General features: G+C 50.2%; 3 protein-coding genes across 3 annotated transcripts; 1 reads left to right on the top strand and 2 right to left on the bottom strand.

Annotated features, from left to right (window-relative positions):
* Positions 1-22,971: 22,971 nt before the first annotated feature.
* LOC111139270 (ring finger protein 112) lies at positions 22,972-27,877 on the bottom strand. Its single transcript, XM_022491508.1, is given in 15 exon segments — positions 22,972-23,442; positions 23,526-23,600; positions 23,710-23,763; positions 23,858-24,024; positions 24,171-24,288; positions 24,413-24,487; positions 24,582-24,638; positions 24,962-25,012; positions 25,542-25,646; positions 25,878-26,006; positions 26,147-26,299; positions 26,301-26,354; positions 26,549-26,834; positions 27,583-27,623; positions 27,809-27,877. Coding segments are annotated over 15 exon segments (1,890 nt in total). The 5' UTR covers positions 27,863-27,877.
* Positions 27,878-55,569: 27,692 nt separating this feature from the next.
* On the top strand, positions 55,570-58,726 carry LOC111139246 (microfibril associated protein 4). Its single transcript, XM_022491463.1, has 6 exons — positions 55,570-55,610; positions 55,909-55,990; positions 56,308-56,462; positions 56,951-57,047; positions 57,140-57,322; positions 57,682-58,726. Exons 1-6 carry the CDS (start codon positions 55,605-55,607, stop codon positions 57,927-57,929), a joined length of 771 nt encoding a protein of 256 aa, XP_022347171.1. The 5' UTR covers positions 55,570-55,604; the 3' UTR covers positions 57,930-58,726.
* A 181-nt stretch (positions 58,727-58,907) lies between these two features.
* On the bottom strand, positions 58,908-64,037 carry LOC111139244 (mitogen-activated protein kinase 7). The gene is made up of 7 exons (XM_022491459.1): positions 63,808-64,037; positions 63,278-63,514; positions 62,463-62,628; positions 60,761-61,839; positions 59,981-60,654; positions 59,456-59,589; positions 58,908-59,323 (listed from the first exon to the last, which is right to left on the bottom strand). The coding sequence occupies exons 2-7, from the start codon at positions 63,507-63,509 to the stop codon at positions 59,170-59,172; spliced, it is 2,439 nt and encodes an 812-aa protein (XP_022347167.1). The 5' UTR covers positions 63,510-63,514; positions 63,808-64,037; the 3' UTR covers positions 58,908-59,169.
* Between the last annotated feature and the right edge of the window lie 6,345 nt (positions 64,038-70,382).

Below are 70,382 nucleotides of genomic sequence, written 5' to 3'. Positions count from 1 at the left end.
TGCAGAGCCCCATGTGTGGCTTGATCTCATGACCCTGAGATCATGACTGAGCTAAAACCAAGAGTTGGATGTTTAACTGACTGAGCCTCCCAAGCACTCCTGGATGTCCTTTTTAGGACACATGATCGACTGGAGTGGTGGTGGTTTTAAATACCTGGATAACTCTTCTAATTACTCAGGTTACACGCGATAAGTTAGAATACGGTAGGCCAGTACGAGCCTGATGTCTATATGAGGAATAATATCCTAGTGAAGTCTACATTATATTGGGAGCATAAATTTATTATAATAGGAAGGAGTCCATTAGACTGTGTTTCTTGAGTCTTCACTGATACCAATACAGTATTTCAAATTGGCCCTTTGCTTAGAGCACCTAACGAGGTTTTGTGGGTTGTTTTTTTTTAACCCAAAAATCCAATTTGGAACTTGTAGACTGAACAATTACTGGCACCCATGCAGGGCTAGGAAGAGATCCAACATGGAAAGGGCTTTTAATACATGGGACTAGATATTGTCTCCTTTGAAAGGCTGTTGTACTTTGTTTTGGAACACAGCTAAGCTACTAGGGATCCATTTGATTCTTTCAAGCTATTTGTCAGCAGAAAATCCCACACTCTTTGGAGGAGTTCAATGACATTTGGGGTCTGACAATGTAAAAGTCACAATGTCTAACATTCAAAAATCAGTAGGCCATGGGTGCCTGGATGGTTCAGTGGATTAAGTGCCTGACTTCAGGTTGGGTTGTGATCTCAGCGTCCTGCGATCAAGCCTGACATCAGGCTCCATGCTCAGCAGGGAGTCTGCTTGTCCCTCTCCCCTCCGCCCACCCCATGCTCATGCTCCTTCTCTCTCTCAAATAAATAAATAAATAATATTTTTAAAAAAATCAGTAGGTTTGACTCAGAAAGGGGAAAACCCTGTCACAGGCTACAATACAGATAGACTTTAGAGATATGTTGCTAAATGTCCTCCTGTAGCAGGACAAATATTGTATGATTCCACTCATATGAGGTCCCCAGAGTAGTCAAATTCATAGAGACAGAAAGTAGAGTGCTGGTTTCCAGGGCTGTTGGGGGGGGTGTTTTTTAAAGGGGACAGAGTTTCAGCTTTGCAAGTATGGAGTTTAAATGGTGGTGATGGTACTGCAGGCATAGAAAATTATTACAATGGCAAATTTTGTGTTACATATATTTTCCCAGTAATTTTTTTCAGAAAAAAATCAAAAGTCATGGAAAGAAGCAGGAAGATACTACCCACAATGAAGGGAGAATCTATCCATAGAATCACATCTGTAAGTGACAGAGATGATGGAATTAATAGACAAAGACATAGAAACAGTTATCATAAATATGCTCTGTGTGCTCAGGAACACAGAGGATCAGGAGCGAAATAGAAGATATTTTAAAAAGAAAGACCAGATGGAATTTACACCAGAGTAGATATTAGAGAGTAAAGATCAGAGAGGAAAATACAGAGAAAGAATGAAAAGAGGAGGGAGAATAGAACATCAGGGATTTGTGGGACAATAGAAAATAGTTCACTGTACATGTCATTGAGGTTCTAGAAAGAGAAGAGGCAGAAAAAAACCGTTAAATAATAATAATGTCCTGAGGGATGCCTCGGTGGCTCAGTCATTAAGCATCTGCCTTCGGCTCGGATGGTGATCCCAGCGTCCTGGGATCAAGCCCCAGATCGGGCTCCCCACTGGGGGGGAGCCTATTTCTCCCTCTCCCTTTCCCCCTACTTGTGTTCCCTGTCTTTCTGTCTCTTTCTGTCAAATAAATAAAAAGTCAAATAAATAAAGTCTTTTTTTTTTTTAAAGAATAATGTCCTGAAATTTTCCAAATTGGATGAAAACCAACAGATACAGGCTCCATAAATCCAAAACACAAGAAAGATAAAGAAAGCCACACCAAGGCAATCCTATTAATAATTACTTAATTTTAAAAAATATTTTTATTTATTTCAGAGAGAGAGCACATGCATGCAAGCAGTGGAAGAGGCAGAGGGAAAGAAACTCAAGCAGACTCTGTGCTGAGCATGGAGCCCTACATGGGCTCAATCTCACGACCCTGAGATCCTGACCTGAGCCAAAACCAAGAGTTGGACACCCAATGGACTAAGCCACCCATATTAATAATTACTTTAAATGTAAATGGCCTAAATAATGCAAACAATAGGCAGATATTATCAGACTGGGAAGAAAAACAAGACCCAAAATATGCTCTCTATAAGAAACACAGTTTAAATATAAAGACACAGCCGGCTAAAAATGAAGCCATGAAAAGGATACACCAGGCAAGCACTAAATAAAACACGCCTGGAGCAGCTGTATCCGTATGAGACAAAGCAGACTGCAAAAGGACTTTTACCAGGGTGATAGAGAAACATTTCATAACATCGCATTCAAGGAAGACATGACATTCCTAAATAACAGGACTTCAAAATACATGAAGCAGGGGCTCGTGGGTGGCTCAGAGGGTTAAGCTTCTTCCTTCAACTCAGGTCATGGTCTCAGGGGTCCTGGGATCAAGCCCCGCATTAGGCTCTCTGCTTAGCAGGGACCCTGCTTCCCCCACCCCCAAACTCTGCCTGCCTTTCTGCCTACTTGTGATCTCTCTTTCTGTGTCAAATAAATAAATAAATAAATAAATAAATAAATAAATAAATCTTTTTTTAGAAATCCCGAAAACAAAATACATGAAGCAAAAACTGATAGAACTGCTGGGAGAAATAGACCACCACTTTTTTATACCAGATTTATAATATATTTATAAAGAGTCCACCATTACAGTTAAAGATCTCAACCCCCCTCTCTCTCTAGTTGATAACCAAGTAGATACAATCAGTTCAGACCTAGAAGGGTTAGCAGTGCTGGCAACCATGTTGACCTAATTATCATTTTTTAAAAAGACTCCACCCAATAACAAAAAGAGTTCTTTTCAACCATTCCTCTTTCTCTGTGGTTCCCTCCCTGACAGAGGAACAGGAGTTCTTACTTTCTCCCGATTCCCCTGGAAATCCACAGGAGAGATGCCTGCTGTGCAGGTGGAAACCTACCATGTTCTGGGCTCCGAAGGAGTGGTTGTGGAGCTCCCTTGACAAAAGACTGACTTGGTTACCCTGTGGCTCCTGAGAGAGAGAGGGAGTGACAGAGCGGGATTCTTACACCACGCTAGAAAAGCACCCGGGCTGAAACACACCCAGACACCAATTTGGGGGCTTGGGAATTAGGATACTGGTTTCTTTGGAGATATAGAACAGATAAAAATAGCTCACTGAAGGAATAAGTCATGGCCATGTATAAAAAAATATCCTTTTTTAAGGGCTCCATTAGAGGAAATCAAACTAGTTATTTTTTAAAAAATTAGACAACAAGCCATCATTTTTTTAAAAAGGGACACTCACCCTGTCATAGTCCCATACCTCCAGCAAGCAAGGAAGGTGAATTTGAGATAAAGGGTTGACCCCTGTAGGGATTTGTACCAGATCTTAGAGAACCGAATGAGTTTGTCCTTTCATTGAGCCCTGTGGTCCCCACACCTGCAACTTTTCTGACTTTGATTCTGTCACCTACAAAGTTTTTCTTTACATTCTGCTGTTTTCTTTTTTCCTGTCCCTCTCACTAATGAGCTCAAATTCCCATTTGCTTTTACCTTTGAAGTAATGTTTATGTTTATGGCAAAGGATTCCTCGGGAGTTTTGGGACTCCTACTATTTGCCTAGCTGTCTCGGGAAATCCGTCTCACTGAGTGATTTATAATTATTTGGTATGTGGATGATTTGCTGATAGCTTCAGAAACTATAGAGGAATGCAAAACTGATCCTTTGGCTTCTGACAGTTCCTCACCTCACAGGGACGTAAGACCTCACTAGACAAACTGCAGTATTGCCAAACTGGGGTCAAATATTTCAGGCATTTGTCGTGGAAGGCCACAAAGTGTTAGAATGTAGGAGTTGGCCAATTTTGCTGTTGAAATAGCCTACAACAACAACAACAACAACAACAACAACAACAATAAAAAAGCAACTTAGACAATTTGGGCAACTAGTAGGATATTTTCCACAGTGGCTTCCAGCTCTTGCAGAGCAGACAAATCCTCTGACCAACTGATTGATAATACTCTAGATCCTTCTGTTTGATCCTTAGAATCTGGAGGAAGCTTTTGAACAACTCAAATTGGCTGGTCTCTCCACAGAGAATTCCAAATTTTCAAAAATCTTTCCACATGATTTGCCATGGAAACAAAGGCACTCACTGCTAGCAGAATTTAACTCAAAAGTTGGCATTTGACTCTAGACCAATAGCATTATCTCCAAGTTCTTCTGGATGCCTCCAAGCTGTGGTGGCAGCAGGCATCCTTATTGAAAGGGCCAAGCCTTTCTTTGGGTCATTTGACTTCTTGGCATATTATGGGCCATCTATCAAATGTGGAAGACCCAGCATAACAGATGCGCCATCAGACCAGCACCGACCAAGAGATAAAACCCAACCCCAACATTGTGCTCAGGAAACATGACCTCCTAAGCCATGCTACTCTATTACCTGATCAAATAGATGGCCAGGACTGTATGCTAGTTAACAGAGTTAGACATTAGACCCTGACTGGATTTATCTATCATTCCATTTCAAAATTCAGAGTTGATCATGTTTCCTGCTGGGTCACACTCAAGGACAAAAGTGGCCAAGACAAGACCTCCTGCACTGTGGTGGCTGCTTTGTCAAACCTCATCAGCTTAGGTTTTGCCTGAAATTAAATCAGCATGAGGGGAGTTAACTGCTAACAGTTACTAGGACCATGATTCTCAGTTGAGGACTTAGAGCACATCTACATACTGAAAGTAAATATCTATTTAGGGTCTATCGAGCAGCAGGGCAAACTTGGAAAAATAGGGGATTCTTGACTAAGATGGGAACTAAAATATCTCATGGAAAATTAAAGGCTGAGTCATTAGGCTTTGCAGCAATCAGTTGTAGTGCTCACGTGGGGCAAAATGTTGACTTCTAAAGGAGATGGTTTTGCTGACAGAGCTGCTGGAACCCCTGCTAAAACATGGACCCCAACCTTAGATGTCCCATTTTTTTTAAAAAAATATTTTTATTGATTTGTTTGACACAGAGAGAGAGATCACAAGTAGGCAGAGAGGCAGGCAGAGAGAAGGGGGAAAGCAGGCTCCCCACTGAGCAGAGAGCCCGATGGGGCTCAATCCCAGGACCCTGAGATCATGACCCGAGCCGAAGGTAGAGGCTTAACCCACTGAGCCACCCAGGCATCCCAGATGTCCCATTTTTAATGCAAGTAATTTCTGCTCATTTTCAAAAACACGCGTCATGAAAGGAAATGGACAAATATGTTGAGAAAAGGGCTAAAAGTAATTTGATTGGACTCTGGAACCCACTAGCAAAAAATCCCTGTACCATACTTCCCATCTGCTTGGTTAATAATGTGCCATCAACAAAATCATCTGAGTCAATCATCTGAGAGGGATTTTAAAGGCACTAGACTCTTACCATGACTACCAAACAGATGACATTATCCAAAATGTATCAGAGATGCACAGTGGTGTCTGTCTGTAGAATTCTTTCCAGGCCACTGCCAAGGTCGGCATAGGAGGCACCTGGTGGCAGCTCAATTTCATAGAATTGACACCTGTGGAAGGTAAGAGATTTTTGTGTCATTATGGTTTACGGGGGGCCTGACGTCCACTGTCCCTCAGGAGTCATGCAAATCATACTGGGATACCCCCGTCCTCTCAGCCCTTTGGACAAGTAGAATGGATGATTCCAACTCTGAAAGCTTCATTCAGGAGTCCAACCAGGTGAAAATGGCCTAGGGCTTTACCATCAACCTTGTTAGAAATGAGAGTGACCCTCCCAGAAAGCACAGTGTCTCTCCCTTTGAACTTAGGGACTATTGTTTGACAGGCCTATGAATTTGGGTCTGAGACCATATTCTGTGCCCAGTTTAGCTGAATTCTCTCATAAACATGTTTAATACTTAAAAGGGCTTCTTTCCCTAGAAACTGTGAGACATAATGTCATGAGGACCTGCAAGGACCCATTGGAGGAGATCTACCACCCCTCTCTGCTGGGGGATTTCATGTGCATAAAAGTGTTCCTGGGGCAGGTATCTGTCACCACACTGGGTGACAGATATCTGTCACCACCCTTTCAAGTGTTTTGATATGGCTATCAAAGTGAAAGAAAAATCCAGTTGGATTCATGCTTCTAATGTGTATTAAACATCTCAGAGGAGGAAGGGACTGAGGTTCTCACAAGGACTTGAAATGAGTTTTCTAGAATCACTGATATTGGTACTGAGCTTGATAAAAAAGAGCTTTTATTTTTTCAGAGCTTTTCTAGTGAAATTATTATTATCATAAAAAGCCCTGCTGTCTTATGCATAGTAGTGATTATCTCAATTACTTTAAGACTCACAACTTACTAGAAACAAACATGTTATTTGGAACATTGCTATTTCTTTTTTTAAAATTCCTATTTCTTTTGAAATGGTTTCCACAATTAAGTTTTTCTTTTGCTTTTTTGAAAAAGATTTTATTTATTTGAGAGAGATAAAGCAAATGAGATAGTGCACATGAGCAGGGGGAGGGAGAGAGGGAGAAGCAGTCTCCTTGCTGAGCAGGGAGCCCAATGCAGGGCTCAATCCTGGGACTCTGGGGTCATGACCTGAGCCGAAGGCAGATGCTTAATGACTGAGCCAACCAGTGCCCCCACAATTACATGTTTCTTTTTCTTTTTTTTTTTTAAAGATTTTATTTATTTATTTATTTATTTATTTGACAGACATAGATCACAAGTAGGCAGAGAGGCAGGCAGAGAGAGAGGAGGAAGCAGGCTCCAAGAGCCCGATGCGGGGCTCGATCCCAGGACCCCAAGATCATGACCTGAGCCGAAGGCAGAGGCTTTAACCCACTGAGCCACCCAGGCACCCCACAATTACATGTTTCTGATCAGCTCCATATTGTACTCTCAGGAAAGACACGGTCTGGATGTACCAGTCCAACAACATATTATCAGCAAAGTGAGGTTGGGACCATCTTCATGAGCAATTTTTGATAATGCTAAAGTAAAAGAAACTAAAATGCATCTTGACACTATTCAAGAAAAAATTGTTCATGACACTTAAAGAACCATAAAGCAGACTTTATTCAGGACCACGGGGTAGGTCTAGGGACCTCTGCCAAGGGGGTCTTGCAATGGGGGGAGAGATTGTGCTCAACTCCAGACACAACAAAGAACAGTGGAAATTTATAGCCAAGGGGTGGGGGTAGGAGAAGTCAGTGAATGTTAAATCACCAAGAGAAAACATCAGGGGTCGGGGGGATTCTGGCTAAACTCACCTAATAGGAGTCTTGGTGAAGGGAAGCCAGGGTAATCAGACATCACCGGGGAGTGATGGGGCAAGGAACCCCATCAGATATCCAAGCTGATTAGATATAAGGGTGAGGAGTTATGGCTAAACTGACTTAGCCGGATGCTTGCTGAAACTGGGCAACATAGAGATAAACATGAAAGCCAAAAAGTCAGAGCCTAGGTGAGAAGCGAGTCCAGAAGATTTGGCATGAAGTTCAGTCAAGGAGAGAATTTTTGTCAATACTCAAACCCAAAATTTGACATAGAATGTCTGAGGCTTATAGTCTTTACAACTGGATTTGCACCCCCCAGGTGCCCCCTTTATGGAATTTACTTATTAAGGGGTCCATCCAAGGACACAAAGAAACCTATTAGATACAATCTTTGGGGAAATAAAACAGGCAAGGTTTAGCTAATGCTTTTTGATGTTAATACTTTGACCAATAAACTCAGTGCTTCAGGACAATTACAAAAACATGTAATATGATTGCAATAGAAATGGGGGACATTTGAAATTAGACCATTGGGAATAATTTAATGCTGGAAGAAAAACTCACCACAAAGTTCTCAGAGGTGCTGAGTGAAAAAGCAGCTTAATGGTTAACTAGTGACCTGCTCTGAGACACCACTGGCTCAGCAGGACAGACCCACTATCATAATATATATTGACTTGGACTGATGTGAACAATTTGTCCTTGAGACTTAGAACACCTAAAGCCACAGACAGTACACACTGCAAACTGAGTCTATACTATTCCAAGGGTCCCTCATAAGAAGTCTTCACTACTAGAACTGGCCATGGGCATCGTGACATCTTGTGTAAAGAAATATTTTTTAGTAATGGCCAAACTATGGACAGAGCCTAGATGTCCATCAACAGATGAATGGATAAAGAAGATGTGGTGTATATATACAGTGGAATACTATGCAGTCATCAAAAAACTAAAATCTTGCTATTTTCAATGACATGGATAGAATTAGAGGGTATCATACTAAGTGAAATAAGCCAATCAGAGAAATACAGTTATTATATGATCTCACTGATATAAGGAATTTAAGAAACAAGACAGAGGATCCTAGGGGAAAGGAGGGAAAAATGAAACTAGATGAAACCAGAGAGGGAGACAAACCATAAGAGACTCTTCATCTCAGGAAACAAACTGAGGTTGCTGGGGGTGGGGAGGGATAGGGTGGCTGGGTGATGGATATGGGGGAGGGTATGTGCTATGGTGAGCACTGTGAATTATGTAAGACTGATGAATCACAGACCTATACCCCTGAAACAAATAATACATTATATGTTAATAAAAAAAGAAAGAAATATTGTTTAGGATGATAGAAAAATTACTGAAGAACCTAAATTATGTAAGTGTGAGTTTACTCATGCAATTGATGGCAACTCAGGACAAAGGTACTGGCCTTACCAGAAAAACTCTTAAAATTTTAGATTATCAGGGGCACCTGGGTGGCTCAGTAGGTTGGGCCTCTGCCTTCAGCTCAGGTGGTCATCTCAGGGTCCTGGGATAGAGCCCTGCATCTGGCTCTCTGCTTAGCATGGAGCCTGCTTCCCCCTCTCTGCCTGGCTCTATCTCTACTTGTGATCTCTCTTTCTGTCAAATAAATAAATAAAATCTTTTTTTTTTTAATTTTTAATTTTTAAAATTTCTTTTCAGTGTACCAGAATTCAGTGGTTATGTACCACACCCAGTGTTCCATGCAATACATGCCCTCTGTAATACCCGCCAACAGGGTCACTCAACCTCCCACCCTCCACCCCTTCAAAACCCTCAGATTGTTTTGCAGAGTCCATAGTCTCTCATGGTTCGTTTCCCCCTCCAATTTCCCTCAACTCCCTTCCCCTCTCCATCTCCCCATGTCCTCTGTGTTATTTCTTATGCTCCACCAATAAGCGAAACCATATGATAATTGACTCTCTCTGCTTGACTTATTTCACTCAGCATAATCTCTTCCAGTCCTATCCATGTTGATACAAAAGTTGGGTATTCATCCTTTCTGATGGAGGCATAATACTCCATTGTGTGTATGGATCACATCTTCCTTATCTATTCATCCATTGAAGGGCATCTTGATTCTTTCCACAGTTTGGCAACTGTGGCCATTGCTGCTATGAACATTGGGGTAGAGATGGCCCTTCTTTTCACTACATCTGTATCTTTGGGGTAAATACCCAATAATGCAATTGCAGGGTCATAGGGAAGCTTTATTTTTAATTTCTTAAGGAATCTCCACACTGTTTTCCAAAGTGGCTGTACCAACTTGCATTCCCACCATTATCAGGCTCTGGAGTTATGCTATACCTTCCACTAAGATGGGATAAGACTTGATGAGCAACTACAAAATAATACCCAAATAGTTAATCCTGTGAGAGAGCAAATAATAAAATCAACAGGCAGTTTATAAAATTAATGTATGCTGAGGGAGAATTTTTGCACATCACTTATCAACGGGGTTTGAGACACAGTCCCTACCCACCTCCCCACCCCCTTCCTCCACCCTTCCCTAAAATGGCACCTTGGCATATAGAGGATTTGAAGCTGAAGGAATTTAAGAAATGGCAGATTCAGGAGGGGCTTTATGACCTTCCCCTAAAACAGGTCATGAAACTCTCATGTGAGAGGCACCCTCCTTATACCCAAAGGAAAGGAGCACCCATATGAAGATGAAGGGAAAGGGAGAGGGAGAGGAACCGGAATGAACAGGCCTTCCTTAGTTTCCCATTCTATCATACTTTTCCAGAACTTTCCACTGTTCATCAAACCTAACATTAAAAACACTCAGGCATAACCACTCCCTCCAGTCTTCATTTCCTTGTGAAGACTCTCATGCCGCATGAAACTTATATTAAATAAATTTGTATGCTTTTCTCTTATTAATCTGTCTTTTGCTATAAGGGCCCTAGCCAAGAATTTAGAAAAGGACATTTAAAAAAAAAATTCAACTGACTAAATTTTTAAGATCTAATTGGCTTTATTCGAAGATTCATAAATTGAGCGGCATCCAATCTAGCAGACAGAAGGAGCTCCAAGGAGCTGTATGAAACACGAGACTTTTATAGGCAGAAGGAAGCAGGAACAAGGAAGTTATACCAGGCAGAAAAGCAGGTTGTTATTGGAAGGTCATTTTCCTTTAGGGGATTGCCAAGAGGCAGATGGCCTAACTAGTTACTGATCAAGTAATTCCCGAATGGTTTAAGGTTCAATTTCTAGAAGAGCTGAAATTCTAATTAAGTCTCAGTTTGGTAACATGGGCTTAGCATAAGCAACTCCATTTTGCACCTGTTGTCTTGTTTTTAATGTTTTTGTTGTTGTTGTTGTTGTTGTTGTTGTTATTGTTCTTGTTTTTAGAGCGAGGGAGAGACAGTGTGTGCAACCTGGGCGGGGGGCAGACAGAGGGAGAGAGAATCTTAAGCAGACTCCACACTCTTTGTGGGGTCCAATGCAGGCCTCTATCTCATGACCCTGAGATCAAGACCTCAGCCAAAATCAAGAGTCAGACCCTTAACCAACTGAGCCACCCAGGTGCACCTATAGTCCTATTTTTAACAAGTGAAAGGAAAAGATATTTTTTCCTCCCTTACATAATCAAGAATTTGCTTTAAATAAATATGACCATTTTTTGTATACATATCTGATGACTTTTTCTGCAAGTCCATATTGTACTAAATTTTCTAATTCATCACAGTATGATTCTGATAATACTGATAATTTGCTTTGCAGTTTACCACAGAATCACTGATTATTTCAATGACTGCAAAATGCCAAGAGAAAGAGAAGGGTAGAAGCAGCAATTGAGATCATTGGAAATTATAGTGTTACGTTAAAATAGTGACAAAAGGGGAAAATTGCAAGGGTGAATAAAAGATTGAATTTCCTTTCCAAAAGGAAAGAGATCTTTTCTTCCCCTCCTCTTCTTAGAACCTTTCCTCAATCAAACTTGTATTTGTATTTGTCCTTTTGATATGCATGCAAATCTTATTAAAGGTTAAATAAACCTCTTACCAGAATTAAAACCCAGGAAGATTTTTTAGCAGGGCCTGGGAGGCTTGTCTTTTCAATGTCAACATCAAGGAAGACGGTGCCCCATCTCCCTGTCACCATGGGAATCCAGCCGAGGCACCCTGACTATCTACTCATCATAGAGGTACAAGAATTTTCATTTTTCCTTCAGAAAGAGGCCATTAACTAGCACAGATGGCCACCCCAATGCCCCCAGAGTGATCATTCACCCAATTAATGCCGAATGAATTTGAAAGCACGTGCAGTGAGTGGGACTGATGAGTCCTCTCGCCTGACAAGTGCTCATAATTGAGAATATGCACAGAGGGTCAGTAGTATCTGCTTGGCTACATGAAAGTAGTGGGATTTCTTTTCTGTCTTAATAATTTTATGAGTTAACTAGCAGGTGACCTTGACAGAGCCCATCTGAGTTAATTCTTTTTTTTAATGATTTTATTTATTTACTTGACAGAGAGAGATCACAAGTAGGCAGAGAGGCAGGCAGAGAGAGAGGGGGGGGGAATCAGGCTCCCCACTGAGCAGAGAGCCCGATGTGGGGCTCTCGATCCCATGACCCTGAGATCAGGACCTGAGCCAAAGGCAGAGGCTTAACCCACTGAGCCACCCAGGTACCCCTCTGAGTTAACTCTTATTCAGTAATAAAACTATTCCTTTTGACATTAGTAGGGAAGGTTTTCTGGGTTACAGATTTTATTTTTAAAAAATGTTTTCCTCAGGGACCCCTGGGGAGGCTCAGTCCTTTGGGCATCTGCCTTTAGCTCAGGTCATGATCCCAGGGTCCTGGGATTGAGCCCCACATCGGGCTCCCTAATTGGAGGGGAGTCTGCTTCTCCCTCTCCCTCATCCTCTGTGCTCTCTCTCTCTCAAATAAATAAATAAAATCTTAAAAAAAAAAAACCTGTTTTTGTGCTATCACTCCCCAGCTGGACTGCCACCATGGGGTTGGAGGAGGAGGAGTGGAGTTGAGTCTAGCAAGTGCAGAAGGAGATTGAAGAAAAGAAGAGCAGTAATTCTAGGAACAGAAAATTGACCACTTTCTGGAAGGTAGGACGTGCAGAGAAGTGAATCCAAGGCAACAATCGGGAAGATAGACCGCAAGGGGAGGGGCTGGCTCCCGGCAAGCAGTAGAGCAGCGTGGCACAAAATCAAAACTTTTAGAAGCCTGTTCCACTGAGGGAAGTCTCTCCAGAGGCTAGGCGGGGGGTGGAGCCCTCGTGGGGACAGTTTGGTCTCAGGACCCATGGGGTCACAGGAAGACTGGGGGTATCTGAGTATGGCAGAGTCCCAGGTATAAAGGCGGGGAAGCCTGCAGCAGAGACGGAGCTGAGGAGTAAGCTCTCAGCTCAGGGTTACCTTAAACTGTGCCCTGAGGCACAATTGGGCCACTACTCTCCCGGCAGGGACTCCACAAGTGGCAGATCTGGAGAGACCCCCTACTTCCTCCTCAGGAAGAGTGTGCTGTAGGAATCTGCTGGGTTTGGAGACTCCAAATGGGGTGTGTGCCAGAGGTAGAAATGCTCAGTCACAGGCCAGGTGAGCTCAGAGCACAGTGGAGACCAGGGAGATGGGAGGGATTGACAGCTTTTCTCTGAGGGTGCACTGAAGAGTGGGGCCCCAAGCCCTCAGGTCCTCTGGGCCAGAGACTGGGAGGCCGCCATTTTCATTCCGTCTTCCAGAGGTCTACAGAAAGCATTCAGGGAACAAAAACTCCAAGATGAACCCAAGCAGATTCCTTAGCCTGGCCCCTGGCAAGGCGGGGCAATTCCACCTCGGGCAAAGACATTTGAGAATCACGGCAACGGACCCCTCCCCCAGAAGATCAGCAAGAAGATCCAACCAAGACCATGTTCACTGATCAATGAGAACTGTGGAACTCCAGAGCTAGGGGAAAGCAATACATAGAATTCATGGCTTTTTTTCCCATGATTCTTCAGTCTTTCAAAGTTAAAATTTTTAAATTTCATTTTTTTCTTATTCTATTTTTTAAAAGATCTTATTTATTTGACACAGAGAGATCACAAGTAGGCAGAGAGGCAGGCAGAGGAAGAGGGAGAAGCAGGCTCCCTGCTGAGCAGAAAGCCCTGATGCAGAGCTCCATCCCAGGACCCTGAGATCATGACCTGAGCCAAAGGCAGAGGCTTAACCCACTGAGCCACCCAGGCACCCCTCTTATTTTATTTTTTAAAAATTTTCCTCTTTTCTAGTTTTTAAAAACTTTTATTTTATCACTACCTTTTTAAAAATCTTTTTAAATTTTCATTGTTATAGTCCTATTCTGTCCCTTCATTGTATTAAACCTTATTTTTTTGTATACATATAGGTTTTTCTTCCTTTAAAATTGTGGGATACAGTTTCTTCTAATCAAAATATGCCCTAAATCTAACACAAGGCTTTGTTCTAGTTTCCAGCCTGTTCACATTCTTTCCTCTTTTTTCTTCTTCTTTTCTCTTTTTTCAACCAACTTTTTATCTTATCAATTCCTTTTTTAGAATCTTTTTAAATTTTCATCTTTACAGTCATATTCTATCCCTTCATCATGTTCACCCTTATTTTTGTATATATATGTTTTTCTTACACACACACACACACATACATACACACATAGTCTATATAGTATATACATACTATACATATACTATATATATGTTTTTCTTTTTTTTTAATTTTGGGAGGCAGTTTCTTCTAACAGACCAAAATACACCCAAAATCAAGTGTATGGCTCTGTTCTATTTTCTTTTTTTCCTCCTTTCTTCTTCCCCTGCCCCCTGGTTTCTGGTCTCTTCTGATTTGGTTAGTGTATATTTTTCTGTGGTCGTTGCTACCTTTTATTATTTTGTTCTCTCATTAATCTATTTTTATCTGGATAAAATTACAAGGTGTAAAAACTCACCACAAAAAAGAAAGAAAGAAAGAAAGAAAGAAAGTAAGAAAGAAAGAAATAAAGAAAGAAAAAGTGGCAGTACCAACGGCTAGGGACCTAATCAATACAGACATTAGTAATATGTCAGAACTGGAGTTCAGAATGATGATTATCAAGGTGCTGGCTGGGCTCAAAAAAAGCATGGAAGATACTAGAGAGTCCCTTTCTGGAAAAATAAAATCCCTTTCTGGAGAAATAAAATAACTAAAATCTAATGAAGTTGAAATTAAAAAAAGCTATTGATGAGGTGGAATTAAAAATGGAGGCTCTTACTGCTGGGATAAATGAGGCAGAAGAGAGAATTAGTAATAGAGAAGACCAAATAATGAAAAGAAAGAAGCTCAGCAAAAGAGAGACAAACAACTATTGGATCATGGGGAGAATTTGAAAGATAAGTGACACCATAAGATGAAACAATATTAGAATAACTGGGATCCCACAAGAAGAAGAAAGAGAGAGGGGGGCAGAAGGTATATTGGAGCAAATTATAGCAGAGAATTTCCCTAATTTGGCAATGGGAACAAGCATCACAATCCAGGAGGTACAGAGAAACTCCCTCAAAATCAATAAAAATGAGTCCACAACCTGTCATCTAATAGTAAAACTTGTAAGTCTCAGTGACAAAGAGAAAATCCTGAAAGCAGCTCAGGACAAGAGGTCAGTAACATACAACAGTAGAAATATTAGACTGGCAGCAGACCTATGCACAGAGACCTGGCAGGCCAGAAAGGACTGGCATGATATATTCAGAGCACTAAACGAGAAAAATATGCAGCCTACTATATCCAGGTAGGCAGGCTGTCATTGAAAATACAAGGAGAGATAAAAAGCTTCCAGGGCAACAAAAAACTAAAAGAATTTGCCCTACAGAAAATATTGAAAGGGGTCCTCTAAGCAAAGAGAGAGCCTGGAAGTAATAGACCAGAAAGGAACAGAGACAATATGCAGTAACATTCACCTTACAGGCCATACAATGGCACTCAATTCATATCTTTCAATAGTTACCCTGAATGTAAATGGGCTAAATGCCCTAATCAAAAGACACAGGATATCAGAACGGATTAAAAACCAAGACCCATTGATATACTGTTTGCAAGAAATTCATTTTAGACCCAAAGACACCTCCAGATTTAAAGTGAGGGGGTGGAAAACAATTTACCATGCTAATGGACATCAAAAGAAAGCTGGGCTGGCAATCCTTATATCAGATAAATTAGATTTTAAGCCAAAGACTGTAATAAGAGATGAGGAAGGACACTGTATCATACTTAAAGGGTCTGGTCTGTCCAGCAAGATCTAACAATTTTTAATATCTATGCCCCTAACATGGGAGCAGCCAATTATATAAACCAATTAATAACAAAATCAAAGAAACACACTGACAATAATGCAATAATAGTAGGGGACTTTAACACCCTCCTCACTGAAATGGACAGATCATCTAAGCAAAAGATCAACAAGGAAATAAAGGCTTTAAATGACATACTGGACCAGATGGACTTCACAGATATATTTAGAACATTCCATCCCAAAGCAACAGAATACATATTAACCTCTAGTACACATGGAACATTCTCCAGGATAGATCACATCCTGGGTCACAAATCAGGTCTCAACTGGTACCAAAAGATTGGGATCATTCCCTGCATATTTTCAGACCACACTGTTTTGAAACTAGAACTCAACCACAAAAGGAAAATTGGAAAGAACTCAAATACATGGTGGCTAAAAAGCATCCTACTAAAGAATGAATGAGTCAACCAGGAAATTAAAGAAGAATTTTAAAAATTCATGGAAACAAAAGAAAATGAAAACACAACTGTTCAAAATCTTTGGGATACGGCAAAGGCGGTCATGAGAGGAAAGTATATAGCAATACAAGTCTTTCTCAAGAAACAAGAAAGGTCTCAAGTATACTACCTAAACCTACACCTAAAGGAGCTGAAGAGAGAAAAGCAAATAAAGCCTAAGCCCAGCGGGAGAAGAGACATAATGAAGATCATAGCAGAAATCAATGAACTAAAAACCAAAAGAACAGTAGAACAAGTCAATGAATCTAGGAACTGGTTCTTTGAAAGAATAAATAAGATTGATAAACCCTTGGCCAGACTTATCAAAAACTAAAGAGAAAGGACCCAAATGAATAAAATCATGAATGAAATAGGAGAGAACACATCCAACACCAAAGAAATACAAATAATTATAAGAACATATTATAAGCAACTATACACCAGCAAATTTGACAATCTGGAAGAAATGGTTGCATTCCTAGAGACATAAAAACTACCAAAATTGAACCAGGAAGAAAGAGAAAACCTGAACAGACCCATAACCATTAAGATTGAAACAGTCATCAAAAATCTCCCAAAACACAAGAGCCCAAGGCCAGATGGCTTTCCAGGGGAATTCTGCCAAACATTTAAAGAAGAAATTAATACGTATTCTCCTGAAACTGTTCCAAAAAATAGAAATGGAAGGAAAACGTCCAAACTCATTTTTATGAGGCCAGCATTACCTTGATCCCAAAACCAGACAAAAGGTCCCCATCAAAAAAGAGAATTACAGACCAATATTCTCAATGAACATGGATGCAAAAATTCTCACCACAATACTAGTCAATAGGATCCAACAGTACATTAAAGGGATTATTCACCACGACCAACTGGGATTTATTCCTGGGTTGCAAGGTTGGTTCAACATTTGCAAATCAATAAATGTGATACAATACATTAATAAAAGAAAGAACAAGAACTGTATGATACTCTCAGTAGATGCTGAAAAAGCATTTGACAAAGTACAGCATTCTTTCTTGGTCAAAACTTCACAGTGTAGGGATCAACAGTACCTACCTCAATATGATCAAAGCCATCTATGAAAAACCCACAGTGAATATCATTCTTTATGGAGAAAAACTGAGAGCTTTTCTGCTAAGGTCAGACACGGCAGGGATGTCCATTATCACCACTGCTATTCAACATAGTACTAGAAGTCCTAGCCTCAGCAATCAGATAACAAAAAGAAATAAAAGGGACCTGAATCAGCAAAGAAGAAGTCAAACTCTCACTCTTTGCAGATGATATAATACTTTACGTGGAAAACCCAAAATATTCCACTCCAAAGCTGCTAGAACTCATACAGGAATTCAGTAAGGTGTCAGGATATAAAATCAATGCCCAGAAATCAATTGCATTTCTACACACCAATAGCAAGACAGAAGAAAGAGAAATTAAGAAGTCAATCCCATTTACAATTGCACCCAAAACCATAAGATACCTAGGAAAAAACCTAACCAAAGAGGCAAGGGATCTGTACATGGCAAACTACAGAACACTCATGAAAGAAACTGAGGAAGACACAAAGAAATGAAAAATGTTCCATGCTGGGTGCTTGGGTGGCTCAGTGTTTAAGCCTCTGCCTTCAGCTCAGGTCATGATCTCAGGGTCCTGGGATCAAGCCCCATGTTGGGCACTCTGCTCAGCAGGGAACCTGCTTCCCCCTCCTCCTCTGCCTGCCTCTCTGCCTACTTGTGATCTCTCTCTCTCTCTCTCTCTCTCTGTCAAATAAATAAATAAATAAATCTTTTTTAAAATGTTCCACGCTCATGGATTGGAAGAACAAATATTGTGAAAATGTCTATGCTACCTAGAGCAATCGACACATTCAAAGCAATCCCTAACAAAATACCATCAACTTTTTTTCACAGAGCTGGAACAAATAATACTAAAATTTGTACGGAACCAGAAAAGACCCTGAATAGCCAGAGGAATGTTGAAAAAGAAAACCAAAGTTGGCGCCATCACAATTCCAGACTTCAAGCTCTATGACAAGGCTGTAATCACCAAGACAGTATAGTACTGGCACATAGATCAATGGACCCAGAAATGGACCCTCAACTCTATGGTCAACTAATCTTTGACAAAGGAGGAAAGAATGTTCAATGGAAAAAAAAGACAGTCTCTTCAACAAACAGTGTTGGGAAAACTGGACAGCCACATGTAGAAGAATGAAACTGGACCATTTCCTTATACCACACACAAAAATAGACTCAAAATGGATGAAAGACCTCAATGTGAGACAGGAATCCATCAAAATCCTTGAGGAGGACACAGGCAGCAACCTCTTCGACCTCAGCCACAGCAACTTCTTCCTAGAAACACCACCGAAGGCAAGTGAAGCAAGGGCAAAAATGAACTATTGGGACTTCATCAAGATCAAAAGCTTTTGGACAGCAAAGGAAACAGTCAACAAAACCAACAATTCCAAAGAATGGGAGAAGATATTTGCAAATGACATATCTGGATGCCTTTATCTGTAATGGGCTAGTATCCAAAATCTATAAAGAAACTTATCAATCTCAACACCCAAAGAACAAATAATCCAATCAAGAAATGGGCATAGGACAAGAAAAGACATTTCTGCAAAGCAGACATCCAAATGGCCAACAGACACGTGAAAAAGTGCTCAACATCACTCAGCATCAGGGAAATACAAATCAAAACCACCGTGAGATACCATCTCACACCAGTCAGAGTGGCTATAATTAACAAGTTAGAAAATGGCAGAAGTTGGCGAGGATGGGGAGAAAGGGGGACCCTCCTACAGTGTTGGTGGGAATGCAAGCTGGCACAGCCACTCTGGAAAACAGTAGTATGGAGGTTCCTCAAAAAGTTGAAAATAGAGCTACCCTATGACCCAGCAATCGCACTACCAGGTATTTACGCTAAAGACACAAATGTAGTGATCCGAAGGGGCACATGCACCTGAATGTTTATAGCAGCAATGTCTACAACAGCCAAACTATGGAAAGAATCTAGATGTCCATCAATAGATAAATGGATAAAGAAGATGTGGTGTATAAATACAATGGAATACTATGCAGCCATCAAAGAAACCCAGAAATCTTGCCATTTGCCATGACGTGGATGGAACTAGAGGGTATTACACTAAGCAAAATAAGTCAATCAGGGGAAAGACAATTATCATATGATCTCTCTGATATGAGGAATTTCAGAGTCATGGTGGGAGTAGGGATAAGGAGGGAGTAGGGGTAGGGAGTAGGGGGGTAGGGAGGGAAAAAATGAAACAAGAAGGGATCAGGAGGGAGACAAACCATAAGAGAGTCTTAATCTCAGGAAACAAACTGAGGGTTGCAGGTCGGAGGGGGAGGAGTAGGGTGGCTGGGTTATGGATGTTGGGGAGGGTATGTCCTATGGGGAGTGCTGTGAATTTTGTAAGCCTGATGATTCACAGACCTGAACCCCTGAAGCAAATAATACATTATATGTTTAAAAAAAAAAAAGAAACAAAAGTGTTTTCCTCAACAGTGCAAGAGTCTGCCTTCTGTGTTACATAACATGGACATAAAATGGAGCCAGCCATGTGTTTCCTCACCGCCCACCACCAGCCCACGATATTTCAGGTTTTTACCCCATTTCAAGGAGCAAATTTCCACGTGAATTAGGGTTAGGATAGGCTCTGATACAGTAATACATAAACCCATGTATCTCATTCCCTTAATGCAGGTGAAGTTTCTTCCTTGCCCAGGGCATGGTTTAGCACAAGTCCAGGGAACTAGGCCCTCCCGCTCCACGCCATCAAGAGGCTACTACAACAAAACACCACAGACCAGCTAGCTTGCAAACAACAAATATTTATATCAAACTGTTCTGGAGGTTCAGAAGTTCAACCTCATGAGGCCAGCAGATTTGGTGTGGTGGCTGGTGAGAGCCTACTTCCTGGTTCATAGATGGCTGGCTACCACCTGGTGCCAAGGGACTAGTGATCTCTCTGGGATTCTTCTCCAAGGGCACTAATTCCATTTGTGAGGGCTCCAGCCTCATGAGCCCATTGCCTCCCAAATGTCCCACCTCCTAATACCATCACATGGTGGATTAGGATTTTGACATATGAATAGAATGGGGGTGGGGTTCAGTCCGCAGCAGGATTTAAAAAGGCCATCTCCAACATTGGGACTGACCTCCAAAGCAGGAACTGTGAGCCAAATCCCCAGATCTCTAACCCAGAAACTTCACCTGAGAATCTTGGTGTCCGTGACTTTCAACAGGTCATAGAAATCAGCCAGGCTTTAGCACCCCGTCAGGACCTTGAGCACAGAGCCATGTGGGCTCTTGTGAATTCCAGAAGGGATGTTGGAAACCCGGGAAGCCCCCTAATTGGGTTTGGGACCCAGTGGCCTGGTCACGGAGTCTGGAGAGAACTGTGGGGTGAGGGCTCACCTAAGCAAGGAACCAGACATCAGAAGCCTTGGGTTCAAGTCTTGGCTTACGTCTGAGTGGCCATGTCTTTGAGCTTCCATAGGAATGGGTACACTATGGGCGGTATGAAATGGTTTCAAGACTTAAGGAAGGTGAGGTTTAGGAAGACGCTTTGAAACTAAAAGGCACAAATACTACATAACGTGACTCATCTCTCTTCTGCCGAGCCCTTCCCCAACTTGGCTGACAGCTGACTTCCATTCAAAGATCAGGGTGAAGTAGCCCAGGGCAGCTCCTTCCAGCGCTGTTAGGTGGGAGTCTAGCTAGACAAAACCCTCCCTCAGGGACTCTTCGGAGGCCCCCACAAAGGTCTAAGGCTGGCAGCGCCAAAGTCTTGGGGGGGGGTTGTAGCTCATGGGCCCACCACATGATGGAGGGGACCAACCCAGGAAACCTTTTTCGGCATACACCGGACAAAGTCTGGACCCTACCCCTACCTCTGGCTCTTTCCCCAAAAGTTAGAATCACCCTCAGACCTCTGTCTTCACCCACCTGTCCCCAACCCGGGCCTTGGGATTTCTTTGTGTCATTATTTTGTCCCCAGTTTCCTAACTGAAGCTTTTCCTGCTGGGCCATGTGTCCCAGACCATGTCCTTCTGCCTCAGTCCCCACAACACTGTTTCCCAGAGCTGAACGGGAGGAATGGGGGGAGAAATCACCAAAGAAGAGCATCTTGATTTCAGCACGTCTGACCTTAAAAAAAACATCTCTCTTCTGACGTGTGTGGGGGACACCAGCTGCGTGCTTGGGAGTTTGGAGCTCCCTGGCTTCCGCCTCAGGCCAGGTGGGGAGCATTAGCTGACTCCCCTCTCGGGGTTTGCATCGGGGAAAGGCAGGGTTTGGACACAGTGGCCCTGCTCTAATTCTGAGATGGGGAACTGAGGCAGAGGAGAAGCAGCAGGTGAACGCCTGGCTGGCTGAGCCCTGCAGAGGTGGGCCTGGGCTCCTCCTTCCTCCCAGGCTTTAGCAAGGACACCCCAGCTATGCCCCCACTCGCTCCTTCTGCCAGGATAGATTTCAGGTGACAGTCTGTTTGCAGGGTCATCTGCAGCAGGAGAGACGAGGGGAGCAGGACCTCCTAGTCCTAGTGGAAGATCGCTGTGCCCTTGGCCTTTGACCTGAGCCCTCCTACAACCCCCATGTGGGGCTTTGAATGTTCAGCTCCCAGATCTTTTGAATTTTAGCCTCCGTCTTCCCCACAGTGGAGCGCCTTTATTTACCTCCCCGACCCCTGTGCCCCAAAGCCCTCTGGAGGCTGAATTCAAGTCCTGTGTCAATAATTTACTGGGAAGCTGAGGCTCAAGCAAACACATTTTATTTTTCATATAACGCGCCCACGAATACTTTACAGGGTAATAGCCTAGAAGTCTTTCGGCAGGACTTCCCTGTCCCGTGGAAGGGCGCTGGGCCCTCTGGGTTCCTGTGGAGGGCTGCACCCAGGTCTCCTGCAGACATGGGTTCGGGAAAGAGGGCGTGCCCTTGATCAGGGTGGAAAGTGTTCCCTTTGCTGTCCCTTATGGGACTTCAGACTTGGGAGCGCTGCCTGGTTTAGCTCAGAGTGCAACAACTGGTGTTTTTCTTTGGCATCTAACGCATGGCGCGGATGGCATTCCAGAAAGAACTTGGGCACTCTGCTGTCTGAGCAGGCTCGACAAAGGACACAACCATGAGGGGACGGCTGCAGGGACCCCCATTCAAAGTGCACAGGTAGCCTCCGTGGGGAGGCAGAGGGTGGGGGAGGCCACCATTATCCTCCTGGGACAGCTTGGGGAAGTGTCGTCAGATCAAGCAGCTCCACTCTGGGGTTCAGGCCCCTGTCCACCATACCTGGATTCTTTGGTTTTGCCCGGTGGCCCCTCCTTCTCTTTCTCCCCTCAGCCCCTCCTTTGTGTTCGGAGCCTGAGCACCAAGGTCACTCCACCTGGGACTTCTCCCATCTGTAAAGGGCTGAATCCTCTCTCCCCAGGGGAGACTTCCAGAAGGGCACCTTCTCAGCCTTCCTACAGTCCAGGGTCATCAGGGGGGAATAAGCCAGGGGGGAGCATGGAGCCTCACTCTTGGTAGGAGACACTGGGGCCCAGCGGACCTGGGAACCTGGCAGGTTGATGGTCTGCCACCAGAAACAGGTCCTGTACTCTATTCCCTGCCCCCACACACCACCTCCTGGGCCCGGGCGGGCTCTCCAGGGATCCTGGAGCCACCTCGATTGTCCAGCTCAGTCAGCCACCCAGACACTGGGCTTTCCAACGGGACAGTGCGGCACACGGCGGGGTGGGCCGTCCGCACCACCCCCAACCCCTCCCCTCCCGCACCTCCTTCCCCCCCACCTGGCATCTCTCCCTCCCTTCGGCCTCCTGGGCGCCCTCACTCTTCCTGCAGCAGGGGCTCTCGGTCCCCTTCCTGCACCCTGTCGTCGTCCTCCTTCTCCATGCAGCCCACAGTGGCAGCCAAGCCAGCGCCCACGCCGCCCCCGACCACGGCGGCCCCCGTGGCCCCCACCGCGGCTCCGGCCGCCACCATCCCGGCCTCGGCAGCCAGCGCGGCCGCGGCCATGCCCGCGCCCACCACGCCACCCGCCAGGCCCATAAGCCCGGCCCCGACGGCGCCCCCTACGGCGGCCAGGTGGCCACAGAAGCGCATGGTGTACGAGTCCATGAAGACCTTGGCCTCGGCCTGCAGCTCGGCCTCCAGGGCGTCCAGGGTCTGCTCTCTGCCCTTGCACAGCAGGGCGGCCCCGTGGCGGGCCAGGATGGCATCCTTCTGCGCGGCCAGGAGGTTGCGCATGGTGTCGGGCAGCACCCGGAGCGCGGAGAAAATGCGCTTGGTGGCCACGTCCTGCGGCGGGGAGACAGGAAGCGCGCTGACCGCCCACCCGGTAGCCCGGGGGCCTGGCCTCCCGCGCGGGGGCCGCGGCTCACCTGCTGCCGCACGTACTCCTCGAACTCCTTCTTGGCAGCTTCCACCGTCCTCAAGTCGTGCAGCTGGGCGGCCATCTGTCCACGGCAAAGCCAGGCTGCCTCCCTCCTCCCGCTCCCGCCCTCGGCTGCATCCCAGGGACGTCCCCCCCAGACCCTCCACCCTCCCCACCCCTGCCCCCTGTACCTCGTCTGCGGAGGCGAACCCGGGCCCAGTCCTCCCCATCCAGCCCGAGAGGTTCTGCGGGGACATCAGGGGAGGGGTCAGGGCGGGCAGGGGTTCCTCGGGCTCTCCGGGGCCTGGGGCGGGGATGGCGGGGGAGTGGGGGGCGCACCTTGATTTCCTGAGCTAACTGCTGCCCCGTGAGCAGGCGTCTGTCCCCCCTGGCCACCGGGCGGCCCTCGCTCCAGTAGCCCTGGCAGCGGCTCTTGGCGTGCTGGGGGGCTGCGCTCAGCACATCTGCCACGTAGGCACAGAGGTGGCCCAAATCGTCATCTGTGTCTGAGGAAGAGATTCCTCATGCTGAGGACACCCAGGGCTGGGCAGGACCGGGCTTTGGGAGGAGAAAGGGTGTCAGAGGGAGGGAGAAGCTCGCTGGGGCCAGGGGCCAGGGGGTGGCCTGGAGGAGGGCTCCCGGGGACACTCACCGCCGGGGCTTCCATGTCCTTTGCTGGCCCACTGCCGCCCCAGAGCGGGCAGGAGGTAACAGCGGGCTCGCCTCCCTTGGAGCAGCTCCTGAACCTTGGGGTACTTGCCGGAGGATTTCTGAGAGACGGATGCGGAGACCTCTGAGCTAGGGACCAGGCTCTTGCTCTTGGCATCCTCCCCCCACCCCTCCCCTTCTGCCGCATTCTCCCATCCCCCTTTCTTCCCCTCCTGCACCCCTCACCTGGATGATGTCACCCACGCAGCCCAGCCCGGCCTTGTTGGAGTGGGATGAGTCACGCACTAAGAGATCTAGGTGCTGGAAAAGAATGAGTCCTGACACCAGCAGCCAGTGGGCGGGGGGGTGGGGTGGTTAGGGTCTGGGGTGACAAGTTGAGAAATGGGTGTCTCACCTGGATTGGCACCATCCCATAATGCCTGCCCATCACCTCGGCCACACGGACAAACATCTGGGGATGAGGCACCAAGGGTCATGGCTGGGGTCACCCTGAGGACTATGGCTCCCTCCCCCCTGGGCCCACTGGGGGACCCCCATCCCCACCCCCACCCTGACACCCTCCCCATCCCCCACACTCCTAGCTCTGGGACTCTCGTGCCTCTCCCAACCAGGCATCTTGTGCTTCACCCTCTGCCCTCAAGCCCCCCAGCCCAGCTCCGGGTCACGAACTCCTAGGCCGGAAGTGAAGAGCACCCCAGGACAGCTGGTCCAGGTCCCGGCCTTATGGTCGGGGCAGGGATGCAGCAGCAGCCCAAGACCAGATTTCCTCCTCACCTCCAAATATTCCAGGTCTGTATCCTTCAGCTCCGGGGAGGTGTTGAGGATCTGGAACCAAGGAGAACAAGATGGAAGAGGGTCTGCAAAGGCAAAGAGATACTGGGAAGACCCCGGTGAGGAAGGAGCTCGCAGGCCGACCGTGGGGCCGGGACCCCGGAGACACCTGCCTAGGGGCCTCTGCAGCCTGCAGGGCCTGGGCTGGTCCTAAGGGACCAGGGACTGGAAGGCAGGCCCCAGGAATGGTCCTGCTGCCCCTGCTGTACCTTTGACTTCCCTTTTGAACTTCCGGACTGGGGGCATCCCTCCCTTGCAGGGGCAACCCCAGAATCTGTGCAGGGGTGGGGGGCTGCAGACACAGAAGTCTGGGAGATCAGGGTAAGCATCCAGAGCAGTCCCTAGACCAGCGTGGGGGGGGGGGGGGGGGCGTGGCCCCGACCTGGGGGGGGGGGGGGGGGGGGCCGCGCCGCCGGGCGCCGCGAGGGGGGGGGGGGGGGGGGGGGCTGTCATGTCCCAGTCCTGGAGAGAGCGAGCTGGAGCTGAGCCCAAGTGGCAGGACACCAGGTTACAGCGCCCTCACCTGGTAGGAGCTCAGCATCGTGGTGAGGGCACAGAGCTTGGTCCTGGTTTCTCTGCTCAGCTCTGGGCTCATGGCGTCCCCTGTGTCCACCAGGAACACGGCCACCTGCACAGGGGGCAGGGGAGGGGGGAGAAGAGCCAAGGGGTCAGGGCTGCCTCACTCCTCCACGCGCTCCCCCGTCCCTGCACTCTGCCCACCCCGTCTTCCTGTCCCTGCCCCCAAAGCTTCCTCCATTCCCCTCCCCTTTGTCTATGATCTCCCCATCCCCCCCAACCTCTTCACTACCCCGCTCCCTCACCCAATAATCTTCAACCCCGGTGCCCCTCGTGCCCTCACCTTCCTCCCCTCCTTCCCCAGCAGGAAGGGGTGACTCCACATCCATACGCCCCTCATGAGGCTATTGGTACCCCACCTGAATCCCTGCAGGGACCCCCCTCCTCTTGGCCAGCCGCCCTCCCCTGACTCCTGCAAGGCAAAAAAGAGAGCATCCATTGGTCCATGCGGCCCCCATTCCCTGCCCAAAGCCAGGCTGGGAGCACCCCCACCAAAACCTGCCCCCTCCCCCAGTCCCCTGCCCTGGCTCCCTGCCCCAGCCCCGCCCTCACCAGGCCGGGCAGGCCCCGGAGCAGGTGGTTGAGGAGGAAGGCCTTCCCTGAGTGCTGCTCCCCCAGGACAGCCAGGAGGCAGACAGGGGTGTCCCTGGCCAGGGGGTGCTTCAGGCAACGGTTGATGGCCCCCATCCTCAGGATGAGGCCCCCCCGAGGCATTGATTCGCACCAGCAGCAGTGGCTCGGCCCTCACAGCACAGGTCTCCTGCGCCAGGAGAAGGAAGTTTCCCTGAGCGGCCAGGCGGGGCCCATGGGACCCCAGACTCCGTTCCCCACCCTGATGTCCTAGAATAGGGCCAAAGCCGCCGGGTCCGTGGGAGATTGCAGCTGGGTCCCCCCACGCCGCACCTCCTCCCCAGCTGCCCTGCGCCCTGCACCGAGGCCTGGTCCCCCGCCGACCTGCAGCACAGCGGGCAGAGGCCTCTGCGGCAGGAGCTTCATCTTCTCCCCCAGACTCCGGAGGCCCCGCTTCTGCTTGCAGATTTTCCGGCACTCGGGGCAGCAGGGCGGCTCGCAGCCGGGGACGCGGTGTGTGCTGAAGCAGCGCGTGCAGAAGTCATGGCCGCAGTCCAGCGAGATGGGTTCCCGCAGCCTCTCCAGGCAGATGGAGCAGGCAGGAAGCTCCCGGGGCGTCGCAGGCCGGGACCCCAGGCCCAGCTCCAACTTGGGGAAGGGCGTGTGGGACCTAGGGTGGGGTGGGGCGGCAGAGCAGACTGTTGGGAGCTGCCTGGCGGGGGCGGGGGGCGGTGTGCAGGGAGTACAGGCCGGGAGTTTGGGCGTGCAGGGTGCTCCCGGAGAGGCCACATTCTGCCTGTTCCTCACTGACTTGGACCCCAGAGCCAGGGACCCCAGAGTGGGGACAGCAGAGCAGTGGGGAGACATGGGATCAGTGCTCCAGGCAAGGAGAAGCCGGGATGGAGTCCTAACCCTGCCCCCCCACCACGGTGAACTTCTGCACGACTGATCCTGGGCCCTGGATTCCTAACCCGCCAAGAGGAGAGGTTAGCAGCCCCTGCCTCATGGGGCTGTTAGGGTGCCTGGTGCCGGGTACAAATGCTCCCCCAAACCCCTCTCCCACAGCCTTGCACTGCAACGGCTCCCAGCAGGAGTCACTGGCTTAGGCCAGACCCCCCCAGGAGTGACACCTGCATACCGTAGGACCATCAGGAGAGGGTGGGGGTCTCCCAGTGGTGGGGCATATGGCCCTGTTTTTTATAAGATCCCTTTTGCGCTCCTTCTCGGAGCTGGATTTGGTCTCCGAGCTGTACCCACCGGATTCTCCCTGTCTCTCCCTCCACAGCCAGTCAGGGCCAGCTTTGAGACCTCCCTTGGGGCAGCCTTCAGGAGGCTGGTGACCACAGGGCCCGGGTTCCTGGACTCATGAACAGTGAGCAGGCCTTGGAGCAGTCCTGCCGGCAGGCCCTGCCACTTACCAACTGTTGCGACTGCTTCCCATGAAGCTCCGTTTTCTCTCCTTGGAGACAAAATTGGGGGGGGGGTGGTTTGGAATAAAACATTATCTAGAAGAGAATCCAGATTTCTGTCCTCCTGGGTCTCAGTGGCCTCCATCCCCCTTCCGCAGACCCATCCCTCGTCCCCAGGTGGCCCCTTCCCACCCCCACCTGTCCTCCCCCCCAGATCTCAGGCCCCAAGACTTGCCTGTTTGCTGAGCCGGTGACAAAAGGAGATGATTGACAAGGCGGACCTCGGCATGGGGGGGCTGGGAGTGGGGAGAGGTCTGCAAACAGAGAGAGGAGGCCCGAGGCAGAGACCCGGTCAGCGGCAGCAGGGATGGCTTTCCTCCTGGAGGGGCCAGCTGAGCTGCGGCAGGTGGAGGGTGGGTGGGTGGGTGGGGGATGGTCTCCCCAGAGGAGCCGACCCGGACTCGTCAGAGCTGGAAAATAGATGTGACAGTCAGGGAAGAGGAGGCTGCCTCTGGACTCACCCCAGGGGGAGGAGACAGGACTGCGGGAACCAGGGCTCTGGAGGAGGGAGGGACGGAGCCAGGCCCAGAATCCCTGGCAGAGGCTGGGATGCAGGCGAGCGAGGTGGTGAGTCGCCATGGAGACAGAAGGGAAAGATAAGGACAGGGAGGGGGGAGGAGAGATGGAGAGAGAGAAGCCATATGGGTGCATAGCAGAGATGGAGCCGTGGGCAGGCAGTGCCCCTACTGGTCCAGCCAGGGTTCTTCCGGGGCCACGAGCACGGTGTGCAAAAGGAGGGGTGTGGGAAATGGGGGACGGCACCGCCAGAGCTGACCTGGAGAGAGAACGGGAGCCTCCCTTCCCTCACTGGAGGATCATTTCACTGAGCACCTGTTCTATGTGGGGCCCCAGGATGCTGGCCTAGTGCATGTGGCCCTGTGCATTCCCTCCCAACCAGGCTCGGCTCGCTGGTGCTGAGTCCCAGCTGCAGCTCCCCCCAGCCCCCTGACGTCTCTGACATTGGCTGTGTGTCCCTTGGTGTCTTCCTGCTCCCATGGCTTTCACCCTACAAGCTTGTGACTGTCATCTCTGGACCTTCTAACTGCCTCCTGGCTGGGCTCTTCCCATCTGCTGCCCAGTGCACAGCAAGCATCATCCCCCCTGAGTCCCGCTGCTCCATGCTGCTCCATGCGGCTCCAACACTGGCCATGGCTCCCTACAGCTCTCAGATCAAAATCCAAACCTTCTGGCCTGCATCTGTGGGCCTGAAACTTCCTCTCCGGGCTTTGCCCTCTCTTACCCTTCTCTGCTTCTGTACCTTGGCTCCATGTTCCCCCTGCCTACTGTAAGGGGCTCCCTGTCCTCCCTCCTAAGAGACCCAGCTCAGATGCCATCCCCTCCTGGAGCCTCCCTGGCTCACCTTCCCAAATGGATGTGACCTTGCCATCAGGTGGCTCATGGCCAGGCACCTGACTGTGATCGGTTCCGAGCGGCTGCTCCAAGGCTTGATTCCCAGGGGCCCTGAGTGCTTCCCTTCACTCCTCTGAGCTCTGATGGGTCACAAGCACATACAGAAAGCCACTTGCCCAGGGGAAGTTATTCTTAAGCCCGAGTTGCCGGAACACAGAGGAGAAGCGGGATGGATTCACCTGGAGAAGTCCAGTAGAGACGCCCGCCCCAGCACGGCGAGGCTGGTTATCACTCACCGTTCACTCTGGTCTTTCACACTTGGAAACATGATGGCACTGGTCATGCACCCAAGAAGCTGGCCCTGGTCACTCTGGCTTGCTGTGTGGATGAGGGATTAGAAGGATGGGGCTGGAGGTGGGCGGGGCGGCCAGCTACAAAGGCTGGGGCCCCCACCCAGGCCAGGCACTGAGAGAGCCGCTTGCTGTCAGCGACTGTGGGGACTGGCCCAGCAGAGTGACAGGCCAGGGAAACACATTCCATCCTAGGGCTGAGAGCCCTCCTGCTCCTCGAGGAAGGTCTGGCCTCCAACCCTTTGCTCTTAGAGGCCCCTGCTGGTATCTGGGACTCGGAGGGGCACCCCTTGCCCAGGGAGACCAGCTGTGGGGGTGAGGTGTGGATGGCCCCATTCTATCCATGAGGCTCTTAGGCCTGTGATGTTTCTATGGTCTCCCAGAAGGGCTGAAATCTGAGAATCTCCAAACTACAAGCAGAAAACATCACAGTAAACGTAATACGTGCTGAGTTTGGCGCTTGCTTCCCTCTACCTGATGTCAACTGGTAAGACCAACCCGGCTTATCATCCAGGAAGTCAGATTCAAGTCAGGAGTGCCACCGAGTCCAGAAACGTTTCCTGAGCACCTGCTAAGTGCTGAGCGCCGAGCTAGATCCTGGGATTGGTGTCATGCGCTCCTACACACTAACAAGTAATTTCTTTTTACCAAATTCACCACTGTAAAGATTATACAGATCCTCTTTCAAAAATTCAGGGCAGGGGCGCCTGGGGGACTCCGTCGGTTGAGCATCTGCCTTTGGCTCAGGTCATGATCTCAGAGTCCTGGGACTGAGTCCCGCATGGGGCTCGTTGCTCAGCAGGGAGCCTGCTTCTCCCTCTGCCTCTGCCCCTCCCCTCAACTCTCTCTCAAATAAATAAATAAAATCTTAAAAACAAACAAATAAATAATTCAAGGCAAAAAAATATCAATTCCATGTGGGCTCTGGGCAAGCTTTGTTTGGGCGTGTCTGCTCTGATGAGGAGGGAGATTTCCCCAAGGTCAAAGTTTGGGAGGATTGCAGGTAAACCCTGCCCAGGAAGGGAGACCAAGAGACTAAGAGGTGGCCTGGTGCCCCTGGGCAGGACCACAGTGTCTGGAAAGGAAAGGAGGAAACTCTGGTCTGCCTTGCCCCTTGGTTTCACAGTCCCCAGCCCACGCCAGGGACCATTAGGGTCAGGAAAGGTCCCACTGAGCCAGGCCTGGCCCTGCAAGGAAGACAGGCCTCCAGGGTGCTCCTGAGTGACTTCAGAGAAAGCTGAGCCCATAGGGAGAGGCTGGGGCCAGAGGGTGGCCCTGGGTTTCAGAAGCCTGTACTATGGAGAGGGGGTGAATTTGTTCATTCCTTTACCCCACAAACGTGATGTCTCCTCCCATTCTGCGGGCCCAGCTCCCAGGGGCCCAGCTCAGGCCGCTGACCTCCTGACCTCTGGCTCCAGCTTCCAGCCTAGGGAGAGGTGGGGGGAGTCGCTTCCACCTAAGGACGGTCTCCCAGACTGTGCCCCTGTTTGGGAAGGCTGCGGGGTTCCCTGATGCAGGCGGGAGCTGGTACACACACACACACACACACACACACACACACACACACACTCGCATGTGTGTCAAGGCCCTCCTACTTGTGCGTGCTCACACATGAGCTCACACTTACTCCCACATACACACACAGGAGCCACATGCTCCTACCCATGGATGTTGTCCACACACCCTACGTGCATGAACTCGCCCTGCGTAACAACCTACGAGGGAAGGACTACATTACTCCCATTTTGTAGAGGAAGAAACAGGCCAGAGAGGTTGAGTCACTTGTCCAAGGTCACACAGCCATTCATGGCAGAGCTGGAATCCAAACCCAGACAGTCAGGCTCCCACACCCATGCCGTTGGTTTTCTGGTGGCAGAAGTCATGTCTGCTGTCATCAGCCTGGAGAGGAGTTTGTGGTCTTGCTGTGTCCCACTATGCAATCGCTGACTTCTGAGAAGGAAAGAAACATTGGCCCAGGCCTGGTCTAGGTGGAGATTGGAATTAGGAATCAGGTAACTTCGTTGTGGGTGGTTCTGATCCCAGCTTGCTGTGTGACCTTGGGCAAGTCACTGATCTTCTCTGGGCCTCAGTTTCCTGATGTGTAAGTGGAAGGGGGATCAATGAGACCAGAGCGCCTGTCTGCTGAAGAGTTCTGCTCCTCTCCTGCCTCCCTGACCTAGAGCTTCTGGAGGGCATGGGGGAGGCCGGCACTCACCAGGAAGCCTGGGGTAGTAGACACAGGTGAGCACTGTGTCCCTCCCCGTCCAGCCTCGCTATCTGGATAGCTCACCCTCCTCTCTGCTCCTAGGAACTACTGCCAGCGAGGTGCAGACCACCGCGGGGGGGGGGGGTCATCACACCCTCCCTCACTGTCACTGCAATCCAGCCATCCCCATCCCCTGGCCTCCACCCAGCTCCCCAAGCACTTTCTGCTGGGTGACCGGCTGGGAAAAAGTGAAGGAAACAAGCCCCCATCTGGGGTGGAGAAGACATCCTTCCACCCAACTCCGCCCTGAACCCAGCCGTGCTGCTCTCCACTTCCCAGTCCCTGCCCTCTCCGCCCACCCCCAAGCCTGAGCCCTGGCTTCCCTCAAGAGCCCCACAACCCTGTCCATGGTACCTCTCCCTGAATGCAAACAGCGCTCTCTGGTTGTGGCCAAGACAAGACTCTGTCATTCCCTGTCTCCCATTTCTCCCACAGCTTCTTCCTCCTCCTCAGTCTCTCCAGCAGACTCATGGGCCACTCCTGGACTAGGAAGTCTGTGAAGGTCTCTACTGCAGATAGAGCCCAGAAATCATGAGCATTGAACCCAATGTACTGTGTATGGACCCCACCCAGTGTGTCCCAGAGGCCTGCCAGGTGAGTGAGGAGTCCACTCACACACCTATCCATGTATCCTTCCATCCATCCATCCACCCACCCATCCATCCATCCACCTATCCATCCATCCATCCATCCATCCATCCACCTATCCATCCATCCATCCATCCATCTATACATCCATCCATCCATCCATCCATCCACCTATCCATCCATCCATCCATCCATCCATCCATCCACCTATCTATCCATCCATCCATCCATCCAACCATCCATCCACCCATCCATCCATCCATCCATCCATCCATCCATCCATCCATCCACCCATCCATCCATTCTCCATTCCTCCAACCCTCCATTATGCATGCACTGATTATCTACCCATTTATTCTCTACTTATCTACCCACCTACCCAGTGAGCCAGCTACTCATGCATCATCCATCATTAATTCTTCCATGTCTGCACAATTCATTTCCTATATTCTTTCATCCATCCATTCCCCCAGATATTCATTCATACACCTTCCCAAGCATGGGCATAGGCATGATTTCCTCCATCCACTCACCCCCTCACCCATCCTCTCCTGCACCCACTTGCCCCTCTCTCTATCCATCCCCCCACCCACTGCCCCCATCCATCTGCCCACCCACCCATGCCTCCATCCATCCATCCACCCACCCACCTGTCCCCCAATCCACCAACCCACCTGCCCATTCATCCATCCTTTTAGTCATCACACAACCTTGAGTCTGTTCATCCAATCTTCCTTCCTTCCTTCCTTCCTTCCTTCCTTCTTCTCTTTTTCTTTCTTTCTTTCACTTTTTTCTTTTTCTTCTTTTAAGATTTTATTTATTTGACAGAGAGAGAGATCACAAGTAGGCAGAGAGGCAGGCAGAGAGAAAGGGGGAAGCAGGCTCCCTGCCAAGCAGAGAGCCCGATGCGGGATTTGATCCCAGGACCCTGAGATCATGACCTAAGCTGAAGGCAGAGGCTCAACCCACTGAGCCACCCAGGTGCCCCCCAATCATCCATTCTTACACCTATCCACCCATATTGCAAAAATATATCGAGCACTATATGCCAGGCATCATGCTGGCCCTGGGAGTATACTGAGGAACTTTCATGTGCTTCCAGTCCAGTGGGTGAGGCAGAAAATTCATTAGACAGGTCCTGGGTGATAAGCTGTCTGATGAGGGTGAGTGAGGGCTGAGTCAGGAGGACCACACAAAGACAGCTCACGCAGATCTGGACATCTGGGAAGGCACATCTCCCACAAGGCAATGCCCAGGCTAAGCCTGGAGGAGGAACACAAGTTGGCCAGCAAGGCTATGGGTGTGGGATGACAACATTTCTGGCAGGGATGCCAGCACGTGCAAAGACCCTGAGGTGCCAGAAAAAGAGTCTCACTTCTGGAGCCTGTATAGCAAAGAGAGGCAAGGGGAACAGGGACCAAGGCATCCAGAGGCACGTAACCCTCCCAGCCTTTGGCATCATCCCTCATGCCCAGCCCCACAGGGCTCTCTTGAGGGGCTCAAGAGCCCACTCTTCTGTCAAGCCAACAGCCCCTGGGAACTGTTGGATGTGGTGAGCTGGGCAGGGCAGGTGCCGCAGGAGGCCCAGCGGTCCTGGCCCTTGAGATTGCGCTCCCTATGCCCAAGGGACCCAGTGGCCACCCTTGCTCTCACCCTGGCCCTCACCAAGGTACCTCCATGCCAGGCCCCCTTGTGTAAGCATCAGAGACCCAGTCCACGCAGCTGGGCCCGGGGGGGCAGGCCTCCTTCAGCTGAAGGACAGCAGTGGGACCAGAGCCAGACCAGAGACAGCAGAGCTGGAAGGAGGTGCCAACTCCCCCAGCACCTGCCACACGTGGAGAGAAGACAAGGTAGCCACTAAACAGACAGTCCCTCCCAGGGTCCCTCAGTCCTCTTTCAGCACAGATGGCCCCAGCCCTGCCCTGAGACCTCCCCTTGGATAGCAAGGCCCATTCCAGGCTGCAGCCCAGATGCCCGAAACCCTGATGACAGCAGGGGGAGGCTGCGGCCAGCTCAGTCAGGAGGCCACAGTTCCCCATCCCACAGATGGCCATGGTCACAGGTGGTATCTAGCTTTGACCTCTGTGTTCAGAGCTGGGAGGGGGACAGTCAGCGGGGAGGGACACCAAGTCCAATCCCTGAACTCTACAGCTGGGAAGGAGACAGTCCAGATGTCCTGGCTGCACCTCTCTTCAGCTTGCCAGCTTCTGGAACCTTCTGTCAGCAGCTAGAGGAAAGTCTGAGCTCGCCAGCCGCCTTCTCAAAGCCCCCATCATCAATTTGATCTTAGGATTCCTAAAATGCTTTTCAGAATAAAAAACAAAATCCAACATTTTTTAGCAGTTTAGGACCCCCAGCAGGCTGCCACGTGACCTGCCTCCCTTGATTCCCACCTCAACACAGTGATTATTAGCCCCACTTTCTGAACCGGGAAACTGAGGTTCAGAAGGCTGAGGAGACCTTCCAGTGCCAGGCCTAGCAGGAGGTACTGGGCTCCCTGACTCCCAGGTCTATGCCACCCCTTCCACCTGCCTCCCTCCCGCCCCAGGTTTCCTGTACTTTAGGGTGTCCAGAAGATCTCTCTACTCCCCTGCCTGGGACACCCTCGCCATTCTCACCCAGGTCCAGGTTGGCTCCGACTTCCTGCAGGGAACCTTCCCCATCCCTTCCTCTCCTCCCCTTTGCTTCTCAAAGATAGAAAAAGCCTCCTCTGTGCCAAACAAGCATGGGCCTGGATGCAGGCGCTACACGTAACAAATGGGGTCCCTGCCCCCCAAGGAGCTTAAATCAAGAGACAGGCAGCCACCCCTCCACAGGGCCGGGGTGGTACGGAAGCCCAGGGAACTGTGGGCCCCTGCGGAAGTCCCTCTCCCAGCCTTGGAAGCCGCTGAGCTCACTGTTGCCCAATGAGGACCCTGGGGAGAAGGGGGATTTCAGGCCCCATGCAAAGGCCCGTCTGGGTACAGCACAGCATGGGGACTGGGGGCAGAGTAGACACAGGGCGAGGGCGCCCAGAGTGTAATGAGCAGAACATAGATTGCAGACGACCACTGAGACGCCCTGCCTGCATGACGCTGGGAGCCACAAATGATCTGCAGCAGGCAGCCTGTGATCAGATCCATGTCCCCGAACTGTCACTTTGCCTGCTTCGTCTCTGGGAGGAGGCCGCTTATGGTTCTGGAGAGCTCTGGCTCTTAACCGCCTTTGAGGATTTACCTAGTCCTCCAGCCCGTCCCCTAGCGACAGAGCTCAAGCACAGACGGCCAGCGCTCCACGGTCACGGTCACGGTCACGCGCAGTGCTGGGATGAACATCCCCGTCCTGACAGCACGTCCCCCCTAGATCATCTGAGCTCCAGACGTCCTGACCATCACGGTGCATCATCACGAGTCTTGATCTTTGCCAAGTGCACCTACACGTGTTGAAGATGCTTCTCGCGGTCTGCGCGGCATTCCAAGTTCACGCCTGGGGTTTGAGGTTATCCATCTGCTTTGTCGACTCACAGAGAGTTGTGGTTTTTCTTTTTTCTTTTTCTTTTTCTCTTTTTTTTTTTTTTTTTTTTGCCTTTTAAAGGGGAAGATTTAAAGCCTCCTAAATACCCAGTTATAAATAGATAGTTGATGATTATATAATTCATCATAACCTTGGGCTACTTAGGTGAAGCTGTTGCGGGTTGCTGGGCACCCAGAGGCCTGTCCCTTGGACTGAGTCCATTCCTGATTAGAATCCAAGCTCTTACTGGGGCGCCACGGAGGGGGCTCAGTCGGTGGAGTGTCCGAGTCTTGATTTTGGCTCAGGTCACGATCTCAGGGTAGTGAAATTGAGCCCCACATCCGGGTCTGTGCTGGGCATGGAGCCTGCCTGAGATCCTTTCTCCTTCTCAGCGCCCCCCCCACACACATACTGCGCATTTGTACTTCCTCTCCAAAAAAAGTAATTAAATAATTAATTTCTTAAATTAAATAAAAAATAAAAAGAATCCAAGCGGGGGCACCTGGGTGGCTCAGTGGGTTAAGCGTGTGAGTGGGTTAAGCGTCTGCCTTCGGCTCAGGTCATGATCCTGAGGTCCTGGGATCGAGCCCCACATCGGGCTCCCTGCTCCATGGGGAGTCTGCTTCTCCTTCTCCCTCTGCCCCTCACTCCCTTTTGTGATCTCTCTCTTGCTCCAATAAATAAATACAAATCTCAAAAAATAATAAAAAAAGGATTCCAAGCTGCTGCTGATTTTCTCATATGAGAGATAGAAGGGATACATGGCACCTGCCAGATGCCAGCCACAGGCCCTCGCCTGCAACAGACGGAGCTCGGCCCAGGGGCTCCCCCTGGCCTCCCCTTGGCACAGCCCACAGCAACACTTAAGGCCCCGGGCCCTGTGGGTTGTGGGCAGGGAAGGACCCACAAGGAGCAGCACTTCCCACGGACCTCAGAAGAGAAGACCAGGTGAGGAGGGACAGGGGCACTGCAGGCGGAGGGAGGAAACCCACAAAGATCAGGAGGCCCCTGCCACTTTCCGGTTGGAAAGGTTTCTGGTGTAGGAATAAATGACATCATGCCAATACAGGGTTATGGAAGCTGAGGCCTATTTTGAAAATTTACAAGGGATGCCTCGAGCAACGAAGAAGTCATTCGGTCTAAAGGGGAGGCCCTGGTGTCGCCTATGATGGGTCCTGTGTGAATCGGATGGGGCTGGCATAACACGGACCCAGAAAGGCGGTGGGGATTAAACAACAGAAGTTAATTTTCTGACAACTCTGCAGGCTAGAAGAAGTCCAAGATAAAGATACCAGCAGGATTGGTTTCTTCTGAGGCCTCGTCCCTTGGCCCGTAGATGGCCGCCTTCTCCTTGGGTCTTCACGCAGCTGCTCCCACGAGTGTCCCAATCTCCTCTTCGAGTAAGGACACCAGCCATTGGACTAGGGCTCACCCCAATGACTTCATTTTATCCCAATTACCTATTTAAAGGCTCTATCTTGGGGATACCTGACTGGCTCACTTGGAAGAGTGTGCAACTCTTGGTCTCAGGGTCATGAGTTTGAGCCCCATGTTGGGTGTAGAGATTCCTCAGGTTAAATCAACTTAAATAAAATAAAGAAATAAATAGGTCTATTACAGTTCAAAAATGGATTGAAAATTATTTTTTTTAAAAAACCATAAAGATGAAGAAGACTCCATCTCCAGATACAGTCACACTCTGAGACACGGGGGGTTAAAACTTCAACCTATGGATTTTGAGGGAACACAATTCAGCTCGTAAGAGGCCCCAAGTGGATGACAAGCACGTGAACATGGGGAACGTGAGGAAAGAAGCTTGGAGGGACTGGCAGGAGCTAGAAAGGACCTGGCTGCCAGGCTAAGGAAACTAGACTCTGTCCCCTAAAAATAAAACTGGGAACCAGAAGAGTGGAGTTTTCTGCAGAGCATTTGGAGGCTGGCTCTGGCGGTTGGCGTAGAAGATCAGAAGGGGGGAGAAGCCGGGGGCCAGTCTGTGGGGGTTGGGAGAAGGGGCAGGAGGCACCCGGAGACTCGTTAACCCTCACAATGGCCTGAGATGAGAATTAACCCTTCCCCCATTGTACAGATGAGGAAAGTGAGGCTTGCTGGGGCGGGGGAGGTTAATGACTTCCTCAGGCTTTACATCCGTTCTTTCACTGAAGCTTCAAGCAGCTGAAACAGTCAGGCCTGCGCTGCCCCAACAGACATCTCCTGAGTGTGAGGAAAGAGGAGAGAAGCCAACATTCAAATATGAGGAGGTAGGAAGGTGTGCTGCAAAGGCAGGGTCAAGCAGGAGGTTGGGGTCAGCAGGAGAGGAAGAAGGAGGTGATTGTGGTGATCACGGGGACTTCTGGAAGCCCCCCAGGCACCTTTCTGGAGGTTCACTGGCAGGGGTCCTGGGCTGCTGGCAGCTGACCCCCTTCACGCACCATAATCCCCCCAGATCAGATCCTAGACTTGGCTCCAGAAACCTCCGCTCCCCTGCACCACCCCCTTCCGACTCCCATGCCGCCTACCCAGGTCTGGACCATCCAGGCCGTCAGCCAAGGCGCTGAGAGTCATAGCCAGCTGGCCCCTGAGAAGCAAACTTCCCATCACAGACTCTGCCCGGCTGGACCCACGTCCCCCAGCGCCTTGCAGCTGGACGTAGGCAGACAGCCAGACGGAACAGAGCCAGGGGCCGGCGGCAGTCCAGACCTCTGCGTATGGACCTCCCTGGCCAGCTGCTCTAAACCTTCCTTCAGCTGGACCAGACCAGCAAGGTTGTGGGGTACTCTGGGCAGCACCCAGCCTTCAGCATCCAGCAGGCCTCAGCTCAAGTACTGGTTCCACCTAGCTCCCTGGGCCAAGTCACGCCCCTCACTCAGGCTCAGTTTCCCGGCAGGAAAACTGAAGATACTAATTGCTCCTCTGCAGGGTCTTTGCAGAAGTCTTAACATGCAGTTGGTGCTCGATAAATGCTAGCCGTGAATCAGCCTTGGAGGCAAGCCTGGTGGTTCACCTCACTGAGCACCCATTCCCCCAGGTGCCATCCTCCCCTGCTTTTCAACAATGAGTCTGGAGGGCAAAAGGGCAGCAGTTCCCCGTGCTGATCAGGCAACCCAGGCCACTCCATCCCAACTGATGTCGCAGGGCTAGAGAGGAGGGGACACAGTCAGCTGAGAGGCCTGAGCAGACCTGGGAGTGATCCACAGACCCCAGACCTCAGGCCACCCCCACCCACCCACCCACCCACAGTGGCCACTGGGAACAGATGACTGGATGAGAAGCCCACTCCCTCCCCACCTCTCACCAATCCACCCTCCATCCCAGCCAGCCGGGGCTATTTAAAGAACCTAAATCAAATTTAGTCCTTCCCAGGACTGGAGAGCCTGCTGAACCGCTAGAAGTGTGTCATGGAGGTGGCGGTGAGCGGGTGTACGTGTCTGTGAAGACGGGTCTGCCATGCTGGATGTAAGTTACACCTCATTATAATCTGTTTAAGGAATTTGTTCTTGCAGGAAGATCCGTAGACCTGCTTCTTCTTATTCCTGTGCAAAATACAAGAAACTGTGTACCTTAGCGACTGTCAGAGAACGAAAATTCAACTAAGTGGACTGAAATATCTAATTGGCTCTAGTCACCAATTCCCCCATACCAGATAGAAGGGTAGTCCAAGGAGTCGCACAAAATGGAAGGCTTTTTTAGGTGGTAATGTGTGGGACAGGATGTTATTAGCAAAAGACTGTTTCAGGCAAGGTCCCCTTCTCTTAGGGGAAGGCAGGGGGTCTTCTGGAGCAGATTACCTCACTGGCGCTGACCAGAAAATTCCAGATGGATTGGTTTAAAATTCTCCTCTTGGGAGAGGCGGAAACTGCAATTAGGTTAGGTATTCTTGGTGGGGCTGAACACAGTGATGCCATTTTGGCTCTGTGGTTTCTTTTTAACAATGTACAGAAGAGACTCTGAAAGGTAGAGAAAAGAAAGCAGACAGCCTGGGCACCTCGGAACCCAAGGAACGACACAGAGGTGCGTGCCCTGGGTTTTCTTTTTGTCTCACTGTCACAGATGGGGGCGCTGGAGAAGCAAGCGATCTGGAAAGGGCTGTGGGAGCAAAGAAAGCAAAGTGCCCCTAAATAAGCCTGTCTCTTTAGCCAAGCTCCCAAAAAGGGACAGCCTGGCAAGACAGGACAATATATACTCCAGCCGGACAACATGGAAAAGATGCAGCCCCACCCCCAATCACACCGGCAGATGTGCCAGCTTACCTGGTTAGTGGCAGAGAAGGTCAGGTAGGGAGGTTTAACTTTTCTCCCAGCCAGGATCCAGTGCTCTACCATAGAGGCCACATGGGGAACCAAAGCTCTGACCCATCCAGCAGTCACAGGGAGCCCCCGCTGGGGTAGAGAGGCAGAAGGAGAAACCTGGACTTCTCCCTTCACCTGGCATACTGAAGCAGTGCCCCCTTTTTCCCTGCCAGAGGGGTGTCAGAGAAAGCCAGCTAAGAGAGGTTTAAATAGGACCCAGTGTCTCATAACATAATCAGAAAATGGCCAGGTTTCATTAGAAAATCACTCATCATACTGCTGCAGGCTGGCTGAGTCCGAGGACCCAGAGGGGGTCTTCACGACCAGCCAAGAGGGTCCTTGGCTTTGCACAGGCTAGGAATCGAACGTGAGCCAAGGGAAAATGAGAACATAGTCTATTAAAGTTGTAGAGAGAGTGTAGATACAGAAAGAGGTCTGGTAAACTCAGAAAAGAAAGAAGAGGGAGTCTTTGTATTGAGGATGGCGGTCTGGGGCATGAGCCCTCTCCATCAGAAATCCAGGAACAAAGATAAGCTTTTAGGTGTTCTCGGTAAGTCAGCTCTTAGTAAGTCAGTTGTCTTGGAAAACCTTCATGACAACTTTGCCTGGTCAATCCTTTGATGTTATCTATTGTGCTGGAAGACCCCAAAGAAATCATTAACTCTTGACCTTGACAAGGGCGACATACATTATCTGCTCTGTACAGCCTGTATAAGGCAGGGGTACAGGTCCTAGCAAGAACACGAGCAGGAAAAAGAGCAAAATTAAAAACAGGTTTTCTCTCTTTTTTTAAAAATGGGGACCCTTCAGTTTCTCTGCCTCAATGCCAAGAGCCAGGAAGATCTCATGGTGAATAAAAAGACCAATCAATGGAGGCTGACAGCAAGAAGACAGAGATGATAGAATGACCTAGCAGAGATTTGTTTTTTTAAAGATTTTATTTATTTATTTGATGGAAAGAGACATGGCAAGAGAGGGAACACAAGCAGGGGGAGTGGAAGAGGGAGAAGCAGACTCCCCTGCTGAGTGGGGAGCCTGATGTAGGGCTCGATCCCAGGACCCTGATCACAACTTGAGCCGAAGGCAGACACCTAACCACTGAGCCACCCAGGTGCTCCTGATCTAACAGAGATTTTAAAGCAGGCATGACAAAATGCTTCAGTAAGCAATTATGCACACACTTGAAACAAATGAAAACATAGAAAGCTTCACCAAAATAAATAAATAAATAAATATGCTTCAACAAACAAGTACAAACACACTTGAAACAAATGAAAATGTAGAAAGGGGCACCAAAATAAATAAATAAATAAATAAATAAATAAATAAATAAAGTCTCTAAAGAAGAATCAAATGGAAATCTTAGAACTGAAAATAGAATAACAAATATAAAGCTCAATGGACAGGCTCCACAGCAAAATGGAGCAGACAGAAGAGAACCAGTGAACTAGAGATAAAACAACAGAAATTACCCAATCTGACAACTCAAAGGAAAAGAGATGGGAAAATAATGAACAGAGTCAGGGACCTATGCAACTATAACAAAAGGTCTAACATTTGTGTCACAGGAGAGGAGGGAGGGGCAATAAAGGTACTCAAAGAAATAATGGCTGAAAACTTCCCAAATTGGAAAAGAGACATAAACCTACAGATTAAGGAAGATGAGCAAACCCCAAACAAGATAACCACTGCCCCCCCAAATTCAAGGCAAGACACTCCATCATTAAACTTCTGAAAACTAAAGACAAAGAAAAATATTTAAAGCAGTCAGAGAAAAACAACACATTTCTATAGGGGAGAACAATTCAAATGACCACAAATTTCTCCTCAAAAGCCATGCAGGCAGAAGGAAGCAGCACAATATTTTTCAGGAAGGAAAAGATCTCCAGACCCACATGGTTTCCCTAGAGAATTCTACCACATTTTTAAAGAAGAATTAACATGAATTTTGTACAACGTCTCCCAGAAAAAGGAAGGAGGAGGAACCATTTCCCAGTTCATTTATAAAGCTAGTACTGCCCTATACCACAACCAAAGACAGTTCTAAAAAAAATAAATATCCAGACCAATATACCTCATGAACAGATGCGAAATTCATTAACAAAATATTAGCAAATAGAATTCAGCAATATATAGGAAGAATTATTCACCATGACCAAGTGGAATTTATTCTAGGGATGAAAGTTCAGTTCAGTATTTGAAAACCAATCAATACAATCCATCATATGAACAGACTAAAAAACAAAAGTCATATAGTCATATTAACTGGTGCAGAAAAAGCGTTTGATGAAATTCAACACCCAGTGAAGCTCTGGGTTTAAAAAAAAAAAAAACCTCTCAGAAAAAATGGTATGTACGGACAATCCCTCCACTTTATAAAGAGTATCTACAAAAACCCAACAGCTAAAATTATACATAATGGTGAAAGACTGAATGCTTCCCCGCTAAGATCAAGATCTAGGCAAGAATGTCTGCTCTTACTACTCTCACTCAACATAGTAATGGAAGTTCTAGCCAATGCAATAAGGGAAGAAAAGGAAATTTAAAGGTATATAGGTAGGAAAGGACAAAAATGAACTTGTCCCTCTTTGGAGATGATATGATTGTCTAAGTAGAAAATCCCAAGGGATCCACCAAGAAAGAGCCAAAACCTCCTTGAAGGAATAAGTGAGTTCAGCAAAGTCAAAGGATATAAGAAGAACATACAAAAATCAATTCTATTTCTATAGATTAGCAATGAGTACATGGAAATTAAAAATAGAATTTTTTACAATATTTGAGTATTTATGGTTACACTTTAATGAGTACTTAAGTATAAATTTAACAAACCACATGCAGGGTTTTTATGCTGAAAATGACACAACTCCAAAAACAGAAATTAAAGATCTAAATAAATGGAGAAACAAACCAAGTTCGTGGATAGGAAGACTCAACATAGTAAAGATGTTGATCATTTCTCCCCAAATTAACATCTAGGTCTAAAGCAATTCTTATAAAAATCCCAGCAAGACATATTTGTACATACACATAAGATTATTCTAAAATTTATGTGGAAAGGTAGAAGGATTAGAATAGTGAAAACAATTTTTGAAAAGGAAAAAATAAACTAAGCTAAATTAGTTTATCGAAATTCAAGACTTACTGAATAGCCATAGTAATCAAGACTGTGTGGTACGGGCAAAGGAAGAGACATATAGATCAATAGAACAAACTAGAGGGCCCAGAAATAGACCTCACAAACATACCCAACTGATTTTTCATAAAGATATAAAAATAATACAATGGAGGAAAAATATTCTTTTCAGTAAATGATGCTAGTGTGATTGGATATCTATAAGCAAAAACAAAACAAAACAAAAACTTAAACATCATACCTTATACAAAACTTAACTCAAAATATATCATCAACCTAAATGTAGAATTATACTCTCTCACTCTCTGACAAATAAATAAATAAAAATCTTTTTAAAAGGGGGTGGTATGCCTGGGTGACTCAGTTGATTAAGCGTCTGCCTTTGGCTCAGGTCGTGATCCCACGCTCCTGGGATCAAGTCCTGCGTTGGGCTCCTTGCTCAGCGGGGAGCCTGCTTCTCCCTCTGCCTGCTGTTCCCCCTGCTTGTGCTCTCTCTCTCTCTGACAAATAAATAAATAAAAATCTTAAAAAAAAAAAAAGAAATGTAAAATTATAAACCTTCTAGGAAAAAAATAGAAAATCTTTGGGACCCAGAACTAGGCAAAAGGTTGTAAGACATGACACTAAAAGCATTATCCATAAAAGGAAAATTTGATAAATTCAATTTACTCAAAATGTAAAGTGTTCATTCTATGAAGGACTGACTCTGTTAAGAGGATGAAAAGACCAGTCACTGAGTTGGAGAAGATATTTGCAAGTCACATATCTGACAAAAGACTATCATCTAGATTGGACAAGGATTTCTCAAAACTTAGCAGTGAAAAAGTGAACCACCCAATTACAACATGGGCAAAAGACATGAACAAACATTTCACTGGAAAGGACAGACAAATGGCAAATAAGCACACAAAAAGATCAACATTATTAACCATCAGGGAAATGCAAATTAAAATCCCAGTGAGATATGGTTATATATCTAGCAGAATGGTTAAAATAAAAGATAATGGCAATATCAAATGCTGGTAAGGATGTAGAGAAACTGGATCACTCACATATTTGCTGTGCTGGTAGGAATGCGAAATGACACAGCTGCTCTGGAAACCAGTTTGAGTTTGTTAAAAAAAAACAAACAAACCCAAAAACACTAAACATGCAACTATCATCTGACCCCAACAACTGTGTTCCTGGACTTTCATCCCAGAGAAATAAAGGATTATGTTCTGGGCACCTGGGTAGCTCAGTCAGTTAAGCACCCAACTCTTGATTTCAGCTCAGGTCATGATCTCAGGGTCATGAGATGGAGTTCTAAGTCCAGTACCATGCTCATCAGGAGTCTGCTGGGGATTCTCTCTCTCTCTCCCTCTTCCTCTGCCCCTCCCCCTGCTTGTGCGTGCTCTCCCTTTCTCAAATAAATAAATAAATCTTAAAAAAATAAAAAGAATCATGTTCACACAAAGACCTGGACACAGATAATTATAGCAGCTCTACTCATAATAACCCCAACCTAGAAACAACTCAGATGGCATTCAACAGGCAAATGATCACACCAAGTGGTAGAATACTACGCACCCCTAAAAGGGAATGAAATACTGATGCAGGAAAAGGCCCGGATGGAGCTCCAGAGAATTATGTTGAATGAAAAAAGCCAGTTCCGACAGGGGATAAGTTGTATGATTCCATTTATAGGACATTCTTGAAGTGACAAAAGTATAGAAACAGAGAACACTTGGTGGTTGCCCAGGGGGTTAAGGAGGCATTGGGGGGCAGGTAGGAAGTAAGTGTCACTATAAGAGAGCAACAGAAGGGATCCCGCAGCAGTGGAAAGGCCCTGCATCTTTTTTTTAATATTCTATTTATTTATTTGAGATAGAGAGAGAGACAGAGTGAGAGAGAGCATGAGAGGGAAGGTCAGAGGGAGAAGCAGACTCCCCATGGAGCTGGGAGCCCGATGTGGGACTCGATCCGAGAATTCCAGGATCATGACCTGAACCGAAGACAGTCGCTTAATGACTGAGCCACCCAGGCGCCCTGTAAATGCCCCGTATCTTGACTGCATCCATATCAATATCCAGGTTGTGATATTGAACTATAATTTGACAAGATGCTACCATTGAGGGAAACTAGGTACAAAATACATGGGCTCTCTCATGGGGCTCCATCTCAAGACCTTGAGGTCCTGACCTGAACAGAAACCAAGAGTCAGGTGTTTAACCAACTGTGCCACCTGGGCGCCCCACAAATGACATTTTTTTTAATTAAAAAAATTTTATTAACATATAATGTATTATTAGCCCCAGGGTTACAGGTCCGCAAATCGCGAGGTTTACACACTTCCCAGCACTCACCATAGCACATACCTTCCCCAATGTCCATAACCCAACTACCCTCCCCCTGCCCCCCACCCCCAGCAACCCTCAGTTTGTTTTGTGAGATTAAGAGCCTCTTATGGTTTGTCTCCCTCCTGATCCCATCTTGTTTCATTTTTTCCCTTCCCTACTCCCAAACGCCCCACTTTGCCTCTCAAATTCCTCATATCAGGGAGATCATATGATAATTGTCTTTCTCTGATTGACTTACACAAATGACATTTAGTATTATTGTGAAAATCATTTCGACCTCTCAGATGCCCTGAAAGGGTCTTGGAGACCCTCAGGAGGACCCCAGATGACACTTTGAGAACCACTACCTATACCCACAACAACAAAAAGCTTCTGTGTTGGGGCGCTTGGGTTGCTCAGTCGGTTGGGCACCTGCCTTCTGCTCAGGTCATGATTCCAGGGTCGAGCCCCATAGTGGGCTCCCTGCTCAGCGGGGAGCTTGCTTCTTTCTCTCCCTCTGCCTCCCTGCTGCCCCTGCACTGCTTGTGCTCTCTCTCTCTTTCGAATAAATAAATAAAATCTTTTTTAAAAAAATTTCCTGTATTGAGCAAAAGAAACCAGACACCAAAGACTGTATGCTGAATTACTCCATCTACAGGAAGTTCAAGAAGGAGTAAATCTGGTGTAAGGTGAGGGGAGGCAGAAGAGGTTACCTCATGCTGGGGTGCACATACAGACTTAGAGGGGCAGGGGGAAGCCTCCGGGGGCCGGAAATATTCTCTCTTGACCAGAGGTGGTGACCCAGCTGTTTACCCATGTAAGGGTTCATCATGCTGCACGCTTAAATTGGTGCCTCCTGCCCTCTTTCCTGTAAATTGTTACGCATCAGTAGGAAAGAAAAATGATGACATCAGGCTGATGCACCTTGAACTTGGCTTCAGCTATATTAGAAATGCCAGGATGTGATCGCCCTTCAGCTTGTAATAGCCAAGATCACCCCCATCCAACCAGGGCAGTCATGGAAGGTCTCAAGACACCCAGCTGGCAATGCCACCACCGGATCAGGGAGCCCCAGTCCCTGGGGGACATGCAGGTGGCCTGGATGACACACATCCCTCCCACCCCCACTGCCCACTGCCCGGTCCCACTCACAGCCTGGCCCTGGGCAGAGGTCCCTGCCGTGTCTGGAAGGAGGAGGAAGGGCGCTTGGTTTTTCTCATCCTGGTGAGTCTCTTGGGACCTAGACCATGACCAATTCTCTGCTGGAAAAAAAGGAACCTGCTCTCAGTCCTCCCTCAGGCAGGAACTAGCCATTTAGTCTCAGTGTATTTAGATGAGGACAGTTATGCACCAGCCCTGGAGTCCTTTACAGCCCTTCCTTTCCACAGCTGATAACTGCACATGCCCAAGTTCCTACAAGGACAAGGCCCCATCTCTGCTTGAACCCTTCTACTACATTCCCACTTTCATCCTTTCCACTCCAGCCACCGCAGCTGGTTAAGTGTCCCTCAAACACCCTGGCACACTCCCACCTCAGGACATTTGCACATGCTGCTCCCTTTGCTCCAACTGCTCTTTAGTCAAATATCCTCACGGCTCCCTCCCTTGCTTCCTTTACATCTTTATTCCAGGGCTTGGCACACTGTGGTCCACATCAGCCCAGTGCCCATCATATGTCAGTAAAGCTCTCTTGGGACAGAGCCTTACTCATGAGTTTGTGGATTATCTCTGGCTGCTTTTGTGCCCCAATGGCAGAGTTGAAAAGTTGTGACAGAGGTACTCCTCACCATGCAGCCAGCTAGATAAGGCACCGGTGTGTCGTGTTTTTTGTCTGTCCCCCCGGTAGAGGGCTTCTTCCTTGGTGCACCCCCGTTGTTACAAGAGCAGCATTTTGTTGGGGCTCCGCAGTGTGCACGAAGGAGAGTGTGGATGTGCAGGACTGTTTGTTTCATTTCTGTTTCCTGAAACTCTCAGCATTGTAAGCGCCAGAGTGGGACCTGTACCTTTTGGGGCTATAACCTGCTGTTCAGCAAGGTGACTGCCATGCAATGCGTGCTCCGTAAAGACCCAAGCATGGAAGGAATGAAGGGACAAATGTGCAAAAGATCTCCAGGAAGACGCTCTCAAATGTGTAGGACACTTCCCAGTTTACCAAGTAACATCACTTTGGTCCCAGCCCTCCAGGCCTCCTATGCTATGAGCTGACCCCTGGCACCTACTCTCTTTCTTTCCCACTCCCGTCTGTTAGGCCCCTGGACTCCCCGTCCCCTCCCTGACTTCCTGTCCATGGCTCTGCTCCTTCCTTCTCCTGGGGATCCCAGAACCCAGGCATGTTTCCTTCAGCAGGTGCTGGCGTCTGGACAGAGAGCTGCTCCCACCCACCCCCATCAGCACCTCAAGGCGGCTCCCTGGTGATTGCCAGGTGCCAGGGGACAGTGGGGCCAGCTCCTGTCCTTGGGGAGCTGACGGGCAGGCAGGCACAGGCAGCAAGGCCACAGAAGCCAGGACCTGGCTGACCAGCTATCAGGGAGGGGCACCATGGGGCAGGCACCACAGAAATGCCATGTGTCATGCCAGTCACCTGGTACTCTAAGAAACCTCCCACACCCTCCATGGGCTAGGAGTCCTTGTCCTCTTCCTAGCTGGATCTCCCTCTGTCACATGGGGCCTGCTCTGCTCTTGCATGTGTCCCAAGAACCTGATGTTCTCCTGTCCCATGTGGTCACAAATCCCTTGGAGCTCCCAGGAACAGGGCAAAAGAACGAGGTTCAGCTTCTAACCCAGGTCCTGCTATCTCTCTGGGCTTCTTCATTTATAAAAAGTAGGATATTGTGCCTACAGTAAGAAATTATTTAGAATAAGCTTAAGTGTGTCAATAATCCAGGAGGTTAAATCTGGTGGATTTATGCCTCACATGTATTTCCCCTTCCTTCAAAACCTGCTGAAAATACAGTAAGGAAATGAAAAAAGTTACAATACTCAAGTAGCCCTGATTTTCCCATTTCTGTATTTTGTTTGTTTGCTGTGTAAAAATAAAAACAAATTATCTCCAACTGGGGCGCCTGGGTGGTTCAGTCGATTAAGTGCCTGCTTTTGGCTCAGGTCATGATCCCAAAGCCCCATGTCGGGATCCCTGCTCAATAGGGAGCCTGATTCTCCCTCTCCCGCTCCCCCTGTTTGTGCTCTGTCAAATAAATAAAACCTTTAAAAAAATTCTCTCCAGTGGGTGGTGCCAGTCCAGTTTTCTGTTCTGTGGAGCAGAACACACTTCTGACCCATTAGCCATGGCAAGGCCCAGCCCCACCTGGGTCCACAAAACTCCTTAACAGGTTCCAGAACCTTCTCCCAAATTGGAATAAGTCAGCAGCAGGTGTCTGAAGAAAGCCTCAAACTCCTGAGACAGTGGCCAAGTCAAACCAAGACATGCAGAAAATAGAGTCAGTGCAGGAAACAGAATAAAACTTCACAGTTTTGATTTGTAGCCTCAGAAGTAAGAAAAGATATGCACTCATAAAACAAAACAAAATGAAAACAAAACTACTTCATGCAATTAAAAAGGAGGAATCGGCTGGACAATAAGAAAACAAACAACTCGATTTAAAAATGGGCAAAAGATCTGAACAGGCGCCTCACCAAAGAAGACGTGCAGGTAGCAAATAAGCATATGTCATTGGGGCATTGCAAATTAAAATAGCACAACTACACACCTAGTAGAGGGCAAAAGTCCAGAACACTGACACCACCAAATGCTGGCAAGGACGTGGAGCAACACGAACTCTCATTTGTTGCTGGTGGGAGTGCGAGGGGGTACAGCCACCTGGCAAGACAGTTCATCAGTTTCTTACGTCACTAAACATACTTGGTCACATGATCCAGCAATCACACTCCTTGGTATTTGCCCAAATACAGCAGCTTTCTTCACATTTGCCAAAACCCGGATGTAAGCAACATGTCCTTCCGCAGGGGAAGGGATAAACTGTGGTACCTCTGAATAATGGCCTATTATTAGTCCGTGCTAAAAAGGAATGAGCTGTCAAGCCCTGAAAGACATGGAGGAAACTTAAATCCATATCACTGAGTGAAACAAGCTCGTTACTGCATGATTCCAATTACATGGTGTTATGGAAAAGGGAAAACTATGGAGACAATAGAAAGATCTGTGATTGCCGGGGGTGGGGGGCAAATCAGAGGAGCACAGAGGATTCTTAGGGCAGTAAACTATTCTATATGATACTTTAATGGGGGAATGCCATCCAAACCCATAGAATCCACAACACCAACAGGGCACCTGGATGGCTCAGTCGGTTGGGCAGCAGACTCTTGGTTTCGGCTGGGATCACGATCTCGGGGTCCTGGGATCAAGCCTGGAGTCGGGATCCATGCTTGGCAGGGAGTCTGCTGGAGGATTCTCTCTCTCCCTCTCCCTGTGCCCCTCCCTCCACCAGTGTGCACTCTCTCGTTCTCTCTCTCAAATAAATAAACAGATCTTAAAAAAAAAAAAAAAAAACATGAGAAGGAACCCTAATGTAAACTATGGACTTTTGGTGATAATGACGTTGTCAGTGTAGGTCTATCCATTATAATAAGTGTCCCACTCTGCTAGGAGATGTTGATCACAGGGGAGGGCATATATAGGAAACCTCTGTACCTTCCTCTCAGTTTTGCTTTGAACCTAAAAGTCCTCTAAAAAATAAAGACTAGGGGTGCCTGGGTGGCTCAGTGGGTTAAAGCCTCTGCCTTTGGCTCAGGTCATGATCCCGGGGTCCTGGGATCGAGCCCCACATTGGGCTCTCTGCTCAGCGGGGAGCCTGCATTCCCCCCTCTCTCTGCCTGCTTCTCTGCCTACTTGTGATCTCTGTCTGTCAAATAAATGAATAAATAAATCTTTTTTAAAAAATAAAATAAAAAATAAAGACTAGGGGCGCCGGAGTGGCTCAGTCAGTTAAGCATCTGCCTTCCGCTCAGGTCATGATATCAGGGCCCCTGGGATTGAGCAGTGACCCTGCTTCTCCCTCTCCTTCTGCCTCTCCCCCTGCTTGCGCTCGCTCGCTCTCTGTCTCTCTCTGGGTCAAATAAATAAATACATAAAATCTTTGAAAGAAATAAGAATAATAAAAAAATTAAAAATAATAAAAATAATTTTAAAAATAAAAAAATAATAATTAAAAAATAATTAAAAAATTTAAAAAATAAAGGCTTTTATTAGAGGCACAATTGTTGTACCGTACACTTACAACGGATAGATTTTACCATATGTAAATTATTACCTCCCAAGAAACCCTTAAAACAAGAAGGAACTGGAAAATAAAAATAATGTGAAAGCTAATTTTTTAGTCAATAGGAATGTTGGACCTGAAGGCTGTGCTCCAGATATCAGAATTAAAAACACAGAGATGGAAAATGTCAGGCAAAAAATAAGAACAAATAAGAATCGATTTGGGAGATCCAGCAGCCAACTAATAAAATTATTAGAAAAAGAACAGAGGGGAGCCTGGTTGGCTCAGTCTGTGGAGATGAGACTTTTGACCTCGGGGTCATAAGTTCGCGCCCCATCTTGGGTGTGGAGACTCGTTAAAAATAAAATCTTTCAAGGTTAAAAAAAGAGAGAGAGTGGGGCGCCTGGGTGGCTCAGTGGGTTAAAATCTCTGCCTTCATCTCAGGTTATGATCTCAGGGTCCTGGGATCGAGCCCCGTGTCGGGCTCTCTGCTCAGCAAGGATCCTGCTTTCCCCCTCCCCACCTGCCTCTCTGCCTACTTGTGATCTCTCTCTGTCAAATAAATAAATAAATAAATATCTTTAAAAAGAGAGAGAGAGAGAACAGAGAAAATGGAGAAGAAAGCAGTGAAAAAGGGGGTAACACAGCTGCACATTCTCAAACAAGGACACAGCCCCCAAGTGGCCACACAAGGAGCCAGAAAAGACCCAACCCCCAGAAACACCAGGGTGGGCACTGCTGTTTTGCAATAAAGGACTTTTCAGCACTCTGTTTTTCCAACTCTCTGCATGCATTCATTTAAAACAAAACAAAACAAAACAAAAAAAAAAAACCAACCTTTTATCTATATGCTTTTTGCCTGGAGTACGGCATACACACCTCTCACATAGCAAAATAAAGCCAAGCACTCCAGTTACACAAATCCCAGGTGGACAGGAGACAAAAGATCATTTCTCAACATACCCTAACTCCAAAGGCCTCAGGCTCAGCTCCAAACGTCTTAGCCTGGCATTGGATACCTTCCCCCTCTCCAACCTGCTGAGCTCTGTTCACTGAAGTTGCCCCAAACTACCCAAAAAAGTGGGGAGACACACCAAATCCCTCATTTCGCCCTTTACAAGGAAGGAAAATATGGGGAGTGAGGGATGTGTCCTCCACCATGAAAGCTTATGCTGGACCGTGGACCCCTAGCCAGCCATCATCCCTTCTCACTATGGCCTTCTTCTCCACCCTGCCCCCACCCTGCTTTCTTTTTCACTGATGGTCATCATTCCCCTTGTTTGGCACTGTTTTTCCTCTGTAGCTCTAGGACCGCTGAAGGTTGTGTCTGCTTGCTGCTGCCTATATCAGGGGTAAAGTGTGCCCGATGTGTCCTAGCAGGTGCTCAAAGGACACATCCTTGTCCGGCCAGTGGCCCCGCCAGCCCCACCCTCTTCCCAACAGCCACCCCCCTGCCTCCCCCTGGCCCCTGCTGCAGCAGCAGCCTGTGTCTCTCCTAGCAAACAGCCCCATCCTTCTCAGAGCCCCCTCACTTGGCCTGGGTTGGGGGACACCCCCTCTCCCCTCCTTGAGTTCCCTTCGAACACTCCCAATTTACCAAGATCATGGGATCGTGGATTTATCAAGATCATGGGCAGAGAAAAGCAATTGCCCAGAGTGGAGAACCAAGCTGAGGGCTTTGCAGCCGAAGCCAATATGACTCAGCACTGTGCTTGCAAAGTCACCACCAACCAGCCAGAGAACCTAGAAGCCAGACGCCTCTGGCTCCCTACCACCCCAAGAGCGAGTTCTTCATTCTCCTGCCTCTTTTATCACTAATCTCCCCAAATGAAGCCCAGGGCCACACATTTGATTGGCTACACTGAGGTCACGTGCCTTCAACAGCCCTGCAGGCAAGCCTGGGAGAGCAAGCCCCTGCACTCCAGTTGGGGGCGGGGACCCCAAAATGCAGGAAGGTTCCCTCCACGAGCAGCCAACAAATATGGCCACTGACTAGTCCATGTAATTTTTTCAGTTTTTCAGGGGACAGCATCTTCAAAGAGGTGTTCTGGACTCTCAGGCTGTGTTACCAAACCTCTTTCTTCCCCTGAAGAGTTAAACTAGTTCCCAAGCACACCCAGAGGGCCAACCGCCTGCTTTGCCACACCTACAAACGTTCTGGGGAAGTTAGAGGGGAAAAAAAAGCAACTAACAGGCAAAATGTGATTGATCCCTCATTGCTTTATTCTCTCGTGTTCCTACATTTGCTTATTAGCTGTAGTCTACACGTTTTATTATTTGTTTTGATGACTGTTTTTTTCATCATTTTCCTATTTGTAGCCAGTGCTAAAATTAGCAGGCATTTGCTGAAAGGAGCGATGTATTAGGATTAGACTCAGCTGGGTGGAACAGGGGACAAACAACAGAGGCTTAAGCTAGATAAAAGTTTCTTTCTCTTCCATGTAAGTGAGGCCTACGGAAGGGCAGTCCAGAGGGCTCACTCCACAAGGTCCTGAGGGACCCAGCTCCTCCCTGAGCACCCGCCCCCTCTCTTTTCCTTTGAGTAATCTCTAGCCCCAATGTGGAGCTCAAACTCGGGAGCCTGAGATCAAGAGTCAGATTCGGGCACCTGGGTTAAGTGTCTGCCTTCAGCTCAGGTCATGATCTCAGGGCCTTGGGATCGAGTCCCGCGTCGGGCTCTCTGCTCGGCAGGGAGCCTGCTTCCCCCACCCCCACCCCACCGCCTGCCTCTCCACCTACTTGGCATCACTCTCTGTCAAATAAATAAATAAAATCTTAAAAAAAAAAAAATTGTCAGATGCTCTACCAATTGAGCCAGCCAGACAGACACACCTTCTACCATCTCTTGATGGGGCCTCATCCTCACGGTTCAGGGTGGCGGCTGGAGCTCCAGCCATCGTGCCCAGCAATAGGACCAACAGCAGGAAGAAGACGGAATAGCTCCCCACCTTTACAAAACTTCTGTTTGCAATTTCTTAGCCAAGACATGGGGCCCCACCCATGGAGGCTGGACAATCAGGCTTACCACTTAGCACTGAGGGAACTCGGGGTTGGAGAGGCAGGCAACTACCTCTTCCACAGACAAGGATAAAAATCACATGGAAGACAATCCCTTCGTGTAAGGAACAATCGCGAGGTTTCTGATGGTGCGATGCCTCCTATTAGTTACTGGTCGTAGGCATAGTTGTGCATGGTAGGCTATGTAGTCCTTCGTCCTTACTACAACCCTTTGGAGGAGATACTGTGACTATCCTCATTTTACAGAGGGAGAAAGTGAGGCACGGAGCAGAGAGAGAACTTGTCCGAGGTCCCTACCCCCCCCGCCCTGCCAGCTAGCAGGTGGCACAGCCTGGATTTGAACACTGGCAACCTGGCTCCAGAACCTGCAGGACGTGCCACGACTATGGAGACAGACAACTCTCACCGGCAACTACAGAACCAAGCCCTGAGAGCCGGGGCTTATTGACTTAAGGATGAGGAGAGGGGACGTGAGCCAGAGCCACTTTCTTTCTTTCTTCCTTCGTGCCTCTGGACACTTCGCTTGCTCATCCATTCCACAGAGGGCCTGGCACAGTACACATTACATTTGCAATGAAGTGTCTAATGCCTGTTTTTGCCCCTCCCGAGGGGCAGAAACCAGATCCCCAGCAGCCAGCACAAGGTAGGTGCTCAAAAGACATTTGATCAGTGGATCAGTGCCCATGCCAGGCTCCGGGATGGTGCGAAGCGTGCAGGAATGACGCTGACCCTGCCCATTTGCACTCACGACCAAGCAGAGAAGACCAACAGGTGGGCCGCCCGGGAACAACTGAGACGGCAAAGGCGGGCGGGGGGGATCCATGGTGAGAAATCCGGTGTGGCTAGATTGTACTTTATGAGTCACAAGCCGGCTTAAGGTCCTTAAGGTAGGCGTGAGTCGGACTTAAAATTCCCCTCAAGTCCAAGGTGAGAAACTGAGCCTTGGCCCTGAAAGGGCTCTAAGGAGGCCCGGAACCTAAGTGGAGAAAGGAGCGGATGGGCCTCAGGGACGATGCGGAGGCAGACGGGGGGACCCTGACTCGGTGGGGGCAGGGGGCAAAAGACGGGCTTTCAGGGCTGAGAAAATGGGACATTACTTAAGAGGGGTCTAGTAGGGAGTCTGAGGTGGGGTTGAGAGAACGAGGGGTGAGATGAAGAGAAACGAGGGGGGCCCCACACTCCGTGGTGTGTAAGCCAGACACATCACCAGGGAACTCTGGGGGAGGGCAAGGGAGGGAGCCTGAGGGGCCAGAGCAAGGGGGGCGGGAAGGGGGCTGGAGAGGGGCCCTGGCTCGAGCTGGGGTAGACAGCAGTTGGACGCCTGCAGGCTGTGCTCATGGCTCAGAAATGTCCCAGTCCTTGCCAGGAGACTGCCTGGCCCCTGCTGCCCTTATCCCCCTCCAGCCCCACACAGGCTCCCACATCAGGAGCTCTGAAGCGGTCTCCCCAGGCCTCTGCTCCCCCAGAATGGGCCTCCCCTCCGCAGAACCCAGGCAAACCCACACCCTCCCCACTGCTACTTAGCCTTCCCTCAAAGGCTGATGAAACACAGGCCAGGGGAGGAGAAAATAAACAGACATCTGGCGGCAGGGGGAGGCATGAGGAAGCAGAGGATGGGTTGGGGGTCCCAGGGGGTCCACAGGTCCAGGGGTCGGGGGGTAGGGCTCCAGGGAGCCCTGTGACTCAGCAGGGAGCAAAATCCCCAGCGCTCTGCCCCTGATGGGCCTAATGAGATGCAGGTGGTCCCTTGGCCCGGGCCCCACCTCCCCCGGCCCCCCTGATTGTGGAAGCAGATGCTGGTTCAGTGCCGGAGGAGGGGAGAGGGGGATTCTGCAGCGACAGGGGGCGGGGCCAGGGCGGCTGGCCAGGGCCCAGCATATAACTCTGGGCGGGTGCAGTCTGGGGCGCAGTCTGGGGCAGCAGACACCCAGCCGCTCTGAGCTCAACTGGCAGCATGAAGGTACTGGGCCTGGGCCTGGGGGACTCATGGCATCGGGGGGCCTGAGCCCACTCCGGGAAGAGGACCCTTACCAGAGAGGGCAGCTGTGAAGGCACAGGGGATTCTCGAGATCCAGTTGAAACTCTTAAGCTAGGAGAGTCAGGTTTCTCAGGCAGGGAGAGGCCCAAGGGCAGAGAAAGGGGTTCCTGGCAGGGGGTAGTTGGCACAAGGGACAAGTGCAGAGACCGCCGAGGGCTCTGGGGCTGGCGAGGGCGGGGTCAGTGCCATGAGGTGAGGTGACCCTGTTGTCCTGTCCCAGGCCCTCCTGGCCCTGCCGCCGCTGCTGCTGCTTCTCTCCACCCCCCCCTGCGCCCCCCAGGTCTCCGGGATCCGGGGAGATGGTAAGCAGCCTGGCCAGCAGGCTGGGGGAGGAGAGGCAACTCCGAACCCTCATTTCTGGGAGTCAGGCCTCAGGGCTGAGCCCCTGCAGGATGCCATCCCCTCCTTTCTACCACGGGGCAGGTGGAGAGGACGTTTGAGCATCGACCCCGGGGTCGGGGGGAATCTCGTGTGATTTCTTGGCACAAGCATCCCCCACCCCAGGGTGGAATTTCGTGTGATTTCTTGGCATGCTAGGGCTGGAGGCCAACCACAGGGCACTGAGGAGCAGGTGGCGTCTTGGTCCCCTTCTCCTCACCCTCCCCGCCCCCGCCCGCAGCTCTGGAGAAGTCTTGCCTTCAGCAGCCCCTGGACTGCGATGACATCTACGCCCAGGGCTACCAGGAGGACGGCGTGTACCTCATCTACCCCTCCGGGCCCAGTGTGCCTGTGCCTGTCTTCTGTGACATGACCACCGAGGGCGGCAAGTGGACGGTGAGTGGATAGGGGGAATGGAGGCCCGGTTCTGATCCCCGCCATGTGACCACACTTCTCTGCACGCTTCAGTTTTTCCATTTCTAAATGGGGATCACGACCCCCACAGCAGAGCTGGGGAGCTGTTCCATGGCTGAACTCTGGGTGCTGGGGGCAGGTTAGTGCCTGTATCCTCAAAGCCATCAGGGAGAGAGGTGCACTTTACAGAGAAACCGAAACCCAGAGAAGTGAAGTAATTTGCGCAAGGTCACACAGCCCACCCCGGGAAGCACTGCCAGGTGCCAGAATTCTAGAACCACCCCCCACCCCCTTAACCTTTTCCTGGCGCCCAGAAGCTGCTCGCTGAGGGGCCTGGGGCCGGCACAGGCCTTGTTTTAGGCCCCAGCTTGGTCTTTTAACAAAACCCCTCAGCATTCCAGGGCCCCTGCCTAGGTGAGGCTCCCGCCCCCTGGACTCTTGATCGTCCAGGCCTGTCCTCTCTGCTCCAGGTTTTCCAGAAGCGATTCAATGGCTCAGTGAGTTTCTTCCGGGGCTGGAACGACTACAAGCTGGGCTTCGGCCGTGCTGACGGGGAGTACTGGCTGGGTAAGATGGGGATGGGGGTTGTCCCAGGGGCCGGGGGCTGCCCCGAGCCAGGGCTCCGCTGACCAGCTGTCTCTCCCTTCCGCCCTCCCCAGGGCTGCAGAACCTGCACCTCCTGACGCTGAAGCAGAAGTACGAGCTACGGGTGGACCTGGAGGACTTTGAGAACAACACGGCTGCCGCCAAGTACGCTGAATTCTCCATCTCGCCCAATGCGGTCAGTGCGGAGGAGGACGGCTACACCCTCTACGTGGCAGGCTTCGAGGATGGCGGGGCAGGTATGCCCAGCTGCCGGCCTAACGAGGGGGCGTCGGTGGGGAAGGCAGGCCTGGCATGGTCTGCTGGATCCCCAACACCCTCCGGTCCCCCTGGAGGGGCTGTGCCGGCCTCCACCCAGCTCGGGCCTGGGCCCCTGGAAAAGCTGCGTCCGCTCGCTCTGGGCAGCCCCAGGGCTAGCAGCTGCTTCTCATGCCGAAGCGTGGCAACCCAGCGGCCGGCTTGGGGAGGGCGCCCCATCCCGCCGGCTGCCACGTGACACCTCCCATAGCGTCACTCCTGCCCGTCATCCATCCTCCACCCAGCCAGCTGGGGCTGGCTCCCCGCCTCAGCAGCCCCATCTCTCCTCCCCTCTTGCCAGGCGACTCCCTGTCCTACCACAGCGGCCAGAAGTTCTCCACCTTTGACCGGGACCAGGACCTCTTTGTGCAGAACTGTGCGGCCCTCTCCTCGGGAGCCTTCTGGTTCCGCAGCTGCCACTTTGCCAACCTCAACGGCTTCTACCTGGGCGGCTCCCACCTCTCCTACGCAAATGGCATCAACTGGGCCCAGTGGAAGGGCTTCTACTACTCCCTCAAGCGCACCGAGATGAAAATCCGCCGGGCCTGAGGGGCTGGCCCCCGTCAGGCCCCAAGCCTCCCCTGGCTGCTCCGGCTCTCCATGAGTGCTCCCTCTGCACCCCGGCATCCCCACCCCTGCCCACTGCTCTCTTAGCACCTGCTTCTCCCAGGGGTCCTTGCGGCTCTAGCCCCAGCGGGTCCTGTCACACCCACGGTGTCCATCTCAAACCCAGGCCTCCATTCCCCTCACCTGCGGCCACGCGGCCAGCCGCCTTCCCGGGCCTCCTGGACCTGCCTGGGCTCTGCGAGACTCTTCCTTGCCTCTGCCCTCCCCACAAGGCAGAGAGCCGGGAGCCGCTCTCTGAGGCTATGCTAGCTCCCTTGCTGCGGACTGCTCCGTCTGGAGCCCCCTAGCGCACCAGCTTGGGCTGCCGTAGTCTGACCAATAGCCGTGGCATGTGCCAGGCCATCCGCGTGTGGCCACCATAGCCACACCCCACCCACAGCCCACTCTGCTGTCCTCAGTATCTCCCATCCTCTGCCTCCCTCCTGCCAACTCATTCCCCAGTGGTGAGCTCCATGGGCCTGCAGCCCCAACTCACAGTCCTACCCCGCCGCCCCCTCCCGCCTGTCCCAGGCCCCACAGCTCATGCCAAAATCAAATTTCCCCACAGCTATCGCACGCCGCTCTAGAACAGCTCCCGCCGAGACAGGCAGGGATATGAAGTCCCCCCACCCGCCCCAGGGCTGAGGTTTGACCGTGTTGGGGAGACAGAGGATAACCTCTGCGGGGCCGGAAGGAGGTGGGGAGTGAAAAGCTCAATAAAACCTCAGGATTTGAATGAACCGGCTTTGGCTGTTGTGCGTATAAATGGGTTTGCTTGGCCCCCAAATGCGAGGACCGGGCTCCTCCTTGCCCCCCTACTGACCACACCCTGCCCTCAACTCCAAAAAGACACCTAAAGTTAGGCACTAAAGGGAACCTTATATTTCACAGGCCTTGTTTTGATGGCAAAAAGATCGTGTCATAATATTAATAACAATAATAATAATAATAATAAAAATACAATACTGAAAAGGATCGCTCAGGGAGTAGAGGTGTCCTGACCCTGCCGTGGCCGGGCGGTGGCTCAGGCGGCTGCGTAAGGCTGCAGAGTGTGTCTGAGATGAACCTGCGGAATCATCGAAGCTGAGCTTCCACTTCCGGGCCCAGGGCTCCAGCCCTCGGAAACGTTCCTGTGAGTCTTGTCGCGGGGTCCACCCCTGCAGCAAGGCCCAGGCTGTGGGCCTCAGGGCTCCTGGAGGTCCGGCAAGTCAGCCAGCAGCATCGGGGAGTCCATCTGGATCTCCCGCTGCAGGGACTCGATGTCAGCAGGGTTCATGCCGTGGCCCTCCAGCCAGTCAGCAAGCAGGGACGCGGAGAGGGAGGCTGAGTCGGCCTGGCTGCGGGGAGAGTGCAGGGGAGAGGCACTGTTAGCCTGGGCTGGCCCCCTGCCCATCCCACAGGCAAGCTCCTCCTGTGCCAGGAAACCCTACCCACAGGCCCATTCCAGAAGCCTGGTCCAGCCATCTTACCCATCCTGGGGCCCATCGGCCACGCCCATGTCAAAAGACTGGTTTAGGAACTCTTCCAGGTCAAAGCCAACACCATAGCCGGCCCCACTGCCCTTCGGAGTGCCGGAGAAGACCGGGGGCAAGGGATCCTCCACCTGCAAAGGAAGATGGCAGGTTACAAGCCAGGCACTACCAAGAGCGGACAGAAGTCTGTAAGTCTGTCCCGATGCTGCCAGGGACTCTGCCTGGACAGCCTCAGGTGACAGCGCCAGCCGAGACAATCAATGGGCACTGGTCGAGGGCCGGTCTCCAGGCCAGGCCCTTCCTAGAAAGCATGTCATTTGTCTCCCAGAGACCTGTTCACTGGCACTGTGCTCCTTCTAAGAGCAAGAGGCCAAGTTCAGAGATAAAGCCCCATCTGCCACTCAGTTCTCACGGACTAAGGAGGCACCACAGCCTCGCCCATCCCCGTCCCTGCCAAACAGCAAGGACTTCCCAAGCCCATTTTCCTGGGCCCCAGATCCAGGTGTCCCCACAGCGCCTCACCTGTGACTTGGACAGCTGCTGAGTCACCAGGTTCACGTCAGGGGATTCTGTGGTGGAAGCTTGAGGAGCCCCTCCGGGGTCCGGAGGGGGTGGGCCAGACGGGAAGTAAGGCAGAACACCTACGGCACTGGGGCCAGGGAGCCCTGGGGGTGGCACAAGCGACTGGGGAGCCAGGAGACTAGAGGGGGCAGTCTGGAGTGGAGCAGGGACAGGCCCAGGGGGACTGGCAGGGCGGGGAGCGGGGCCAGGGGGTGGACAGGCGGGCTGCGGTGCAGGACCAGGGGTGGAGCCCACAGGTTGTGCTGGGGGGGCAGCAGGAGGGCTGCCGGGCCGGGCTGGGCTGGGGGTAGGGACGGGGGCATGGGCTGGTGCTGGTGCTGGGGTTGGGGCTGGTGCCGGGGCTGGCGTGGGGGCTGGGGGCCGGGCCATGCGAGTCCAGCGCTCCAGCAGACTGCGATCATTGTCACTGAGCACCAGCCCGGCCAGGGGATCAGTGGAGGGGCCCCCAGAGGTCCCGGCCCCCCGCTCCTTGCGCTCCCGCTCCTGCCGCCGCTTCTCCCGCTCCTTGGCTCGCTCCTGCCGCCTCCGCCGCTTCTCCTCCCGCTCCCGCTGGCGCTCCTGGGCGGTCACCGGCTTCCGAGGCTCAGGAGCTTCCAGAGGAGCGCTGGGGCCATCTGCAGAGAAGTCGGCAGGGAAAAGGTAAGAGCCTACGGCCTGTCCGAGCTGGGAGCACCCCTCTGCAACCCCACCCCCTGGCCAGCTGCTGCCTCCGCAAGGCACCTCTGAGCCGGCTCCTCAAGGACTTGAGCAGGGCAGCTTTGAGGGCCGCCTTGGTGTTGTCGGAGATGGCACCCTCCTTCTTTGCGGGGGCTGGTTCACTGGTGGGCAGGGGCGGCTGCAGGGTCAGGTCGATGGTGTCTGGTGCGGTGCCGGGACACGGCGGTGGAGCTGGGGGAGGGGACTCCATGGCACAGTCCCCACTGGGAGCCCAGGGACTGGGCATCTCAACATCAGGGCAGCCAGGCTCACTGGCCACAGGCTGCAGGGAAGGCTGGAAGCGGATCTGCTGGCGGATGCCCTCGCGTCGTGCATGGAAGTCCTCAATCTCAGCCACTATGGCCTCTTTAATGCGCTCCCGAGTGAGCGCCTCACGGTCAAAGGCAAAATCAAAAGGCGGGGCACAGTCAGGCTCATCGTCAGGGTCGTGGTACTTGGCCAGGAAGGGGTGGCGAAGGGCAGCAGCCGCGGAAATGCGGGCGCTGGGCTCGAAACGCAACATGCGCCCCAGCAGGGACAGGGCCTGGCGGTCAGCGCCGGGGTACACCGTCTCCCAGGGCACAGGCTGGCGGGGGGGCAGGCTCTGGATGTAGGCTCGCACCCTCTCAGCCCCCACAGCCTGGATCACGGCCGGCGACGGGGTGCCCAGCACCATCATGATCAGCTGCAGCTGGTGTACATAATTTTTGCCGGGGAAGAGCTGGCGCCGGGCCAACATCTCACCAAAGATGCAGCCCACGGACCACAGGTCGATGGCCTGCGTGTACTCGTGCAGCGAGAGCATGAGCTCAGGAGCACGGTACCAGCGTGTGGCCACGTACTCAGTCATAAAGTACTGGTGCTCAGCGGGCGAGGTGCATAGGCCACGGGCCATGCCGAAGTCACCAATCTTGAGCTCACAATTCTCATTCACCAACAGGTTGGACGGCTTGAGGTCGCGGTGGATGACCTGAGCCGAGTGCATGTACTTGAGGCCCCGGAGCAGCTGGTACAGGAAGTAGCGCACGTGCTCCAGGGTGAGCGGCTGGGAGGAGTGGATGATCTGGTGCAGGTCGCTCTCCATCAGGTCCAGGACCACATAGCTAGAAGGGACAAGAGAGACAAGCATGGCCACCTCGCCCACATGCCAGCGCCAGCCCCAGCCTCACTACACCCTCCCAGCTTGACAGGTAATGGCCTCATCTTCATACTCTGCACAGGCCAGTGGCATGATATGAAGATTCCAGATCTTCTCCAACAGTTCCGTGAACTTCAGCGAAGTGAAATCACTTTCCTCTCTCTAGTTTCCCCATCAAAGAAAAGATGGGTTTGGACTAAACCAGGGCTGGCTGATAGATTTGGTTTTGGGGCCATCTCCATTTTTTTGTATGGCTGCCTGAAAAACTGGGAAAACTGAAGGCTTGCCCAGTTTATTAAGACAGTGGTCTATGACTGACCGAGATTATCTGGTATGAGAATAAAAATTTGGTTACTGTATGAACATTACGAATGTAATGAATGTATGAATGAATGAACTGATGAACGCTGGCCATCCTACAAGTAAAGATTCTATAAAACACTAACATCTGCCTCTTCTTAAGCAACCACAGTTGTCCCAAGCAAAGCCAGGGACAATGGTCCTGGAATCACGAGAATCTTCCCAGCCTGCCTTACATTAGGAACTTCAGATCCATCTCTGCCTTCCTCTCCCATCCCTGCTCCTTACACAGATTTGAACTCGCCATAGGGCACAGTGGGCCTCAAGATGTCCTTGATGGCGATAATGTTGTCATGCTTGAAGTGTTTGAGGATCTTCAGCTCCCTGAGGGTCCGCTTGGCATTGGTGACCACATCAAAAGCGTTAGGGATCTTCTTAATGGCCACCTGCTGGCCTGGGGAGCAGGGAAAAGACAGGCATCACCAGGTACCTCAGAACAGCTGCAGACGGGCGAAAAGCCCCTTTCGACATCTCCCTTCTACAATGCAGTTACCATACACTGAATAAGGACCACCACATAGCAAGAACTTAAAACGTGTCTAGCCCCGTACTAAGCATCTTATGGATGTTACCAGATACTCCCTTCCCACCGATCCCAAGGCAGATACCAACCGTTCAAAGTTGGGAAGGACGAACCCCTGGCTCAGCAACGTGCTGGGGCTGCACAGCTAGTTAGGGGTAGCGTCCTGACTGTAAAGCCATGCTCACTCTACCTCCCCACCCTCTCTCTCCATCTCAGACCTCACCCATCCCACCACCAGCTCCTTGCCCCAGTCTCTGTTTCCAGAACACACTTCTCTTTTAGAAACCAAAGAGAGGATCTCCATTCTGGTCTAACTGGGATTGTCATTTTTCTAAGAAAGAGGCAACACCACCACGGCAGTTTCAGAGAACTGTGCCCCACGCAGAGCGTGGCACCCAGAAGGCACCTAACCCGCATGTGTTGCCTCGAACCAGCATTTAGATCCCAGCTTTCCCTCCTGGCTGCTCGAGACTGGGGTCGGCTTCCACATCTGTAAGCGGTGCAGGACAGGGAAGCTCACCAGTCAGACGGCGGCGCGCGGAGGACACCACCCCATAGGCCCCGTTGCCTATGGTCTCGATGATCTCGTACTCGTCCCCCACGTCAAAGGTCACGTCGAAGGAGCGGGCTTTGAGCAAGGCCAGGTTCTTGGCCGCTACAGAGGCAGCGGTGTTGGTGGGTTCCGCCTTCACCGGCCCGGGGGGCTCCGCAGAGCCGTCCTCCCCTTCTTCCTCCTTCAGGGGTTCAGCCATGGCGTCTGTGTGGAGACGCTGGTGAGGAGGGGCCCGACTCCCCCGCCGGGCCTCAGTTTCCCCTCTGGGAGGCTGGGGAGCAGGACCAGGGAATCTCCAAGTTCCCGAAGCCGATGGGGGCCGGATAGGGAGCGAAAGAGAGCGGCTGGCACGTGGCAGTCGTCCCACAGCCGGACTCGGAACCGGGAGCTCAGGTCCAGGGTGGAACGCAGGGTGGGAGGTGGGGGAGGCGCCGCCAGGCGCGGTCCAGGAAGAAAGGGAGGGGCGGGGCACTTCGCTTCTCTTGGTCAACACTCACCGAATGGCGCCTCCCTCCGACGCCTCCTCCGGGCCTTCGGAGGTCGCCGGCGCTCCCCGCCTCCCCGGGCTCCCGTCCCCAGTGGAGAGGTACTCCAGGAGTTGCTCGCTCACTTGTTCAAGGCCGCCGCCACCATCTCAGCGCCGCGCTCTGCCCCGCCGGTTCCCCCGCCCCGCCTCCCAAGACCACGCTCCTTCCAGCCTCTGGCCAATCGCCGGGCGCTCTCAGTGGAGGTTCCCACCCCTTCGATTTGCTGCGTCCAATCCGAGACCAGCTTCAGAGAAAGCCACGCTTCCGCCCGCCCGCGCGCGCGCGCGCGCCGCCATCCAGCTCGCCCGCGGGAGCCGCCCAAAGGGCGCTCGGCGCCTCCCAGGCTCTCCGCCCTGCGCAGTCTTCTGACGCATGCGCGCTAGCAGCCCCAGGCGCCGCGCGAGTGAAAGGCAACGCCCCCGTGCGTGCTTGCGCACAGCCATGGACGGGGTCGGCTCGTGCTGCTCTCGGGAGTCCGGAGGGGCTGAGGTGCATGGATCTGTTACCTTGTAGGCTGGTTCACGAAACTCCCCTCCTTTAGGCCCTGCTTCCTTGTCCGCCCCCATCGTCTGAGGAATCATGCACCACCCTGCATTTTCCCGGTCGGTCCCGGGAGCCCGGCTCTGGTAATGGGCCACCCCAAGTAGACCGAGCCGAGGCGTCCAACCACAGAGATCCGGGCCTCCGGGATTCTAGAGTGTCCGGCCTGAAGCAGCCACTGACTTCCGGCGGCTGGTCCTCCGCACAGCTTCCGGCGCCCTGGGGGCCTCTGCTCGGTGTTCCAGGCCTCTGGCGTGTTCCTTGCACCTGGTGGCTCTGTCCCAGTGCTCCCGCGCATCGGGCTGCGGCAGAGCTGAGGTGGACAGCGGGGAGCTTCCAAGGCGGGATAGGGCCCGACTTAGAAGCCAGGTGCCCTGCCCCACCCACTCCAGGGCCCGGTAGTTCATTCCTATGTAAAGATTTATGGGGCGCCATCCCTGAAAAGCCCAGTGCCGAGGAGGCAGCGGTGGCACGAGGACTCGGGAGGAACCTGGTGGGGAGGAAAGGTTTTCAGCAGGGAGCTCGTGGTCGTGCTGTAAGGAAGAGCGTTTGGGAGTTGCGCCTCCAAAAGTGGCTGTTTCCACCAAGTGAGGAGAGAAGGAGGGGGTAAACGAGTAGGCAAAGGTATGGAGACCGAGGAGGAGAGGAGCGCAGGCTCTGCAGGTTCTTTCTTTGCCCTGAATAATGACCGGTGGATGGAACCCAATAGTTAGACTCCGAGCGCCAGATCGAGGGTCTTTTCCTTACATCGCAAACTAGGGGCTGAAAAGTGGATCCAGACCACAAGTGAGTTTGGCAAGATCACACACTTTTATTTAAAAGTTTTGTTAAAAAAAAAAAAATAGAAATTGTGTTTTGTGTATATTTTGTTTTGTGTATTTTGTTGTGTTTTTGTTTACTTTTCACATGCAGAAAGTTAGACCTAAGTGTATAGTTAATCAGTTTTCACAATTTAACACCAGTTGTACTGAATTCAGATAAATCACCTGCTGCTCAGAAGTTCCTTCCCTTTTCTAATGGTGGCGGTTTCATTTTGGTAACCCTTTCCCATACTTTTTTTGCGGGGCACTGAATTTTCAGAGGTTTATTGGGATCTTACATTAAAATGAAAAAGTAGGGGCGCTTGGGAGGCTCAGTGGGTTAAAGCCTCTGCCTTCAGCTCAGGTCATGATCCCAGGGTCCTGGGATCGAGCCCCACGTCTCTGCTCAGCAGGGAACCTGCTTCCTCCTCTCTTTCTGCCTGCTTCTCTGCCTACTTGTGATCTCTGTTAAAAAAAAAAAAAAATCTTAAAAAAAAAATAAAACGAAAAAGTAGATACTGCGTTTTTAAATACCCAAGGAAAAACATACTTGTAAGAATTAGGTCAGCCTCTGGAAAAACAGCTATCTAGTATTTAGGCATATCATAGGAGATCATAGGGATCTCCTCAGTTAAAGCTGAACTATAAGTTTGTTTCTGATTTTTCCCCACACAGACCAAAAAGCCAAATTGTCGGTTACATGATTTGCATTGAATATTAATCAATAAGCTGTACGTGGGGAAAAGTGAACATTTTCTGTCACTGAGGTCTGAAAATACTTCTTTGATGGCCTTTCTTTAGGGGATACAGTACATAATATTCCCTAACTCTGAAGTACATGCAGTATAAGGCCAGCGGTGAGCCTCTATGTAAGTAGAGGGCTTACAAAAGCAAGACACAAACATCTTTTCAGGGGACTGAGTGGTCAGCTGCCTGATGGTACTGTCTGATCCAGGAATAAAACAAAAATCACACAAGAGACTCTTAAACTATGTTTACTTTAATTCTCTATAAATAGTTCAGCCAGGCTGGGTATACAAGTTATGGGCTATTCAACATTCTCTGAGTAGAGAGCTGATGTGGGGCTCAGTCCCAGGACCCTGAGATCATGACCTGAGCCGAAGACAGAGGCTTAACCACTGAGCCACCCAGGTGCCCCATCTCATCTACTTTTTAATCCACTGTGAGCTGTTTGGCTTCTACCCGACTAGGCCCTGACTCTGTCCTAGAAAAGCCATCAATTATCCAACTGTAGACAAATCCGACGGACATTCTTCAGCCCTTACCTTACTGAGCTCTGCTGCAGCTAACACAACAGACCATTTCTTTAAAAAGAAAAAAATCATTTCAGGGGTGCCTGGGTGGCTCGGTCAGTTAAGCATCTGTCTTCGACTCAGGTCATGATCCCGGAGTCATGGGATCTGACCCTGCGTCTGGATCCCTGCTTGGCAGGAAGTCTGTTTGTCCCTCTCCCTTTGCCCCACCCCTCCCTCTTGGGCTCACTCGGCTTTCTCTCAAATAAGTAAAACCTTAAAAAAAGAGAGAAAATCGTTTCATTTGACTCCACACTCATTATGAGAAGGTTTAAGCGAAAAATCTTGGTCCTAGGGGCGCCTGGGTGGCTCAGTGGGTTAAAGCCTCTGCCTTCGGCTCAGGTCATGATCTCAGGGTCCTGGGATCGAGCCCCGCATCGGGCTCTCTGCCCGGCAGGGAGCCTGTTTCCTCCTCTCTCTCTGCCTGCCTCTCTGACTACTTGTGATCTCTCTCTGTCAAATAAATAAATAAAATAAAATAAAGAAAAAGAAAAATCTTGGTCTTAAATCCAGGTGCTTACTTTCATTGTCTCTACAAAGTAAAGCAAATACAAATACATTCTTGTCCAAAGCCTCCTTGATATATACAAGGTAGCAAATTACATACACTTTGCTGGAAGACCAATAAGTCTCAATAACCAGAGAGATTCCTCTTTCTTTTATAATAGCTTTTTTGAGATAAAATTCATGGACTATAAAACTTCAAAGTATACAGTTTAGTGGTTTTTCATATGTCCTTAGGAGTTGTACAGCCTAATTTTGGAACATTTTCCTCAATCCCTAAAGAGCCCCATTAGTAGTCACTCCTCATCTCCCCTCCTCAGCCCCTGGTCACTGCTAAGCTATTTTCTGTCTCTCTGGATTTGCCTATTCTGGACATTCCCTACAAATGGAATCTTACAGTGTGTGACCTTGTGTGTCCTTCCTTTCACTTAGCATGCTTTCAAAAGGTTCATCCTTTCCCACATATCAGGACCTCATTCCTTTCAAAGACCAAACCCATTCCATTGTATGGCTAGACCACATTTGGTTCATTCATCAGTGGATGGACATTTGGGTTGTCTTTGCTTTTTGGCAATTGTCAGCAGTGATGCTGTGAACATTCATGTACAAGATTTTGTGTGGGCATGTTTTCATTTCTATTGGGTCTATACCTTAGAGCGAGCCTGCTGGGTCCTATGGTAAACCTTTATATTTAATTTTGGGGGGAACTGCCAAACTTTTCCCCAGCGGCTGCATTCATTGTATTGTCTGACCAGCAATATTTGAAATTACAATTTCTACACATCCTCGCCCTCGCAAACATTTGTTGCTTTCCTTTAAAAAATAAATATATATTTTATTTTTTTGAGAGAATGAGACAGAGTGCATATACAGGAGCCAGGAGAGGGGCAGAGGGAGAAGCAGACCCCCCATTGAGCATGGAGCCCAGCATGAGCTGAGATCATGACCTGAGCCGGAGGCAGATGCCCAACCATCTGAGCCACCCAGGCGCCCCTGCGCTTATAATTTTAATCGTTAATGTTGAAACTCCGTCCTTAGAGATTGTACCAATTTAGACTTACCAGCAGGATGGGGGAATGACTCACAGAGAGCTTTTTTAAAGCCCGGAATTATTTGCCTATGTTAAAAATAGGGAGGTACCTCATAAAAATCCTGATTTCTGGTTTATTCCAGAAAACCAGAAGATCTGGAACCCTCAGACCTGCATTGACGAATAGCAATAATGGGTTGCAACTGAGCAGTAACCACCTCCCCCCCCGGAAGGGCACGGGCTCTCCAGTTCACCGCAGTCCCCACCATTCCCTAATGCCCGCCTCAGCACAGTCCAAGTGCCCGATGCTATCTATCAACTTACTTGCACTGCTATTTCCTGTGTATGTTAAAAGCAAGAAAAGAGGGGCACCTGGGTGGCTCAGTAGGTTAAGCAACTGCCTTCGTCTCGGGTCATGATCTCAGGGTCCTGGGATTGAGACCTGCATTTGGCTCCCTGCTCAGTGGGGAGCCTGCTTCCCCCTCTTTCTCTGCCTGCCACTCCCCCTGCTTGTGCTCTCTCGCTCATGCTCTCTGTCAAATAAAAAATAAATAAAATCTTTAAAAAAAAAAAAAGCAAGAAAAGAGTCTTAGAGGACGTGTGTCTCAAAAAAAAAAAAAAAAAAGGCAGGACCAAATATATGTTCAGACAACCTCCAGGGGCCCCCCATTGTGGCAGTGGGGGTAGTCAGCAGTCCCAGCCACGATTTGGGGTGGCCTCTCATTGGGCAGGTGATGCCTGGGGAGGTAGTACAGGCGTCCCTGGCTTTATTGTGCCTCCTGGATAGTGTGTTGTTTTTGGTTTTTGTTTGTTTTTTTACAAATCGGAGGTTCGAGACTTCACTGCTGGAGGTAACTGCAGATATGGTGGAAACAGCAAGACAACGAGAACTAGAAATGGAGCTCGAACTTGGGACTGGATGGCGGCAATCTCGTGATAAAATGGGAACAGATGGGGTGCCTGGGTGGCTCAGCGGGTTAAAGCCTCTGCCTCCGGCTCGGGTCATGATCCCAGGGTCCTGGGATCGAGCCCCGCATCGGGCTCTCTGCTCGGCAGGGAGCCTGCTTCCTCCTCTCTCTCTCTCTCTCTCTCTCTGCCTGCCTCTCTGCCTACTTGTGATCTCTGTCAAATAAATAAATAAAATCTTTAAAAAAAGAAAAAGATTAGGACTCACTGAAAGCACAAAGGATAGTCAGCAGTGTTCAGCAATAAAGTGTTTTTTTATGAAGGCATGTACGTTTCGGAGACATAACCCTACTGCACACTTAAGACACTAGAGTATAGGGGCGCCTGGGTGGCTCAGTTGGTTAAGCGTCTGCCTCCGGCTCAGGTCATGATCCCGGGGTCCAGGGGTCGAGCGCCTCCCTCTGCCTGTCCCTCCTCTGCTCATGCTCTCTCCCTGTCTCTCTCTCTCAAACAAATAAAATCTTAAAAAAAAAAAAAAGAGAAACTATAGTGTGAACATAAGTTTTATGATCACTGAGAAACCTCAACATTCATCTGACTCCTTTGGGCTTTTTTGGATTTTATTTATTTATTTGAGAGAGATAGTGAGAGCACAAGCAGTGAAGAGGGGGCATTGTAATCCCCTCAGCTGGGACTAGAGGGTAGGCTCAGCCCTCTCGGAAGCTCAGTCCCCTGAGGGTCGCAATCTATTCTCCCATCACTCAGGAAGGAGTCCCTCCGAGAGACTGGGGGAGTTGGTCTAAATTATAACTGATTCTAGGCCTGACTCAAACCCTGGCCCTGGTGTTAATGGCGGCAGCAGCTGGAGGTGGGAAGGACTCTGAGCGGGGAAGGAGGGGCCTACAGCTGGTGGGTGGGGGGAGGACAAGGGTGGCCCATTCTCCCATCTCAACTTGGAAAGATCAGTTACAATTGCACCAGACCGCAACTAACAGAAAACCACCAACCCTGGCTTAACACATGAAGATGTATTTTTGTTTCATCATGAGAAATCCAAAGTGCTTTGTGTTATTTGTTAAAAGATGTATTTATTTATTTGAGGGAGAACATGCCCTTGTGCACACAAACGGCTTGGGGAGGGACAACAGGAGAGAATCTTCAAGCAGACTCCCTGCTGAACACGGAAACTGACAAGGGGCTGGATCCCATGACCATGAGATCACAACCTGAGCCAAAACCAGGTCAGACGCCCAACCGACTGAGCTACCCAGGCACCCCGAAATCCAAAGTACATTGTTGACCTTGGTGTAGCTCGTCAGGGACTAAGACTCTATTCACTTTGCCATCATCCTCATGACATTTTCTCTCCCTTAACTCATGACTGCAAGACAGCTGCTGCAATCCAGCCATCCCATTCAAGTTCCAGACAGAATAAAGGAGGCAGAAGGACAC

This window comes from Enhydra lutris, unplaced genomic scaffold, assembly GCF_002288905.1.
Source record: "Enhydra lutris kenyoni isolate GAN:26980312 unplaced genomic scaffold, ASM228890v2 scaffoldscaffold97, whole genome shotgun sequence".
In the NCBI taxonomy this organism is placed as follows: domain Eukaryota; kingdom Metazoa; phylum Chordata; class Mammalia; order Carnivora; family Mustelidae; genus Enhydra; species Enhydra lutris.
The sequence above is the reverse complement of the archived record's forward strand: the minus strand, read 5'-3'. Positions and strand labels throughout refer to the sequence as shown.

What these genes read in the sequence shown, in the direction of transcription:
- LOC111139246 (XM_022491463.1), top strand. An exon ending in CCGAGGGCGGCAAGTGGACG is followed by an intron (nt 56,463 to 56,950) that starts GTGAGTGGATAG and finishes TCTCTGCTCCAG; the next exon opens with GTTTTCCAGAAGCGATTCAA. An exon ending in CTTCGAGGATGGCGGGGCAG is followed by an intron (nt 57,323 to 57,681) that starts GTATGCCCAGCT and finishes CCCTCTTGCCAG; the next exon opens with GCGACTCCCTGTCCTACCAC.
- LOC111139244 (XM_022491459.1), bottom strand. Translation starts at nt 63,509, where the DNA reads ATGGCTGAACCCCTGAAGGAGGAAGAAGGGGAGGACGGCTCTGCGGAG. An exon ending in TATGGCGAGTTCAAATCTGT is followed by an intron (nt 61,840 to 62,462) that starts GTAAGGAGCAGG and finishes TGTCCCTTCTAG; the next exon opens with CTATGTGGTCCTGGACCTGA. An exon ending in CTTGAGGAGCCGGCTCAGAG is followed by an intron (nt 60,655 to 60,760) that starts GTGCCTTGCGGA and finishes ACTTCTCTGCAG; the next exon opens with ATGGCCCCAGCGCTCCTCTG.